Source organism: Musa acuminata, chromosome BXJ2-6 (assembly GCF_036884655.1).
Source record: "Musa acuminata AAA Group cultivar baxijiao chromosome BXJ2-6, Cavendish_Baxijiao_AAA, whole genome shotgun sequence".
Classification (NCBI taxonomy): Eukaryota; Viridiplantae; Streptophyta; class Magnoliopsida; order Zingiberales; family Musaceae; genus Musa; species Musa acuminata.
The window spans coordinates 35,207,841-35,268,788 of NC_088343.1; the positions used below are offsets into that span (position 1 = coordinate 35,207,841).

General features: G+C 37.3%; 5 protein-coding genes, 1 long non-coding RNA gene and 1 other non-coding gene across 14 annotated transcripts; 5 read left to right on the forward strand and 2 right to left on the reverse strand.

The window, feature by feature from the left end:
- The first annotated feature begins 1,097 nt into the window (after nucleotides 1–1,097).
- On the forward strand, nucleotides 1,098–9,481 carry LOC135615359 (kinesin-like protein KIN-12G). Of its 2 annotated transcripts, none has more exons than XM_065113711.1 (21): nucleotides 1,098–1,490; nucleotides 1,804–1,959; nucleotides 2,045–2,128; nucleotides 2,238–2,357; nucleotides 2,450–2,563; nucleotides 2,792–2,884; nucleotides 3,135–3,224; nucleotides 3,355–3,425; nucleotides 3,531–3,605; nucleotides 3,734–3,821; nucleotides 4,558–4,616; nucleotides 4,716–4,779; nucleotides 4,881–4,946; nucleotides 5,261–5,419; nucleotides 5,558–5,662; nucleotides 6,013–6,248; nucleotides 6,439–6,508; nucleotides 6,592–6,648; nucleotides 6,861–6,923; nucleotides 7,035–7,114; nucleotides 7,593–9,481. In XM_065113711.1, the coding sequence occupies exons 1-21, from the start codon at nucleotides 1,308–1,310 to the stop codon at nucleotides 9,397–9,399; spliced, it is 3,840 nt and encodes a 1,279-aa protein (XP_064969783.1). In that variant the 5' UTR covers nucleotides 1,098–1,307; the 3' UTR covers nucleotides 9,400–9,481. The 2 variants fall into 2 exon arrangements, with proteins under 2 accessions (XP_064969783.1, XP_064969782.1); XM_065113710.1 differs by having other exon boundaries at nucleotides 1,104–1,490; nucleotides 6,864–6,923.
- A 4,812-nt stretch (nucleotides 9,482–14,293) lies between these two features.
- On the forward strand, nucleotides 14,294–21,586 carry LOC103988853 (ABC transporter G family member 22). 3 transcript variants are annotated; one of them, XM_065113712.1, is made up of 12 exons: nucleotides 14,294–14,543; nucleotides 14,678–14,787; nucleotides 14,906–15,302; nucleotides 15,591–15,661; nucleotides 15,863–16,098; nucleotides 16,436–16,591; nucleotides 16,758–16,941; nucleotides 17,113–17,421; nucleotides 17,744–18,031; nucleotides 19,036–19,320; nucleotides 19,403–19,510; nucleotides 21,108–21,586. In XM_065113712.1, the coding sequence occupies exons 3-12, from the start codon at nucleotides 14,948–14,950 to the stop codon at nucleotides 21,321–21,323; spliced, it is 2,208 nt and encodes a 735-aa protein (XP_064969784.1). In that variant the 5' UTR covers nucleotides 14,294–14,543; nucleotides 14,678–14,787; nucleotides 14,906–14,947; the 3' UTR covers nucleotides 21,324–21,586. The 3 variants fall into 3 exon arrangements, with proteins under 3 accessions (XP_064969784.1, XP_009405790.2, XP_009405791.2); XM_009407516.3 differs by having other exon boundaries at nucleotides 14,431–14,543; nucleotides 14,678–14,748; XM_009407515.3 differs by lacking the exon at nucleotides 14,678–14,787 and having other exon boundaries at nucleotides 14,404–14,543; nucleotides 21,108–21,526.
- A 1,284-nt stretch (nucleotides 21,587–22,870) lies between these two features.
- On the forward strand, nucleotides 22,871–23,027 carry LOC135616017 (U4 spliceosomal RNA). Its single transcript, XR_010488249.1, has one exon. It is a non-coding gene; the product is annotated as a U4 spliceosomal RNA (small nuclear RNA).
- A 519-nt stretch (nucleotides 23,028–23,546) lies between these two features.
- On the reverse strand, nucleotides 23,547–28,613 carry LOC135585094 (protein WVD2-like 4). 4 transcript variants are annotated; one of them, XM_065113713.1, is made up of 9 exons: nucleotides 28,333–28,613; nucleotides 27,699–27,973; nucleotides 27,481–27,610; nucleotides 27,287–27,345; nucleotides 27,157–27,215; nucleotides 26,536–26,614; nucleotides 26,378–26,449; nucleotides 26,166–26,276; nucleotides 23,547–24,178 (listed from the first exon to the last, which is right to left on the reverse strand). In XM_065113713.1, exons 2-9 carry the CDS (start codon nucleotides 27,933–27,935, stop codon nucleotides 23,726–23,728), a joined length of 1,200 nt encoding a protein of 399 aa, XP_064969785.1. In that variant the 5' UTR covers nucleotides 27,936–27,973; nucleotides 28,333–28,613; the 3' UTR covers nucleotides 23,547–23,725. The 4 variants fall into 4 exon arrangements, with proteins under 4 accessions (XP_064969785.1, XP_064969787.1, XP_064969786.1 ...); XM_065113715.1 differs by having other exon boundaries at nucleotides 23,547–24,175; nucleotides 28,333–28,610; XM_065113714.1 differs by lacking the exon at nucleotides 28,333–28,613 and adding an exon at nucleotides 28,183–28,315.
- Nucleotides 28,614–31,176: 2,563 nt separating this feature from the next.
- Nucleotides 31,177–41,583, forward strand: LOC103988851 (serine hydroxymethyltransferase, mitochondrial). The gene is made up of 16 exons (XM_009407511.3): nucleotides 31,177–31,336; nucleotides 31,475–31,525; nucleotides 31,614–31,700; nucleotides 31,945–32,066; nucleotides 32,219–32,295; nucleotides 33,178–33,302; nucleotides 34,531–34,623; nucleotides 37,168–37,260; nucleotides 37,397–37,594; nucleotides 37,722–37,826; nucleotides 39,228–39,293; nucleotides 39,490–39,567; nucleotides 39,845–39,956; nucleotides 40,040–40,150; nucleotides 40,271–40,444; nucleotides 41,305–41,583. The coding sequence occupies exons 1-15, from the start codon at nucleotides 31,244–31,246 to the stop codon at nucleotides 40,420–40,422; spliced, it is 1,563 nt and encodes a 520-aa protein (XP_009405786.2). The 5' UTR covers nucleotides 31,177–31,243; the 3' UTR covers nucleotides 40,423–40,444; nucleotides 41,305–41,583.
- Nucleotides 41,584–42,255: 672 nt separating this feature from the next.
- Nucleotides 42,256–51,495, reverse strand: LOC103988850 (probable E3 ubiquitin-protein ligase ARI2). 2 transcript variants are annotated; one of them, XM_018828105.2, is made up of 7 exons: nucleotides 51,175–51,495; nucleotides 50,775–50,828; nucleotides 50,420–50,693; nucleotides 49,195–49,675; nucleotides 43,343–43,891; nucleotides 43,083–43,276; nucleotides 42,256–42,844 (listed from the first exon to the last, which is right to left on the reverse strand). In XM_018828105.2, exons 1-7 carry the CDS (start codon nucleotides 51,319–51,321, stop codon nucleotides 42,702–42,704), a joined length of 1,842 nt encoding a protein of 613 aa, XP_018683650.1. In that variant the 5' UTR covers nucleotides 51,322–51,495; the 3' UTR covers nucleotides 42,256–42,701. The 2 variants fall into 2 exon arrangements, with proteins under 2 accessions (XP_018683650.1, XP_064969790.1); XM_065113718.1 differs by having other exon boundaries at nucleotides 50,775–50,807; nucleotides 51,175–51,494.
- Nucleotides 51,496–53,598: 2,103 nt separating this feature from the next.
- LOC135613607 (uncharacterized) lies at nucleotides 53,599–55,815 on the forward strand. Its single transcript, XR_010487345.1, has 3 exons — nucleotides 53,599–53,746; nucleotides 55,259–55,311; nucleotides 55,405–55,815. It is a non-coding gene; the product is annotated as an uncharacterized LOC135613607 (long non-coding RNA).
- The last annotated feature ends 5,133 nt before the right edge of the window (nucleotides 55,816–60,948 follow it).

A 60,948-nucleotide genomic window follows, 5' to 3' on the forward strand; every position in this document is an offset into this window, starting at 1 on the left:
TTAAGAATTTACATATAGGTATCTTTTTCCATAAATGGGTAAAGTTCACTAATTGGCTTTATGTTAAATTAGAATCGAATTAGTGCAGTTTGATCTTCTATTTTCTTTCTTTTTATTTTATGTAAAATTAGAATCGGATTGATGTTTTCTTCTTATTTCTTCTCATTTCTTTTGAAGAAAAGAAGGAGAAGAAAGAAGAAGTTGTAGTAAAAGGGATAGTCCCGAATTAGTTCATAGAATTTTGAAAAAAACCCAGGAGAGCAAAATTACAATTTACGAAAAATGGTGTATATAGATAATATTACGACTTAGCCTGGTGGGTTAACTAGTCTATCAACTTTATTTGATCTAAACCACTGACCAAAATATTTAAGCCGAAGTTGATGGTAGTTCATCAGATCCTTATAAGTTAATCTCAATATTATCTATTTTGAATGTAAGGCTAATCAGAGGTGTTACAGATAATTTTTCAATAGACATATCATCCGGTAAAAAAATTAATTAGCAGGAGATTTTATATGTAAATTATATAGTTTCTTTTTATAAACTGCTTTATGATAATAAAAAAATCTATATATCCAAATATTTCGATAGATTAAATGAGTTACTGGGTTTGACTTAATATGTCATCATTTGATAATGAATAAGAACAAATAAAATTCTAATAATATGATTTATCAAACCTGTATTTTCTTTTCCAAGATTGTAATAAACCGGCAACGAAGAAGTAATTGGTCGTGGTGGTCTGCTGACTCAGCCGATCCGCTGACCGGTCTTTGACCATGCCATTTGTTTCTGCGCTGTTACGTGCGTCGGGATTCGCTGCAATAATACGTGTAACGTAACTGCGGACACCATCATCTCCGTGTCCTAATCGGAGCCGTTTGGACTATTGTAAAGGATCCCGATGCCCTCTAACTTTGGGAACACTTCCAGTGGGGCTTTCGAGCGCAAACGGTCGCGAAATTTGAATTCTCGCCATCTTCTCCGTCCATTTCGCCCATCTCCACCGTCCGATTCAAATAAACAACAACAACAAAAAACGAAAGCATTTAAGTCGCACTCTCCCTCTTCCTCTTCCTTCCCATCGGCTCGATCCCATTCCCCTTTCTCTCTCCGTGCCGCTCAACTCCTCAATCCCGTCTCCAAATCGAAACCTTAGGAGCTCCCAAATCCTTGCTCTTCTTCGGAAACCGCTTCTCTTTGACTTTCCCGTCTCGATTGCGTCTTGGAGCCTTGGATTTGGCCGCTGCCGTGACAAACTAGGGAGTTTCTTCTTGATTCGGTTTTTGCTGCGGGTTAGAATAATGCCCGCGGTCGTGGAACCTGGGAGCGTTGGCAGCAGGGTCAGGTTTCAAGAACGCGTGACTGACTCCGAGGCGGGGTCTGTGGATGGGAATGGTGAACGCGAGGCCGTCACCGGCGGCCTGCCGGTTCAGAGATTTGAGCTGCGGGAAGATCCATCTTTCTGGAAGGATCATAACGTGCAGGTACTTGAGGGTTTTTGAGTCGAAAAGATTGCGATCTTGGAAGCAGATTCGTGATAGTTTCTGAACGTTAAGGTTTTCTGAAGGAAACAGTTCAGAGAAGTTTAATTTTTGGATATTCTGCACCACTTTTCTGATATTATATTTTATTACAATTTTTCTTTTATGCTTTCTGTTCCCATTGGACTTCTTTTTGTGAAAATAGGTTAGAAAAAGTTCAAATTCTGGGATAATCCATTTTCACAGGTTTTAGGTTATTAGTGTTGAGATTGTCTATTTCTTGCTAGTGGTTGTGCTCATTTTTTGACTGAAGTAGGTCGTCATTCGAATTCGACCCCTTAGCAGCGCGGAAATATCTCTGCAAGGACACAACAGATGTGTCAGGCAGGACAGCTGCCAAACCATTACTTGGACTGGACACCCAGAGTCCCGTTTCACATTTGATCTCATTGCTGATGAGCATGTCAGCCAGGTGATAATTTTTTCTCCATTTCAGATAACACTTCTCCTTCATGACATGTTATCCTTGGTGAAGTGATGCATCTAGTGCATAACAGGAGAACCTATTTAAAGTTGCCGGAGTGCCAATGGTAGAGAATTGTGTGGCAGGCTATAACAGCTGTATGTTTGCCTATGGCCAAGTAAGTTCTTGACATTTCTTTTTACTTTCCAAATAGATATTATTTGTATACAGTTGCTGCTGTTGTATTGTTGGACTTAGAGCTTTAATACGAGATAATTTTATTTCAGACTGGTAGTGGCAAAACACACACGATGTTAGGAGACATAGAAGGTGGAACACGCAGACATAGTGTTAACTGTGGGATGACACCTCGAGTGTTTGAGTATCTCTTCTCAAGGATACAAAAGGTAAGATTCACTTTCACCTATTTTTCAAGCTATTTAATTTTTAAGCAAAAAGAGCGCTTGTAACAGACTGACTTCTCATGGTTGTTTGATAGGAAAAAGAGGCCCGACGAGATGAAAAGCTAAGATTTACGTGTAAATGCTCGTTTTTGGAAATATACAATGAACAAATACTTGATCTTTTGGATCCATCCTCTGTAAATTTGCAGGTGAAGGGTGATCATAGAAATTATGTTTCTCTCGTTTTCTATTGCATTCCTAAATTAACTTCTTTAGATTTTACTTAATCCTTTAGGTGAACAGAATAATCATGAGCGGGCAAGTCCTGATTATTATTTGTTTATCTATCAAAAACATCCTCAATATCTTAGATTCTATCATTTCCATATTCTAGTGTTTTGGAATGCAAGAGTTCACCTCTTGTTGCTTCATTACAGATAAGAGAAGACTCAAGGAAAGGTGTGCATGTGGAGAGTCTTTCAGAATTTGAAGTTTCAAGTGCTCGAGATGTTATGCAACAACTTATTCAGGTTTGTTCGAACATGCATGAAGCTGTAGTGGCTAGCTAATATGTTTGGATTGCTTGCAACTTAATTGATTTGTTTCCTCGATATATAATGTGAGAAGCCCTCTTTACTGGATATGGTAGAAACATAGCAAAAGACATCTCAAACCTGTCTGAAATGATCTACTATGGTTTTAAAATCTCTCCAATATTGTTGTCTTTTAAATTGTACTTTTCTGTGGAAGTAGTATGATTAATTGCTTGAATGTTTATAGGGGGCAGCAAATAGAAAGGTGGCTGCCACAAACATGAATCGTGCAAGCAGTCGTTCTCATAGTGTTTTTACCTGTGTCATAGAAAGCAAGGTGTGTTAGATTTGCCGAATCAATAGTGTTTTTTCCTTATTATGAATTAACAAAGTATTTTGAACTACATTGACCATGAAACATTTTTTAATAGTAAGTGAACTAATATTGTAGTTTCAAAATCTTGCAGTGGGAATCCCAGGGTGTTACTCATCACAGGTTTGCTAGGCTTAACCTTGTAGACTTGGCAGGATCAGAGAGGTACATAAACTTTTAAGTACTCCACCAAAACATGTTCATGAATATTTGGCCACTTGTTTTTGCTATCAATCTAGCTCTTAAACCCTCTTGGACACATGGACTCAGGCAGAAGAGCTCAGGTGCCGAGGGTGACAGACTGAAGGAAGCGACTAACATTAACAAGTCACTCTCGACCTTAGGGTCTGTATATTTTTCTTATTGTGTCTGGTTTAATAAATTGTATATCTAATTTGCGACTACACATCACTAGTATTTTGCCATTTGCACACTGCATGCTTATGCTTCTCAATGTGATTTGGGCCCTGCAGGCTTGTTATTATGAACCTTGTCAGCACATCAAGCAAGAAATCACTACATGTACCTTACCGGGATTCTAAATTGACCTTTCTTCTTCAGGTAAATTGTTTGTGAAGGAAACTGATATGTTATAATTTGCACATTGGTGTGTCTCAACTTAGAATAGGTTTTCTATGCATATATAAATGTTTGAAGTTTTCTCTATAAAATAAATACTATATGTGTAAAAATTCCATCTGCAATATGAAGGAAACTGCAAAGTTATCTGTTTCATCAATGAAACTTCTTCATTATTGTTTATTGTTAATGATTCCTGATCTTTCTTTTAAGGGAACAATAAGATCTTGTAGGCTGCACCATACTTTCTCATGATTCCCCACCGATTGGCTGTTTAGGGCATTCCATTAACTGATGGAAAAGAATCAAATTATCATTTTGGTTTATGGCATCACATGAATTTTCAGTGTCCATTTTATGTTTGATATAAAGCTATGTATTTTGTTATGTTCACAAGAGACACTGTCTGTGCACGAAGCAAATTATGATTATTGTCGTATCCATGTATTGAGCATATATTCATAAAGCAAACAAATTATCAGTTTTGAAATGTACCACAAATATAAACATGAACAATTTAGATCATAAATTAATTAGTTTTGTAGAATTTATAATCAACAATTTATCATAAAAATTTAGATCATAAATTTATCAGCAGAAAAGATCTATGGTCCCACTGTTAGTGACTCAGCATAAGACAAATGTCCTTTCTTTTTATACTAGACATATGGTGTTTTATGTTGGCCTCGATGTCTAAATTATGTTTTGTTTCTTTCAGGACTCATTGGGAGGCAACTCCAAAACCATCATAATTGCAAATATAAGCCCATCTAATTGGTTAGTGGCCCTATATGCCACAAGTTGTTACTCTTTCTGTGTAGATAATTTTGATTGACGTGTTCTCCATTTGTGTTTGTTAACTTGGATTTTCTGTAGCTGTGGTTTAGAGACACTAAGTACACTAAAGTTTGCACAACGGGCCAAGTTCATTCGGAATAATGTAAGTGATGCAATACCTTTTATTTCTATTTTTAAAAATTGCATTACATGCTATCTTATTTGTAACAGAATAAATCACTTATCATTTCCTATTATCTCCAGGCAATTGTAAATGAGGATGCTTCTGGAGATGTTCTTAGCATGCGTCTACGGATTCAGCAACTAAAGGTAACATAGAATATTCTTTTACAATGTTCATTTATGGAGTCTATACGGGTGATTGCAATTTTGTTCCAACTGATGCCGGAATGTCTGCTAACATAGAAAAGAATTATGGTACATTGTCTAGTGTGCACTCACAATCCACTATGCATTTTCTTAGTTTTCTGAATTTGTGAATCTAGTTTTAGTAAGATGATGTTGTTTAATAAGGCTTGTTTGTCTTGTAAAAAGTGGGATCATAATATAATTTTGATACTGGATGTTATTTCTTGGATTCCTTTATGGGAATATAGTTTGCCTTACTTCTTAAACACATGCAGAAAGAGGTGAATCGCTTGCGAGGGTTGGTAAGTGCTGGGCCTGACAACACTGAGACTGATGGTTTGAGTGCTTGTCCTACTGGATCTCCATGTTCTTTCAAATGGGATGGAGGGCACGGATCATTTAGTCCACTGACATTTGATAAAAGGTTATCGCAGGTTGGCATCTCCTACGTCGAGCATCTCATCGAATTATGTTGTTTTTCTTTGTAATAGTTGTTGGCATGTGTTGGCAACAACGCATCTAGAATCATACATCCATCACAGTAATCTATCTGACATTTGTTTTTACTCCAGAGGAAGGAATATGAAGCTGCTCTAGTGGCAGCTTTTAGAAGGGATAAGGATAAAGAAGAAGCTCTGAAGGCAATGACTGCCGAAAAGCAGGCTACACAGCAGCTGGTGACTATAGTCTCTTATTATGATAGCTTTCTGGGTAGTTCGATATTTCCACGCGAATTTACGTTACATACAATTGACAATGATGCCCTAAAACTTTGATTTGCCAGATCTGTATGATTTGACTGTGATGCCCTAAAACTTGTTTAAATAAAATAAATAGAACCAACTTTCAGTGAGTTCAACGTTACAGCATGTTCATCATAATGCTTTTACATAGTGACTTCTCAATAATTTTGTTAGATGACAATTTTATGTACTTTCATCTTTCTAGGCTTGCCTGTTTAAATGAATTTTAATGTTTCTGACTCTTTATTCATCTAAAACTTGCATGGTACATTTTTGCTTACTAGGTTACTCAACGAACAGAAGAAGTAAGAAGTCTTAAGATGAGACTTCGGTTCCGTGAAGAACGAATTAAGAGGTTAGAAGCAGTTGCTTCTGCAAAGCTATCAGCTGAAACACATCTTGTGCAAGAGAAGGAAGAACTTCTGAAGGAAATAGAAGCTCTCTGCAACCAGGTTGACCGTAATCCAGAAGTTACGAGATTTGCCATGGAGAACTTGCAGCTGAAAGAAGAACTCAGAAGGTCTGCTATTGCGCTGCTATTTTTTCTTGACTTTGTGATGAAATTCTTTATACTTCATTTCATATTTACTCATAAGTTCTTCCATAATGATGCTTCACTCTAGCTTTTTATATACTCTACAGCCAGCAACTCATCAAAATAAACTCTTATGCATATCAATAATAATTATTTTTATATATTTGACACCCAGACTGCAGTTGTTTGTTGAAGAAGGTGAAAGAGAAATGATGAATGAACAGATAACTGTTTTGCAGGATAAGGTATCCATGTTTTCTCTCAAGTTAAGCTCATCATTGTTCCTTTTATTTTTTGTGCTTATTTAACATACATGTATGGCTTACAGTTATTGGAGGCTCTGGATTGGAAACTCATGCATGAAAAAGATTCAGATGTTGTTCAGGTTCGAAAGCTAAATTTTTAAAATTCTTGATCAGCATATAGTGGCTTATCCTTGCATAAGATGTCCCTAGACATATTGGTAGAAAACTCGGTCTTGTTTCACTGCTTTCTGATTTGGGAATTGCTGGACTTATGTTCGGCAAGTTCAGCGTGCAAGTTGGAAAATCTTGGTTATTTCTACTTTTATTTTAAAATTTCCATCTTTCTTCACAGCAGAACCTGTCATCATCTTGGGACTCTTTTGGAAATGAAGAAAATGAGTTCCTCCATTTGCAGGTGAGGACAGCAGCAATATTTTTATTTTTAATTCTTTTGTTCCAAAAATTTACCTATTAATTATTTTGATATGGTAAACATATCTTTTCATGACATGGCCATCTTGTGCAGGCTATTCAAAATCAGAGGGAGATAGAAGCACTTCGTAAAAACCTATCGTCATGTCTTGAAGCCAAAGAAAAGCTGGAAAGGTACTTCCAGTTAAATTCTCTACCCAAAATCTGGCACATCACATGGTTTGTTCCATTGGTGCTGCATGACATCCCCTGACTTGTCTGACATGATTGATGGTTTTACTCTTAAACAACCCATGTGACAGGCATATGTTTTAACTTTTCATCAGCTTTTTGGAGTTCATATATGAATAACTCTGATATATTCTTGGAAGCTATCATGTTTAGTACTGAAAACATTTTTGTTGATTGTATTTGCAGGCTGAGAAGTCCATGCTAAACTTTGTTTGAAATCTTGAGAATGTGAATGCTTATTATTCTTATTACTATATTATTATTATTGTTTTTATTATTATCCCTTAATTGTTACAATATAAAATTCAGCAATCTCATGAACATTATTGAAACATTTCACTGTTGCTTTTTCATTAAAATGGTTATAATTTTGTCAATACCATGAATTTCTTTTCTGGTGGCTAATCTGATTATTCTGCAGGCGTGTGGATGAGTTAGGCTCACAGTTAGAAGAACAAAGGAAGTCTACTCATGCTCCATACGTAGGGGTCGAACTTCCACAAGCTAATTGTGACATCACTTCAGGAACAGGCAAGCTTTCTGATGATCAGATAGAACTTAAAACGATGGTGGATGCAATTGCAGTTGCTAGTCAGAGAGAAGTTGAAGCACATGAAACAGCCATTGCATTGGCCAAGGAGAATGAGGAATTGCGTATGAAGTTTAGTGTTCTTATTGAGGACAACAATAAGCTGATTGAACTCTATGAGAATGCAATTGCGGAAAGTGGTAATAATGATGCAGGGAGCCTCACCAAATTTGAGAAGTCTCTGGTGCAAGTTGACATGTCGGCTGAATTTAATGAAAATAGACATGAAGAATTCAACCAAGAATTCCACCATTCAGGAAAGAAGGATATCGAAAGTCTTGAGCACCAACTTTATGAGATGCATGAAGAAAATGAGAAACTGATGGGCTTATACGAAAAAGCCATGAAAGAGAGGGATGATTTCAAAAGAATGTTGGCTTCTATGGAATCCAGCATATCCTTAACCAAAGAAGAGATTGTATGTCCGGAAAAGCTAGTTGAAATGGACGAAGAAACAGGCTGCCAGAAGCAAGAGACGGAGGAGCTGACGGAACATCTAGCGGAAGTGCCAGAGAAAGTGCGGCATTTGGTCAGAAATAATTTGGAGCTCGTACGAGATAAGCTTGCTGCTGTACGGACAGATCTCAGATACTTTGGGATACTCGAGAAGAACATAACCGATGTGAAAGAGCTTACAGAAAATGTTGAAGAAGTAGAGCCTGGCTTTCAGTTAAAAGAACAAGAGATCGAGGAACTCAAGCGTGTTCTGTCCCAGACACAGGAAAGAAAGACAGTCTTGGACAAGAAGTTTCTGGCTCTGAAACTTGCACTTGGGAGTTTTTCTTCTGAGGCACACTATTGGGAACAGAGAGAAACCCGGGCTAGAACAAGGCTGAACGTGTGCTTTGAACATTTGGAGCAAAAGAAAGAAGAACTAAGATGTCTTCAAACTCGCAAGGATGAAACTAGCACTGCACTGTCGAAGGCTCAACATTCCGAATCTCAGTTGAGACGCAACATAGATTGTTTAAAGTCTAAGCTCCATGATTCAGAAACTCAAAGGAAGAAGACCGAAAGAGTGCTGTTTGCGATTGATAATATGGATACGGTCGACGTCGTCCCGGTGCAAAAGAACTTGAGTTTTGGTAAAGCATCTGAACTGCTAAAGTGTGAGGAGGAGAGAAGCAAGCTGTCGGTGGAGATGAAAAAGTTACAGGAACAGTTGGCTGTTGTACAAAAAGAAATCGCAAGCTTCATGAAGAAAATTGATGCAATCGATACTAAGATGAAGAGCTACGAAAATGGGATAAATACTGGACTGCTCTCACTGCAGGAAGCAGAAGTTGGGTTGCAACAGGTGATGGACGAGAAGAACATGCTTTCAGAGATGAGAGAGGCCGGAAAGGCTGAGCTGGCAAACCTGTTACTTGAGTTCCAGGAGTGTATATTTGTGCTGGACTTAAAAGAAGGTGAGATTCAGCTGTGCCAGGAAACAATGCAACAGGAATCGACAAAACTGGAGGAGATAAAATCCAAGAGAGATTTGGCCACACAGAATTTGAATCAGTTCCTGGAGAACAACAGAAGTGCAATGGTGATCTCTGACGAAGGAGTTTGCTCAGGGATTGTGTCGGAAAAGCTAGAACATGAGTTAAGCTGTGTCCAGATGTATCTTGATGAAGTAATTACCACCTGTTAGAACTGATGGATTGTTTGATTAATTCAGATTCATCACAGTGATGGGTCGCTCATTCAACTGCTCAAAATTTGGTTTTGTGATTTGCACGGACCCCCTATCGATCTCGCTCGTGTTTTCCTGTCTTGCATTTCTGCTCGTTGTGAAGCTATTCTTGTTCTTAGAACCTCAAGAGCTCCACATGAAGACATCTCTGCTCGTGAGATCTTTTGGCATATTGGTGTTTTGCCATCTCACATGACAGCGGTTTATACAGTCAAAGTTAAGTTTGAATTCAGTATTAAAATGTACTTATTTGATATACCGAAGTATACTGTTCCGTACGATAGCTCGTAGTATGTCGTCGACGTGCACGCTTCCTCCTTATTCTCTTTGTCCTCTTCCTCCTTTGTCTTCTCTCATTTTTCCATGTGTTCTCTCTCATCTTTTTCCACCTGTCTCCTCATCTTTCTTCCTTCTTACTCCATCAACCCTTCCTCCTCTTCTTCTTCTTCTTCTTCTTCTTCTTCTTCTTCTTCTTCTTCTTTAGACATTATTAGTACATATCAAGTTGTAGAGATTGTAGTGATATTTGCTCTACTCTTAAAGTGAAAGTTGCTAAAGATTATTATTATTTTGTTGGAAACAATTGATTGGGTAAAAACGACTAATAATAATTTGGGGTTCAAATCATAGCTTGACATGCGGAAAAGCACGTACATAAATTGTTCAAACGAAGAATGAAAAATTGTGCCAATTTATTATAAGAAAAAAAAGGTTGATTTAATGGAAACCATGAAACATCATTTCAAGCCATAATTTGGAGAATTGGAATCGAGAATTCGATGACATTTGGCCCCTTGACATGTCACACTCCGTCGCCTAAATCATTGATGAGTGCTCGTCCTCGGGGACAAGTTTTCCATCGTGCGCATTGCTCCCATGTTTGTGAGGTTGCTTTCTCCATTAGGTGAAGGTCGTTGTCTCGAAAGAATAATGCTCTCGGTGGCATAGAAATGGTGTGCTCATGTGATGATGATGATATCTTGGTTGTGAATACATTAATGTGCTTTAAATGTCTACTTTCTCGTGGATCACATTCTATTAAATCAACCAAAAGCTTAGCTTCGCTAAGAGTTACTTATGGCTTCTAATAAATGAGTAATCCTTTGTATGCATAATAAATTATGGCAAAAAAAAATCGTATATATATATATGTATTTAATCTTGGTTAGTTAGTATTTTATAGATGATATTACAATGATAAGAATATTAAGAATATTTTATTATTTTGATTCAAACTAAAAGCTAAATCATGTTAGGTGTCATTTAATCCAAGTTTTCGGATGGATGTCATGTGTGGGTTCAAATTCTTAAGATATGTGAGTGGAATAAAAAATAAATTATTAGAGATATATATATATATATATATATATATATTTTAAAGGATAGGTGAAGATTAGGAAATTCGAGTCCAAAATCTTACGATAAAATATATAAATTAATTAATATTTTTAAAAAATATATCATTATGTAAATGAGTCTATTACATCATCATATTCAAATATGCGGTCGAGTTTTTTATTTTTTTAGTTTGTGGATAGATATTAATAGAATGATCATAATATAGGAAGGATTTTAAAATATATAGGTTTTAGTTTTACTAACAAAATTTAGGAGAATTATCGGTGTGCTCGGTTGGGACCCACTCAAATCGACGGTTGGAAACAAAACTATATGAATGGTAGTGATCGTTCCATATGTAAATTTAATATACGATTAACTTATTATAGTGATAATTTTGCATCGGTTGTTGTCGTTGTCATCCTTTTCGGTGGTCGTCCCACTACACTTGTAGTGACTATTGCCTCAACTATTACACATTGTAGTGTACGAGAAGCAATATCTTGTTGATCTTTGCATGACATGATTCTTATCATCTAAAAGACAATCCAATTATCTATCTACGAAATAAACGAAAAGGGGTAGGTTAGGTTAGCATAAAATTTGCCTTTATCTATCTACTCAAATCCTCCTAAATCGGATTCGGTTTCATATTTATTTTGAGTTATAAAATTTTACCTGATTAATCTGACTAAATCAGGTTGAGTAGAAAAATATGATGTGTTACTATTTTAGTATCATATTTATATATTAAAAATATTTGTTCTATAGTAATATATCAGTCACTAAGATTGAGGGTTTGAAATGACATCCTATAATTTTTTTTTCCAACAAGTTAGCTAGTCAAGCTACTTAAGACTTTGATTATTTGATTGACTCAAATATATATATATATATATATATATATATATATATAATTCATATAATTTGATTATATATATAATTCATATATATTTTATGCTTATCAAGTATGTATATTCATATTTAACTCATACATCGATCATTTGAAACATACTTTTTAAAATACATTATGCATTTGATAATTTATACTATCACTATTTTGTAGTGAATTAAATTTATACTTACGATGCTAATAAAAGATCACGTTCCTTAATGATCAAATATGTTAAAGAGTAAGAAACTTATAATATCATGAGTATAAGGTTACGATTAATTAAGAACCCTACCTCTTGAATTATTGATTTATAATATTTTTTAAAAAAAGTTTGATAAAATTTTTCATAAAATAAACTATATTTAGCCAAAAAAAATATCTAGATTCCATTATCAATTTTTTAACAATTCATTCTATAATCAAATAAACTAGTTGCTATAAATCAAACAATTGTACTATCATGTAAAAAAGTTTTATTTTGCTATTCTAGTGAGCAATCGATCTTAAATTATCGTAAAATTTTATAGAAAACTAAAAGATATATAGAACTAAATACACACTAAACTTTAACTCAAAACAGAATTATTTGAAGGCTAAATTATCCTCCTAATTCACTACCAAGATCTATTTTATTAAAATTGGGTTAGGATTCTCTGAATTTATAAACCTTGGTAGTCACTCAATTCTAAATTTTATAAAACCCTAAGAGAATTTTTAAAATATGTAAAAGAGACGGTGTCTAAGCAATTTTATTAAATTTTATTAAATTTTATTAAATTTAAATAAAACCCTAAGAGAATTTTATTAAATTTTAGTTTGAATATAACTCCTTCTTAGAAAATAAGAAATTTTGAGTACCTCGATAATAAGTCTAAGCACTAATCTCGAATAAAGTAATATTAGAAGTTTTAGAATAATAAGAGATTCATACAAAATATATCCGAAAATCAAAGATAAATTCAAATTATATATTATGTTGGATTTAATCCCATTGCATCTCATTTCGAATTTTTTTTCATTTACTAATATAATTCTAATGTTATAGTAACTTCAATCAATTTTAATTTAACTTAATAAAGATGATACTTTTGGTCTAAACTTATCTTTCAATCTCACTAATGTATCTCAACATTTAGTAATTTTTTTTATTTGTATCTTCATTTAATTTTTTATTACTTTATCTATGCTTAAGTAGCTTGTTATCCTCATATACATAATATTTAAAACTCATACTTCTTTACATTTATTCAAGTATCGAGATTCATTTAAGGCCATTTAAATTTAATCATCAGTTTTAGTTACTATATATATATTTATTATTGTAACTTAACCTCATGTTCAAGTCCATTAGTACACTTTGGCTTGTAGTACTATACTTAACATAAACATTAATGCATATATATTTTAAATCAATATTCCATAGAATATTGAGGATGATATTCTTGAAAAACATGTTTTTCAATTTTAAAAATAAAAAATGAACATATTATTTATTATATTTATGAAACATAAATATCATTAATTATATCACTAAGTGAGGATAACATATATATATATATATATATATATATATATATATATATATATAATTTATAATTCTGTTAATATACTAGTCCTAATTCATTCATAAAACGAATTCGGATGCATACCACCAGACTGGTTGATAGGGTGACTCAGAAAAACGAATCCTCTGTTGGTGTTTATTGAGTGTTTTGCTGTGTACTGATGATATTGATCCGAGCTTCTTGTTTTTTTGCATGCATAATGGATTCCTTTGTTCATGTTTGTGTTTGTCTTGACTGCTCTGGCAGATTCGCCTCCCACCATATTCGTTCGTGTGCTCGGGAAGAACAAGAACCGGAACAAGGAAAACAAGGTTGAGGTCTGATGGTGGCGGGATTTATGGAGGAAGAGAAATAAAAGGTTGACGACGACATGCAATCTTCAGCTCCAAAATCTTATTTTTTTTCCTTTTATTCTGCATTTTTTACTTTTTGTTTTTTTCTTCTTTGGCCATATTCATTTATTAATATAATATAATATTGATAAGGGACCATTTAGTCACAAGGACGAGGAATTATCCGTTTTGGGCGATGAGCGTACCCACATGGTTTTGTTCTTTCGAAATATGTAAATTCTAAAAAATATTTTTAAAGATAAAAAAGATCTGACGAACTTATGAGCCTTTGGTTCACATACTCTTCAATCAATGTGAGACTATATGATTTTATCAAATATAAGACAGACATACTTTAACAATGGAAAGATTCTTTTACTCTCTTTCAGCATCTATTTTTTGTTGAGCTAAAACATTTCCAAAAGCTACGAGCAGAAAAAATGGACTAATATGATTTCCATGATGAAGGAAACGAAAGTGGAACAAAATGGATAGCTCATTTTGATGGTAATGATGCTAGCAAAATTCTTGAATGAAAATTCACTTCTTTCTACAAGCAGTGTGGCAGTATCAGTGGCGGCATTTCATTTCATTAAGTTGATATCCGACGTCCCCCGCATCGTGCAGCATTGTGAAGGTTTGGATGAGAGGTGTAGTCCGTCGAAAGGGATGAGACAGAGAGTTGGGTGGAAATAAGCTGGCCGTCCACTGCTCTTCCTCACCCCATACACTCCCTTGTCATTTTGCTAGCTCTCGATATCTGCTTCTAACTCCTCCTGCCCGTATCCTACCCCACCTTCTCTCCTTTCACTGAGAAGGGTGTCTTTTAGCTCGACTGATTTCACTTCTCATGTGTTCTTTCTTTGTCTTCCTCCTTGTTTCTTCCTCGCATCGTTTTGTAGCTTTCCATGAAGCATGTGAACTGTTCTTTGCTGCATGCATTCTCACACCTTTGAGATGATGCTTGTTTGGGTAAGATTTTTCGGTCGCCATGCTCTCGGTATTCAGCTTATACATGAAATGGAATTACTGTAATACATACTTCATAAAGAGTCTTCTCTCGAGAGAAAAAAGGAAGAAGAAACCTTCTTTCGTCTCTTTTCTAGGTTTCAAGTCAATTCCAAGGAAAACATAGATTTACAAGGAGATGAAGTACTCGAGTCTTCAAGCAACTCTGGTCAGAAATGGAAATCAACATCTTCGTCACTTGGTTTTGGTTCTGATAACCAATCCATATCGTGACAATTTTCTTTCTTTTTTGTTTACTGTGTCTATTCTGTAAATGCTTGTGATAGCTCTATCCACCTCCTTATTGCCTATATGTTTCCATGCAGTCATTTCGATTTCTCAACACGGCATAATTCAGGAGTCCGAAGATGGATTCAGCAGCACCTGGAATTGCCATGGCCAAGTCGGACAAGCTGGAGATGGGAGCAACAAGAGGACCTACTATGAGCTCTACTGAAGTTGTGCCAACCAGTGCTGTTAATGGCAGTCCGAGCTTGTCAAGAAAGTTGAGCTTTGGAAAGAAGTTGATGGGGTCTTTCAAAGGAGGGCACCACCTCAGAAAGACATGGAGTGGACACATGAAGATGGATTCTGAAGATGTTGGCAGTGAGGCAAGTCTGAGCCGCGCCTCCAGTGCAAGCTTGAGCTTCTCCTACTCCTTTACCGGCTTCACCGCGCTCCCTGAAGTTTCTGATACCAGAGCTTTCGGCAACAATGAGAATGGTAACGCTGTATAATCAGAACAACATGATCATTCAAAGATAATATACAGTGGTGTGTGCATAGTTTCTGAATCTTGTAGAAACCAAGACATATATATATTTAAAGCATGTAAAACTATGATCATAGTTGAAACAAATTCCCGTTAAATGATATAATCGAACGCAAAAACATTGCAGTCATAAGTAGATGCCAATCCGGGGACAGATCATTTGTTATGAAAATATTGTAACAAGTACAAAGTGGCCTGATGCGTCTAACTCTGCATGTTGTTCGTTTACTACCCTGCAGAAATTGATCTGGAGATTCAAGAAACAAGGAAAAGTCTGATGTCAGAGCCAACTTTGCCGATATATTTGAAGGTATCATTGAGCTGGAGTTGCCCTCTAATACTTGCTGAATCTTTGTAAAGGAACATAAACAGAAGAAGGCTATTCTTCAAATATGTTTCTCAGAGGCACTGAGTCATAAATCTGAATTCTAAACTAATATACAGAGGGCTGATCTATAGCAACCACATCATAGAGCATCCTGATTGACATCTCCTTTTGTCAAATTTGCAGTTTACAGAGGTTAGATACAGTGTAGTACTCAAAGGAATGACAACTACTACAGAGAAGGAAATTCTCCATGGAATTACAGGTTCAGTGAGACCTGGAGAACTTTTAGCCCTGATGGGGCCTTCTGGCAGTGGCAAAACCACACTTCTTAGCCTTCTCGGTGGAAGAATTACGGCTAATATCATTCAAGGATCTGTCACATATAATGATGAACCATATACCAAATCTCTAAAGGGCAGGTAAATGATCAAGTTCAAATTGTATTCTGTTTAGCAATTCCAATCTCATAGATATATAACAACACATACATAGGAAAGGACCTGGGTCAGCAGTATCAGAGGCTAAATGTATAGGAATCTGTTTCCAGAGTCCAGCAAACAAGAAGTTAAGCTTTGGCACAAGCTGACTTGATAGTGAAGATAGAACTGTGCATGGCAGCAGCAAATTCATGTGTTCATTTCTTAGTGTAGAACAAGATGTCATCACTCTTGTAATAGATTATCAACTACTCTCATAGACAGAATCATGTGCACTTACAGTTTGGTAAATTGCTATAAGACTGATGTCAATTTTCAGGATGGGATTCGTGGCACAGGATGATGTTCTATTTGCACATCTCACTGTGAGAGAAACATTAACATATGCAGCTCTCCTTCGACTCCCAAGGACAATGACTAGAGAACAGAAGGAAGACAGGGCCATGGATGCCATCTACGAGCTGGGGCTTGAAAGGTAGCTTTTTGGTTATTTGAGTTCTTAATTCTAACTCAAAGTTGCCTAATATGAGCAAAGATCTCTATAGTGGACTGGCTCTTCAACTTCCAATCTTATAAGGAAACTTGCCTGAATTTTCGAAGATCTAATCGATCTTGTTCTCAAATTTGATAACATTCTGCAGGTGCCAAAATACTATCATTGGAGGACCTTTTGTAAGAGGAGTTTCAGGTGGTGAGAGGAAAAGGGTGTGCATTGGAAATGAGATCATAATCAACCCATCTTTACTGTTTCTTGATGAGCCCACATCTGGCCTTGATTCAACAACAGCCCTAAGAATAATACAAGTTTTGCATGGTATAGCTAAGGTATCAATCATCATGATGTTGATTTTATCCTGGTAACCTTTACTGTATTACTCAAATCATGTAGCTCAGATAAAATTTTAGTTAAGAGAGAGAGAGTGTGTGTGTGTGTTTGTATATATATATACATATGATAAATTGTGGTGACTACAAGTCTCTCTTGAACCTATGCAGTTGGGGAAAACTGTGGTGACTACAATTCATCAACCATCTAGCAGACTCTTCCATAGATTTGATAAACTGATACTTCTTGGAAAGGGCAGTTTGCTGTACTTTGGGAAAGCATCGAAAGCTATAAAATACTTCTCATCTATTGGATGTTCTCCTCTCATTGCTATGAATCCAGCAGAATTCCTGCTTGATCTTGCAAGTGGCAACATAAATGATGTCACGGTACCATCAGTATTGGAGTCTAAAGTTCAGTCAAAAGAATCGGAAAGCAATACAAGAAATGGCAAACCATCTCCAGAAGATGTGCATGAGGTAAAAACTTCTTCTTTTACCCTAAAATGTATTCAGTTCCAAGAACCATTACCACTCTGTATTAGTAATTGGAGAAAACAAGCTTTTTGCTGACATCCAAATTCATACTCTTTTTCATAATTATGCTGAAGATTCTAACGATTAGTGATCCAACCATACAAAATTCTGGTACATTGTCCAGCAATGGAAGTAAAAAAACCTCAGGAAGAAAAAGTAAAGAAAGATTAGCTGATGGAGGCAGTATGATTTTGCCTTTTCTAATTAGTCTTTTGGCGAATTAACCCCTACAAATTACTGACTGCTGCAACAAATAATGAAATAGTACCTGGTGGAGGCCTACGAGGATCGAGTTGCTGACAAGCAAATGAGAAAGATTTTGATGCCCCTTCCTATTAGTGAAGATCTGAAAGCCACGTTGTCATCACAAAAAAGAGATTGGGGAGCAAGCTGGTGGCAACAATACTCCATTCTGTTCTGGAGAGGACTAAACGAAAGAAGACATGATTATCTGAGTTGGATGAGAATTACACAAGTTCTTGCAATTGCAGTGATCCTTGGTCTGCTCTGGTGGAAATCAAGTAGTACCACAACAAGAAGTCTTGAAGATCAGGTAAGAAAGGTTTCTTCAAGTGTTTGTATCCTATAGATAGAACCTTCATGTATGTTATGTCACACATATAGGAATGCAGATATCACTGAACACTAATTACTACATGTTCTTCTGTGATTTGGGTAATGGAGCTACAGCTTTTGCCACCAATTTTCCAATCGATATTTGGTTTTTTATCTGCCTTTTTGAGCTTTCATAGATCAATTGCTATCTTAATGAGACCCAATTTTCTTTGATCTGTATACATACAATAATCACTGTTTCTTTGATTTGACTAACAGAACCAAGACTTCTACCACCAGTCTTCCAATCACTGTTTCTTTGATTGTTATCTTATTGACTCCCAACTTTCTTATATCTTTGAAACTACAACTGATATTCCTAATTTATGTCGAGTTATATAAATAGGACTGCACATAGCAGTGTATAGAAGCATATGTGATTTGGCTAACAGAATCACAAAATTTACCATTAATCTTCCAGTTGAAATCTCAATACAAACTGTGATTTAACAGTTTGTAGATGTTTCTGATTTGTTGAGCTTTCACAGATTTGATTGCTATCTTAATGACTCCTCAAGTTTCTTGGAACTGTAAAAGTAGTGCAAATCTTCTAATCCTAAAATTTCTTGCACAGGAAATCTCTATTTTAATAATTTTGTCTCTTGTATTCACTTAATTATGCTCCAAGTAGATACATGGATCATTATTCATGTATGTCTGAAAAAAATGTTGAGAAAAATTCATTGTAACATTATAATCAAAAAAACTTTAAGCGAACAGTAAAATCATTTGCATCAAAATAGAGCAAGCAGCACATTAGTACCACAGTTCCTTGGTCAAAGCCTCCGATGCTGAGATTAAATGAGTATTTAATTACTACAAGTAAACTAGTATCAACCAATTGAGAGTTACATACAACATGGAAACTCTAAACTTTATGTAAGTTTGCTATATATTTTTAAGTGAAAATAACAGTTTACCATCTGAAATGGAATACTGCAGGCTGGATTGCTGTTCTTTATTTCAGTTTTCTGGGGCTTCTTCCCTGTTTTCACAGCAATCTTCACATTTCCACAAGAAAGAGCTATGTTGACCAAGGAAAGAGCAGTAGACATGTACAAGCTAAGTGCATATTTCATGGCCAGGACAACAAGTGATTTGCCACTAGACCTCATCCTGCCAATAATATTTCTGTTGATTGTCTACTTCATGGCAGGATTAAGACGAAGCATCGAGCATTTCTTTCTCACTATGCTTGTTGTGTTTCTCAGTATCATTGCTGCTCAGGTATGTGCAAGGATAAGAATTTGCATACCACTTGACACAGCATATCTGCATTCTTTTGCTTAAATAAACAGCATATGTGCAGGGTCTAGGGTTGGTAATTGGCGCTTCACTGATGGACATCAAGAAGGCAACCACTCTAGGTTCAGTGACAGTGATGACATTTATGTTGGCTGGTGGATTCTTTGTGCGGGTAAGCACCATAGTTCAATTTTTATCGAGTGAAAGTTTTCCTTCTTTAGTACATATTAGAAAACATCCTATCTGTCATCATCACAGTGAGATCAACTGGTATTAAGTATGTAATTTAACAAATTCTTAAAGGATGAAAAGTAAGATCAATAGGTGATATAATCAGGTATACCTAATTATAATTAGTGATGAAGAGTTTTCTTCTTTGATACACATTAGGAAACATCCTTTCTCTTATCATTGCATAGTAATATCAATTGGTATAAAGATATGTAAATTGACAAATACTAAAAGCAAGTTTCTTTCGAGCATTTGAAATATTAATCAGAACAGTGAGATTGTAGGTATTAGGCTATGCAGCTGCAGAAATGCTAAAAGCAAGGTTCTTTCAGACATTGGAAAAATCAATCAGAATAAGCAAGACTTGTACAGAAATTGAAATACAATATCTCACCAACAATTAATTTGCTTGTTGCATACTATAATCTCAAGCTAACAGGCTAGAAAATAATTGCATTTCACTGGAAATTTTATAGAGCTAAGAACCCCGAGCATAATATATAAAACTATAAGCTGATTCCAATTAAAATTTACTGAATACAATGTAAAATAACAGAGTATCGGATACATAAATTTTATCAGTGTGGTTGCTCACTTGCGACCTAAGAGATTAGTCTCTAAATATGGAGGAAAGACTATATATGTCGACCCTTCCAAACCCCTGCATTGGCAGGAGCCTCATGTAGTGGATTTGTTCTCCTAGTGTGAATGTATGATACAGTAGATGTTCATGTTTCTATAACACGACTAATCCATTGAAACTAGTAGAAATAGACTTTTTTCTTTTTCTAGCCTCCTTCAAGCAAACAAATTTGTCATTTTTGTTCACCACACCAAGAGGAGCAAATTCTTGAATTGTAGCAATAGATTGTTTGCTAATCTACTTGATACTTAGTGACCTAGTTACAAAAAGCTGGGATTAAAAGATTTTGATTCCAAAAGAACAATCCAGAGAATTAACAGTAAAATACAATCTTAGAAAATTAATTGATGTAAGATTTATATGGCGAGACACTTCATGCCTAGATCCATGGTGATAAAAACCAAAATTGTTCATTATGTGAGAACAATAAAATACAAAGATTAAAACTTTCTCTTATGCTAAATCTAAGCCAAGCTCAAAATCCGTGTACTCTCTCAAAAAATAATGTGAGGAAAATAAAATACAAAGACCAAAACTTTCTCTTGAGTTAAATCAAACTCAAATCCAGAACCCCTACTTGTGCACCCTCTCAGAAAATCCTAGGTGCATAAAATATGTTTTTCAATCGCACCTCCTCCACTAAGATCTTAAGATATATATGATATTTATAAAACAATCAAATCTTAATGTCCAATATTTTTTCCGTACTTTAAGTTCCTTTTTCTGTCAAGTAACATGGTTCACTGAGGATTTAGGTTTAGGAATCAAAATACTTATCAATCATAACAAAAACAAGTAAATCAAGTTTGTTTTTGCATATGTTGTCCTTGTCATTGATGCACTGCCAGGTATACTGGACAGAATGGCTAATATGTTGCTCCTGTCAATGTTGCAGAGAGTTCCTGTCTTCATTTCATGGCTGCGCTATGTATCTTTCAACTACCACACTTACAGGCTCCTACTCAAGGTGCAGTATGACCATGTACCATCCTCTCTAAATGTCACCCACCTCGACAATGGTGTTAAGGAGATCACAGCTCTGACAGTCATGGTGCTTACCTACCGAATCATGGCATATGTTTTCCTAAGAAGAATGAAGCTGCCAAATTGATCTCAAGCGAAATCTCGACCACTAATCAAGGCAAACTAGAGAAGGTTAGATACTACCTGCCAAGCTGCATGAGAAAGATGTATGTGGAGCCTGTTACTATGTCCATCTCTGATAGTTTGTAGTCATCATGCTGCAAGAAAGGATATGAAAATCTTGCAAAGACGGAAATATTAAGCTACGTGCAGTGGATAATTAGAAGTCAATCTAGCAACAATCTATCGTGTTGTAGCTTAAAGAATCAGAAAACATATCAATTTATATTACTCCTTTTGCAGAAATAATAATAATAAACTATTATTATTATTATTATTTAATCCTTTTGAGTTAACTACCTATGACGCGAGTCACGCACGGGTCCGAGTCGCCAAGGGAGGAGAGTCGGACTCGGTCGCCTCACCCTGACGTTTCGGCAGGCGAGTCCGGCTCAGTGACTCGGTCAACTCGTTCGCCTGAACCCTGCGTTTCCCACTTCCCACACCTCCAGTGCGACACCCACGAAGGGGCCCACCGATACCGTGAGATGGGGCGTGAAAGTATTGCCACCCCCGCCCCGCTTCCTTTTCGCGATGGGACCCACACTTTCAAGTAGTCGGTGGGGGGGGGGGGGGGGGAAGCGAGGATTCGCGGGTGCGAAACAACTCGTTACGCTGGTGTATTATGTCTCGCGAAGAAGAATGTTCGAATAAACCAACGGAGGATTTGCCCAAAAACCAAGTCCACGTCTAGAGCCAGCGTCGATCTATTACGCATATTTATCTTATTCCGGCGGAGTACTGATCCCCTGTCTTCTTCCCTTTCGCTAATTGTGGCGTTTCTATTTCTACTTCTCTGTGATTGATGAAAGAAGAGAAGGGAAACGTTACTTCTGGTTGCCGGAGCCGCGAGGTCGCTACCGCCTCGCCGACCGGACTCTGGCGCCGGAGAGAAATGATGGCCTCCGTTCTCCTCTGATGCTTCTCTTCGCCCGCACCCTCCCGGAGAGCCTGCACAGCTTTGGTTGTCAGAGAAGTGGAGAGGAGAAGCTAAAATATATGACGTCTTACCGTCGTCATTATAGCGTTTGGTTGCTGCCGTCAGACCGCCAATGGCGATCCGAGGGAGAACGGCCCAACCTCCCCGTTCGACGAAGGCAGCGGCGGATGTTTCATCCCACGTAGTCCGCCGGGTCCAACTGGAGCCAGAGAATAGGAGAGCGCGGTTCGCGGAGTCCGCTAGGGAGACGTCGGCGTAGTGCGAGGCGATCTGCTGCTTCGGCGACGACTGCAGATTGGCCCTTGCACAACTTGGTCGGTGGTCGAATTGAAGCATAAATCGATGGAACTTCCTGTTTCGACGACGACTGCAGAGTCTCGACGGCCACTGGACAGTATTCATAGATGCACAACTGGCGTTTGTGGAATTGCAACAAGAAATAAACATGAACAGTGAGCTCGATGCGTGAACCGGCAGCAAGAAGAACAGAGAGAGTTTAGTCCCACATCGTTGACGGAGGAGGGTGAGCGAGTGAGCCCCTCCATAAGAGTAGGGGATGGTGAAGTGATTAAGGCATCTTTGCGCTTGGGGCAATGTCGCAGCTAGTGAGGTTATAACCGAGGCGCGACAATTGCTGGTTGAAAACTATTTCCAAACCCCCTCTTTGGCCGGGGTTTATCCCTGCGCCATCGAGAATTTCTGGAAGGGCTCCCTCTAACCCAGGGTAAAGCCCTACAATTCAAAGTCGAACTTTTCTCTTCTTGCATAGCCTTAAGCTATCTCGTGTAACAATTTTTGATGATCACATAAAATGTTTATTACATTCAAACGTAATCATGTGTTTATTACATTCAAACGTAATCATGATGTAAAATGGATAATTTAAGTTTGCTATAATAGCCATTTGCTATAACAATTTAAGTTCTCTTTGATCCCTGGAAGAAGACCTGAGAGAAGATGAATAAAAAAGGGGACTTGGATGAGCAATACATGGAAACATGTCCTTGGTGTTCCAGTCTTGCCAAGTTCAAGTCAGCAAGTCCTTTGTGAAACAAAGAGAATAATAGCATGTCGATCGGTGCCTTGTAGTTATGTCAATGGTACGTAACCCAGTCAGATGACCTGCAGTATAGTGGGAACTCCTGCATGGACAAAGAGACTAGCTCCTTTTTCATCAGATAATGGCCTTATCATTCAGATCATGAGTCCAAATCCGTGACATGCAGGCCTTTTTACAATGCAAAATTAATCTGACGGCAAAGACAATGAATAATATACATCACCAAAATAAAAGTCCAATAGACCAATGTCTCCTTGGGAAACAATGGAATGAGCACCATGAAACAGCATCATACTCACCAAGCAGCAAACACACTGCAGCTCGTAAATTGGCACAAAGGGGATACATAGGATAGGAGGCCCAACCCTTTTTATCCTTGCGCTGGTTCTTCCAGAGAAGCAATTACAGGGTCGGAAGGGTTAAGAACAGGGTTATCTTCCCCGACTCTGTTATCAAGGACTGGTTCCACTTCTGTGCTAGCTTCAGGGGCAACTTCAATCAGTTTGTTATCACTCCCTTCCACTTTAGCTTTCTCAAGTTTGGCCTTCATGTTTGACACTTTCCGTTTTGTGGCAGCTGATTTCATGTCAGGTGTTGAAGTTTTCGATTCCTGCGACGGAAGCTTTGAGAGTGATTTCTTTGTAGGGTTCTTTGAAGTTGAGCTCCCTTTAATGGATGTCACAGCTTCATTTGGCTCGCTAGAGGAGGGAGCAGGGCGTGGGCTCTCACATGAGATGCTACCTTCTGAAGGATTATCTGTTACGGCGGTAGGTACCTTGCGTCGACCAAGCTTTGGCGACTTAGCACGTGTTGGTGGTATCTGCTACAAGATCATCAGATCGGTTGTACAGTTTCTTTTCTAGTGAAGGTAAACTTTATTAAAACATGGTTATCATCATAATGATGTGGAAAAACATAATACCAAGGGAAAAGAAATTGTATAAATATCATAAAAGAAAAGGAATTTCCATCATATTCTGCATTTGCTACTGATGTACTGAAGTTGCACAAAAGGATCAGTTACATCAAATGACTAATAAATATATTGAAATAGTACCCACTGGATTACGTTCAAAATTCCAACCACCCAATCAAATCGAATGTCATGAAAATTTATAAATACTTTAGGCTAAATCTTCGAATTGGAGATACAAAACAAAGAAAATACGACAGTACCTTCGTGTCCATGGCAAATTAGCCTAGTGACTCAGAGTATGAAGCAGTGAGACATTAAAGAGTGCAACAATTTTCAAAGGAAGTGTCAATCCTGAAATGTGCCACAGATTATTTTTTGTTTAATAAGTATTTAATTACATATAAACATGACAGTTAATTTAGATTGAGTTGTAGTGAAAAGATTCTTGAGTAACCCAATTTTTTTGAAAAAGACGTCTGACCTCTAGAACTGCATGTGCCTGTTTTTAGACCACCTCAATCAGATGAGTCAGACAATTTGTGACCATCACATTAGCCACTCTAGTGCAAGAAGTTAAGGAGAAAAAGAAATACTTCCTGTAGTCCAAATTTATGTTCCTCATCACAAATTCTGTAGTGAGTAATACAACATGGTTGGGATGTTTGGCATAGTAATTTCTACTTGACAATCAATGTTCATATCCTGACATAGTAGGATTAGAAATTTGTCAGCAGTGATTTGGTGAGTGCCTAACAAATTCAGCTGACCATGCCAAAAAAAATTTGTCTGCGTATGTAGTAAGAATTACTAACTTTGTATGCATTAACTAGTGTAATAACTAATAAACATTAAACATATATTTTAGCCCAAGCTTAACAGTTCGCCAGTAAAACCAAAAGTAACATAAATCCTAACAAATAAATATTGAATTGCAACTTGCAAGAAATATGTGAAATACTGAAATTGTTCTTTATGTAATTCCATCTCCTTGAGCTACATTTCAAAGCTTCTCAGAATAAGATTAGCACAGCTTCTAAGCTTACCAGTGATACTGTCAAGGAACTTCATATCTCAATTTACTTAACTAAACCATCAAATAGAATCAAAAGCCAAAGTGTGAGATAAAGCATCTCAGCTATGTGTTATGCCTAGCTATGTGCATAATGCTCAGTATCTCATCTACAATTTACTGCTATAATGCTCTCTGTACTTTCTCAATATGCCAACAATGTGGTATGATGCTACAATGCCTACATATTATCTGACTTTCAAGTGAGCTTTGGTCATTGATAACTTTAACTAAGTTAAAACTGCAAATTTGTTTCTTAGGGAAATAAAGATATTCATCTCAGTTCAACATTCAAATGGTATAAGATCCTCATGAGTATTTCAACAAATGTATCAACAGTTACAAGATGCTTGTACAAAAATACTTTTTTCAAATGAATGACGTGCCTTCTTGAGTTTTGGGTGCATTGCCTTTTTTGAGGTTTTGAGTACATTTCCATGAATAAGCTGTAGGGAAGCAAATACTTACAGAAGAAAACTGATATACTGGAACCCAAAATTTACCCCAACCTTAAATAACAAGGGTGCAATGCCTTTTTCTGTTTTTAGAAGAAAAAGAGAAGCTAGTAGGGGGAGGGAGACACTGCTTGAAATTTCAATTACTTACGCAAAAATAAGAATGCCACTTAAATTCTGAAGCTAGTATATATCTCCATGAACTCCTAAATGACTGAGTCATCGAGGGTTGAGTAGTTAAATTAGCCTAGTTCTTGTTGTAGATTTTTGCACAAGTATCCATAAAAGATTATGACATTCCTACTTTGACAAGATCATGAAACTATGGTTGCACTCTTCAGACATAAATAGTAGATAGAACAACTTCTACCTTCTTCAGTTCAACTTTTGGAGGACCAGGTTCTTGATAAAAGCTTGGCATTGGTGTTGCCTTAAAGGTCAAGCTCTTCCTCAGCTTTCGGATCTCAGCCTCTTGACTTTCCTGTATTATATAACTTGATACAGAACTTAGCTCAACGGAGAAAGATCTGAAGAAATAATTTCTTGGAAGAAAGAAAATTTTGAATTTCATAAAGATGTTACCTTAGATTTTACTTGCAAATTAGTTTTTTCTACTTCCTTTGCATGATTCTTCTCCTCAAGCTTCATAAAAAACTGAGAAAATATTGTATATATTTTCCAAGTTAGGAAAAGATGAAGGGAGATTTTAGGAGAAGACAGAAGACAAACTATTAACTAACCTCCTTACGTTTCTCAGCACGCTCATCCAAGCTGAAATTAAAACCAGAGATACTGCTTCTTGCACCTGGAGTGGAACCACTGACAAAGACGAACATAAACTCAATGATAAGTATCTGGCAGATAAAGAATATGCCACGAACATACAACACATAATGAGAAAGTCAAAGCTGCACAACATAGTGGAATGGGATTCATAATCATTTTTAACCCGAAACACAAGGCTCGGGGTCATGTAACTATTTACCACTTGACATATTATGATATGACAATGTACTATTTCTTGCAGCCCAAATGAAAATTGCTCAACCGGGAAACCAGTCTGATTGTGCAAGAAACAACCCATCATAAGATGGCCCAATGGTAGAATATGCAACAAAATGGAAACAATATGTCATCATTGTCTGGTATTTATCTGATTACAACACTTTAAATGAGCAGATGCATGTCACTTTAAAATGCTTTATTGATATATTCTCATTATGTTGAATATTTAAAAAAAATGCATAACCATCATTGCCCGTGTACTATGAAGAATTTGTGAAGGAATTAAACATACACATAAATGAGAGATGGCTAAGGAAAACAGAAACAACAGAACTTGAAAAATATACAAAGCTTACATTCCACTTTCTTCAGAAGTATCTTTAGCAGCTGCATCCACTGAGCCAGGCTTTGTGGACTGGTATCAAACAAATACTTAAATGTTTAGCAAACAATACCATACAATTAGTTAAGCCACAAGAGACTTACTAATGATTTACGAGTGCTAGTTGCAGCAGCCAAGGAAGATTGCTTAGCGGGAAGAGTGCCTGTAAAGAGAATGGCCTCATCAAAGGATAAATAAATTTATTTAGAAAATTGATCAAACCATTTTATAATTGATGTTGCATCTTTAGGCAGCCACGTAACTGTGGTGCTCTTCATCAGATTGGTGCCAACATTACCTTTGGAAGGAAATGAGAGATTCGGTGAAAGAACAGGTTTTTTCTTCCGAAATTCATTTGAATGACCATTCTGACCACCTTGATCTTTCTGTGCTTTCTTCCATCGGTTGCCTCCATAAGATCCCGATGTCTAGACACATAAGGATCGTGTTAAATCATAGTCCACTATGCCCTAGAGTATAGAGAAACAGCATGCAGAAGGCAAATCAAACCCATACCTTTGGGAGATTGGAAGCTTTGATTTCCGTAGCAGCTAAAGAACTTTCATTATCCTCTCCGGGAAAGTCAACAACTTCCCTTTCTGGTTTATCCAGAGAACCATCTTCGGTTTGCACGGCATCAGTGCCACCGCCGCCAACTTCATTCTCCATATTTGGCCCACATCCATTGGCCACTGAATCTTTCTCCAGAGTTTCTTTTTCCAACTCCAGTTCAACTCCATTATGAGATTCCATCTTATAGTAGAAATCCACGACCACCTAGATGCTGAAGTCTACAATAATCACTTAAAAAAGGTCATTTTTCCCCTCAAATTTGGCTCTACCAGATTAACTCTACAAATCTGAAAAAGCACGCCTAAAATTGACGTCATTTAACCTACTTCAATTGCTGGTGATTGTAAACAATAGATCATCCAGTGTTTCAAGCTAATCCAACTGAATTAGACCAAAGATGACAGTGAAGACAAAGGCAAACACGTACATTCTCAAAGATCTATGAAGGCTTCTCATTACAACTAGAGATCCACATTTGCAGCATCGAGTTCAAGACTCATCATCCAAATCCCACATCGGAAACTCCCAAAACGGGAACAAACAAAAACACAAATAGATCAAGAACAGAAAAGTATACCTAAAGAGCTAGAAGTCTGAGTTCAAAACAACGGAGTGAGACCCCACAGGCGATCAGCGAAACGAGGGAGGGCGGCCATGATCCAAAGCCTCCCGAAGAGATCGAAACGCTAGGCTCCAGACCGAGCGCCCAAGGCCCTACCTACCGAAGAGGACGACAGATTCCTGCGTCCAAATCGTGGTACCTGCGCCTCCTAACCCCTAGTCTGCATCGCCGCTCGTCTCCGATCCGCCCTCGTCTCCGCCGCCTGTGTAACGAGACAACCAGAGGACAAGGACGACCCGAACTAAACCGAGGTGAGGATCCATTTTACCAGAATGCCACTACTTCATGACTAATATACCCTTTGTCTTTGGCCCGGCCTTGCGTAAAGAAAAGGACGTCGACGGAGACTCCGCGGTGAGGGTGAAGTCGTCTATCCACATTCTCTGGAGTAGGATAACGTACGGTGGACCGGCGGCGAATTGTTCTTTTCTGCTGACGTGGCACTTCCGAGTTGCAGAAGGTTTTATGCGAGTCAGTTCTTCGCTACCTTTTCGTCGTGTACCTATCTGCGCACCAGTCCGATGACTGAACGAGAGACGGGCCCGGCGACGACCAGCGAGGTACCGCGATAACGTAGGTATGTGTTGGCGTTCCGTGTCCGTTTCAGGGAGTGAGCTGGCGAGAACGTGGGGGGTAGGAGGATCGGACGGCGGAAAGCGAGCAGCTGTCGATCCGAGCCGTTCGATGGGCCCCCACCCGTCGGAACATGGGGACAGCTGTGCGGGCGGTGTTTTCACCCTGGCGACGGGTGCTGTGAAACCCAAAACAGCAAGGGTTCGCTGTCCGCCAGCATCAGCCGTCCGATCTACATCTGATGATCATCATAAGATAAGGTGGGCCACGTGGACGATTGGGGCGAGAGATTGCGCGAAAACGCTCCGCGAACCCCCCCCCCCCCCCCCCCCGCCGCCCCACACACAAAGAAACCCGCACGAAGCACTGCTCATTCGAGAACCACTCAGTAAATACTGAGACAGGTAGGAAATCGAGTAAAGGCAAATCGGTACATGAAAATTATTATTAATAACGTTACACTTATCACATAGATTCCAGTGAGGGAGGATTATTAAGCAGCTCTCTTGCAGTAGATTTTGGTTAACCTGAGATTTAAATTTTGGGATGAAGATTTGAATTATCTGTACACAATTTCTTTTTTTTCTGAAAAACACAGTGAAACTAATGTTTGCAACCTCTCGAGCACAGTGAAACTAATGTCAGACAATCATTCAGATATAGGTGTGAGTGAATTTACAAGTAGAAAATTTTCAAGTGTGTTTCTTCCCAACCATAGAGTAAGATCTTGAGAGATGTATTTATACATCAACCAATCCTTAATTTTGAATGTTACTTTGACTGCATCCCAGTGATTCTTGAACCGAGCACCTGATGATTCTTGTGGGTGAAGGATGAGATGCAAGCTTTATCATCACACTAGAACAATTCTTAATGCAGTCTTTTCAGAAACAGTAGAGCTTATTGGGTAGTCATGAATGGGTTTGAGACTTTAATGCCTCGCATTATAGTATTTTAAATGTTAGAGGATGAGAGATATATATATATATATATATTTTTGGGAGGGTCATTTGAGATGGGTAGGAGATGGATAGAGTGTCTGTGAATGCCAAGGAACATATTTGAACTTTGTCTCTTTCCTAGTGTTGCAGTCCAACACAAAACTCACTAGTTCACTCATGTTGAAAATATTTTTAAAAGCTAAAAATTTTATGCAATATATAATTAGTAGTCATTTTATCTACCATTGGGATAATATCCTTTCAGGATGACTTTTGAGATTTTTTTAGACTATATAAATATATTCATAAACAACTATAATTGATTCATTCAAATATCAATATAATTCTTCCTCTTTAATTTTTTTTATATAATTGATTCATTCAAAGAGATTAGTCAAATCACTTCACTATCATTCTCACAACAAAGATAATATCGAATTTTTTTAATATATTATATTTAACATTTATTATTTTTAATCTATTACGTATACTGTACTTTCGCAACATTTATTCATATTATAATTTTAAGAATTGTTTATCTTAGCGTGTCCATTTTTATTTGATTTGATACTCAATCATATATCTAATGCTATTTTGTTGAATTTTACGTGTAAGTTTAATATATGTTGGGCACTTTCTTGATTTGACGTACCAAAACTAATGTTAGATAATTTCACGTATCAATTAAATCCGACTTTAGAGGAAACATAAAAGGCTTTTAACTTTTGATATTTATAATAAATACTCTAATCAATTCCTTTTATTAGAACAAAGCTTCATACCATACAATGTCTTTATGTTTATGTTCATAACAAAAAATGAAACAATGTGAGGACTCAAAGCAATAATTCAAAATAAATAATTATAAATTAATAATAAACATATTTATCGAACTCTTATAAATGATTTTAAATAAGAATAGATTTAGAATGTTACACAATCTCATATACTCAAAAGTCCAAAGATTACATAATCTCATTTAAAATGATTTTCTTAAGATCAATTTGAATTTAGAATTACATAATGTATGGTGATTTTCCTAAAAGTTTATTGGAAAATTGATAATAAAAAAAATTAAGAAAAAATAAAAAAAGGAAAGAAATTGTGATTGTAGTTAGCCAAGTGGCTTTTATGTTCATTGCTTTGGAGCAGATCCACTGCAAGTTCAGTCAGAGTCAGATCCACCGTTGGATCAATCAATCTCTGTCATCACCTACTTCCCATTTTGGTGTCGTCATCATCGACTACTTTAGTTGGTCGTATAAAAACTTCTGTTCCACCAACTAAAACCCCCAACCCTCTCTCTCTCTCCACCCGAGATCTCCGATTCGGGTGCACCCCCCGAGGCCGAGATGGCAATGGCGACGGCGCTACGCAGGCTCAACTCCTCCATCTCCGCCGCTGTCAGGCGTCACCCTTTCGCGCGCGGCTCCCTCTGCTCCATGGTGAGCGCACTTCCCCGCCGATCCGAGATTCCCCAACTAAAGCTCGTCCTTTTGGCTTTTTATTACCGATGAAGATCGGATCTTTGGATCACTATTGTTGATTCTCCTACTCTTCCTTGATCTCCGTGTGTTATGCAGTCTTCGTTGCCGAGCGAAGCCGCCTACGGGAAGGAGAGATCTTGCGTCACGGTGCGTTCTTTGTGCGCTGGTTCGGTGGGGGTTGGTGGATACGAGAATCTTTTGAGCGTTTCTTGATGCTGGTTTTTGTGGATTTCAGTGGACGAAGCAGCTCAATGCTCCGCTGGAGGTCGTCGATCCGGAGATCGCGGAAATCATCGAGCTCGAGAAGGCGAGGCAGTGGAAGGTACCCTCTTGGCCGTTGGTTCCTCCCTCTGTTTTCTCTTTCTCTCAGCTTCTGACGCAATCGGAAAGGTCGTGCATTTAGATGCAAAATTTGTCTTGCCAATCGGTGGCGTGTTGGCTCACATGACACTGCTGTATAAGAATGATTCTTAGTAATTTGTGAATTTATGTATCTTGTTTTCTGTGATTTCTATGCCCGATTTAACTGTGAATCTTATGGCAAATGATTTGGAATGTGATGGAAGGGACTTGAACTTATACCATCGGAGAATTTCACATCCGTGTCGGTCATGCAAGCGGTAGGCTCTGTCATGATTAACAAATACAGCGAGGGTTATCCTGGTGCAAGATACTATGGTGGCAACGAGTAAGACCTGCTTGCTCTTCTTCTCAAGAATGCTATCTCACTGTTAGCAGTTTTTGTGTCTTTGTTAATACATAAAAATTATTGGAAAACAAAATGCCACATCTATTTGAGTGTGTGCATTCATGTCTGATGATTTCATGCTTCGTTTCCAGATACATTGACATGGCTGAATCGTTGTGTCAAAAGCGTGCCTTGGAAGCTTTTGGTCTGGATCCTTCGAAATGGGGAGGTATCATGTGCATTATCCTTGATTCTTACATTATTTAATAAATTCTACATTAAGGATCATCATCATCATTAATTATAGGTCCATATCTATCATTTTTCATGGCAGCTATCATCATTATTTCATCATATGATTCATGACTTGCATGAATATATTATGTTCCTTTCCAAATTGTCATTTCTTCTTCACTATAAGATGAATCTTTTTTTGCTTGTTCCCTTTGTGCAATTCTGCTAGCATTTCAATGTCAATTAAGCATTAGCTATGAAAAAGCAGAACTATTCTTGTAATGCAAAATTAAATTTTATTTCCTAATTTACCTTTATCCAACAGTTCAAAGCTTATAGCCATGTGATGGTTCCATGCTTCGCTTAGATTAAGGCTTCCTTAGTTTTTGGATCTTTACTATCTTTTAGTAAGTCAAGTAGACTAGCCTTGTGCCAAAGCACAGAACTACCAATAAATATTTATGTGTAGCAATTGGCATCATGGTGTTTAGTTATAACTCCTATAACTTGTCATTGTACATTGTGCACAGTAATTCTGATAAATAAGTGTTTAATATCCTGTGATCGTTTTGGTCTCCACACGCATGATTCACATGCACTGACATTGTGCTTAGTCCCAGAGCGTTTGGTTTGTTTACCCCGGCCTGCAAGAGTAACAAGAAGAACAAAGAAGTCTGGGTGTTCATCATGCCCATTGGATGATTGGTCTTGATTATAGCTGAGGACAAAGTCATCCTCAAGCATGGCCATGTCAGGACTTTCACATTATAATACTTAAGATGCATGACTATCATATTTATCTGAGAGCATTTTCTGGTAACATTTAATTAATTAGCCTCTTCCTTCAATGGCTTAATGCTGCCTATGCATTTTGCAGTGAATGTACAGTCATTGTCTGGGTCACCTTCTAACTTTCAAGTATATACTGCACTTTTAAAGCCACATGAGAGAATCATGGCTCTTGATCTGCCCCATGGTGGACATCTTTCTCATGGCTACCAGGTCAGCTAATATATTTTTCCCCCAGTTCGAAGTCTGCCTCTCCTTTGAATCTACCTGCTATTTTGGAATTTGATTATTCCATTGCATAAGTTCATATGGATTTGCATTTAATTTGTTATCGGGTCAGTTGCCAACCTCTGTTTATGGGCAGTCTATCTGCATATATATGTATTTTTCTTATCATTTTTACTATTGATTCTGTTCCAGGATAGAAGACAGTATTACATGGAATACCATGTGCTCATCGAATCCATGTAGGATATGTATTAGCAACATATCCCATTTTCTATGATGCCAAACTTTACTATATACACTGGAAGATCGATGTACTTCTCCAACAATGAACTTGATACCCCATGTAGCATTAATACTTGCACTTTTTTTTAATCTGACATTTGATTGTAGAATACTGTACTAGCTATCATCTACCAATATTAAAGCATAGTACTGCCTGTTGTTGACTTATGGTTATTTTCTGCAGATGTACTTTTCATTTATTTTTTCTTCATATATTTCCATGAGGGTAATTGGTTAGTTATACCCTTTTCCCCTTTACTTACTGGGTGGTAGATATGGATTTGTATAAAGCTAAGAATGACATGATTTCAGACTTCCTTTATGCGTTACTTTTTCTTGTAATTAAATTGTATTAACAAGAATAGTTCAACAAATTTCCTTTGTTATCTATGTTTTTATGTGGAAGTCTGGTGTCAAGAATGACCTGGATTTGGTGCAGCCTGTGTATGCTGAAACTATTTCATGGATGTTGCAACCTGGTAAATCTCCTGATAACTTAAGCTGCATTTAAAATGCAGGCAAGACTTGGCTCATGGTCTTAAGATATTCTACATATACTAGATTGGTAACACACTGTTGAAAATTTTGAGGGGTTACTGATTTGATTTGGAAGTTCAGTTAAGTTGAAAACTAGACAAAATAGTTTCTTTATATATCATAGAAGTTTCACTAACATTCATTAGGTTCATGCCATGGATTGTTAAAGCTTCTAGCAGTGTGGAATACCTAGGTACAACTTACCACAGCTATTGCAGGGCTTCCTTTTTGAAAAAAAATTGAAGCTCTGACTCTGAGTATAGGTCATAATTCTTAGGTGCTAAATTCCATCTGACCATCCCATCACTTTGTCGAACAGTATGAACTAATTTTTCTGTATGATAATATTTTTCAGGATCTGCTTCTACTTATCCTGTCTGTTTTATTTATGCAGACTGATACAAAGAAGATCTCTGCAGTTTCTATATTCTTTGAAACAATGCCATATAGGCTGGATGAGAGCACTGGATATATTGATTATGATCAGGTGGTTGATCTATTACTTATGTTCTTGTCCCATGTTGCTTCTTTCTTTTGGATTTTTTTTTTCCTTATGAACTCTGTAACTTTTTCACCCCATGTATTGTTGATTACTACAAATAGAGGTTGAAAAAAATGTTCAATCATTTTCAACAAGCACAATGTACTGTTAGACCCATATGGGATGTGAGCTATGTTGCAGATAGTTTATCAAGTCATTATTTACCCTGCCGTTACTACCGAACAAATTCTTTAAATGTAAGAACCTCACAGTTTTGCCTCTGATCATAGCATCTGATATCACTATCATGAAGACTAGATGTCACTATGGCAGTATGGATCTAACATCAAATCAATGCATGATTATATGTCATATATGGGTCCTAATAAGCACATCAAGTTATTTGGGGAGCCTTTTTTTTCTCTAGTTGGATAGTGTAGGAATAACTCATGAACAGTACCTTCGGGGCACTCTTTCTTCGGTAAGACTTGTGGTTTTTAATTTATATCAAGGTCTGTCATACCGAAGTGCACCGTCCGTATCGGACGGTATGTACCGGTCCGACAGGTTATCGGTACGTGGACCGTCCGATAACACTACAGTGCTACAGTATAAAATATAAAATTATTCGGTTCACCAGGGTGTACCGCTCGGTATGCCCTGATGTACTGCCCGTTATACCGGTACCGTACCATACCGAGCCCGGGTCGAAACGCTGGTACGGTATGGTACGACGAACTTTGATTTATATCATGTTAAATATGTTAATAACACATAGGATTATGGATCTGGAGAATAGTTGATCCATTAGGAAAGAGCTATTCATATGATGAAACTAAGATATCATATACTATACTTGTTACTATAATGTCTGTAATTTTTGGAGCTGAAGTGATCATTGTCTAAAAAAATGAGGCCTCAGGTTCTGCTGGACTGTCATATACAAGAAAATATAGTATATAATAATTATATTATTTTTCGTGTTTTCTTGTTTTCTTCCTTTTTCTATTTTCCCTCTACTTTCTTCCTTTCTACTGTTCATCTATCATTTAATATACTTTTTATTTTCTTTTTGCTCCTCTTCTTTCTTCTTTTTCTTCTCTTTTCTTCTTATTTTTCCTTTTCTTATCTCTCTTTCAGTGACTGGGCTTGCAGGGTCTTACCAAAGGTGGGGCCTAAGGAGGGTATCCATGATGGACAGTCCAAGTGGGTGGTGTCAACAGTGTGTGAAAATTCCTCGTCTTACTCTCCCTTACTGGCAATGGTATTGGAAAGGGCATCCATAAAAACACAATTTAGAGATGAACAGTTGGATTATTGAGTGTGTCAAGAAAAATTTTGTAAAGTTGGGCTTGGTGAACTGGTTGCAATCATCTGACACATTTGTTTCTCTCAGTTTAAGAAAAAATCAATTGGTTCAGCAGATTTAAGCCATTGCAACAAAATCTCATTTAAAAGTAGAATCAGACTGATCAAGTGTTTACTTCTTTTCGTGGTCACATCTGCTTTTTTTCTCCACTTCTGATAACTATGGCACTGTCATGCTAACAACGATGTACAGAATTTGAGTAGGGGATATTATGATATCTCCAAACAATCATACATCGAATGCTGGCTATGATTTTAGATGGTATATAAAATTATAAATCACTACAATTTTCATGTTATAGACCTAGAAGCTCACAAACTATGACCAAGTTCAAAATTTTAGTCCTTTTTGAGGCTAAAGCTCAGATGGAAAGGACTCAGTGGGATGATATAGGGAATCATGTCCTGCTAGGAAGAAGTAGGTTTAGGCTATACATGTCAACACTAATGAGGACCTCTGGGATTTTACTGGGGTAGATTTTGAGACCACCAATGAGTTTCACATGACATGTGAAGGATGTTGTGGATAGCATATAACTTTTCTAACAAAAAGCAATTTCTGAGTACTCCAACCTTATGACTAAGTTTACAAGAATTGGTCTTAGGTCATGATACTAATCTGGAATCATTGTAATACAAGTATTTCATATTTGGACTGAGTAAATTTAAGGAAACATGTTATCAAAATAAACTTTTTAGTCTTTTGTTGATGTTGTATTTTTGTACTGGAAAGGTGACAGTTCCATGTTGATTAGAATGAATCAGCAAGCGTCCTGCACTAGTTGGCATAGGTTTTATGCTCAAACAATAATCTGTTCCATGGATCTGACATGTTGGTGGGGCATATGATGACAAGGACACACTTGCATGTCATTCTTAACTTCCATAATACAACAACAACTACTACAACAAGACCATAATGTCCCAACTATTTGGGGCCAGTTACAAGAGTCTTTATCACCACTAAGTTATCATCCTTAAATTTCATTTTTTTTTATTAAGATTGCGTAAATTTTCTTTGCCTTTTCTTTTATTTTGTTATTGATATCATAGTTTAAAATGCTAGTCGGAGAAGTCAAACTTGATTCATATTCTAAGGGCCAAAGTCTTCTCTTGCAGATCAACAGTGAATGAAAGAAGCATCTATTTGTACTCAATATATTTTCATATATGTCTGTGCAGTTGGAGAAAAGTGCAACACTCTTCAGGCCAAAATTAATTGTGGCTGGTGCTAGTGCATATGCCCGCCTTTATGACTATGAACGCATTCGAAAGGTATACTCTCGTACAGTCCTTTCGGTCACAATGGAAATGAGAAGGAAAAGAGGGGAAAAACTCTTACTATCTTTTTATTATCAGCTTCTAATATGTGCATTCATAGCTATTGTTTCCTTTTCTGTGGAATTAACAGGTATGTGACAAGCAGAAAGCCATTCTTCTGGCAGATATGGCACACATCAGTGGACTGGTTGCTGCTGGTGTTATTCCATCTCCTTTTAAGTATGCAGATATAGTGACAACTACAACACACAAGTCACTTCGTGGACCACGTGGAGCCATGATCTTTTTCAGGAAAGGCCTAAAAGAGATAAACAAAAAGGGGCAAGAGGTGAACTGAAAAAAAATGATGTTACTTGATGTTCTTGCTTTTCATTTTCATTGTTATGTGCAGCAAATTATCAAATTCTCTTTAAATAGATATGGACTAACTGTGATCATATAAACAATTGTGTTAGGTTATGTATGATTTTGTAGATAAAATTAATGCAGCTGTTTTTCCTGGGCTACAAGGTGGTCCACACAATCATACCATTTCTGGTTTAGCTGTTGCACTCAAACAGGTATGCATCCACCAAGATCCTTGTTTTTTTTTTCCTTTTTAAAAAAGGGATGATTAATGGTAATCCTAATGGCAAGTTAGTTTACAGATTCGATTAACTAATTAATCTTCAACCTATTCCTTCCCGCTTACCCCTTGTTGGCAATCAAGGATCATGTTGGCATCACAATTTAGTCCTTAAGCCCATTTTTCTTTAACAAAGTTCTAGGGTCAGTGACATCCATTAGTTGTAGGGCTCTGCATACAACTAAAGCATTGGTCTGCATATATCCTAGCATCTAAACCACTTCCCAGTTAGATCCTTAAAGACTTCCAAAAGCAGACTGCCACCTCAGTTTGGGAACAATGTGGGCAAGGATAAGTATCTGATCTTTTGGCTATATAATCATCATTCTCTGACTTAAATCTATAGTTTCTGCTTAATTATTCCCATTGAGAATCATTTATATCTTGTAAACTTAAAGACAGGTAAATCTTGTGCTCTTGAATCGGCTGATTCTTTAGCAAAACTTTGTTCTGAGATGCATATGAGCTCTTGCGCTATGCATATATTGAGTTTATCTTCCCAAAGTTTAGATGTTGGCATCGTTGGATCATGGTGTCTCAAATTTTTTGAGAACAACTTTTTTAAACAAATCTCTAAGCATGTTATCCCTTCCCAGATAAATACAGTTGCTTGAGTGAATTTAAATCTCAAACTAGGAAGGTATTAGAAAAGATTGCCAACATTTTGAAGATCAAAAGGGAGAGATTAATTGGAGAATATGCATTTATGCCCAAAAAAAAAGAAAAATAAATGCACCGTTGTGCACTGTTAGATGTGTTGGTGTCTTTAATTTCGTGCCATTGGTTTAATCTGAGAAAAGAGCCCATATTTGGTTTGGATAAGATCAATGTCGCCTTGTTTCTAAAATAAAGTTGTAAAAGGAGCTTGTAAATTTACATTTCAGAGTGATGTGAAGTTCCAATATCTTTCTGTATAAAACTTAACTGTAAAGCCATAACCTCAGGAACCAAATGTTTCCACTATCTGAGATCAACCATAAGATGTCATAGCCTAAGACTTAACTGTAAAGCCATAACTTCTGGCTTGATTTGAACTTTTTGGCTTATTTACCTAAGTTATAGCCTAAGACCTCTCGCACAGGATTCCCTTGTTCTAGATGGAAAGTTGGGAGTTCTTAACTACTCAATTTAGAGCTCATGAAATTGAACAAATATTCACAGTAAGTCTATGCAAACAATAAGGTTCACATTATCATACATTAACATCTGCTTGCTTGCTATCAGATTTTAGTCTTTTCGGCTAAGACAAAGTTGTCTGGGATTTCCTGAGTTGCTGAAGTTTTTTAAGCCACATGTTGTATTAACTAGACCAGTATTTTCCTCTGAGCAACTGTAGGCCACCACTCCAGAATTCAAAGCTTATCAGGAGCAAGTACTGAAGAATTGTGCTAAATTTGCCGAGGTATTGTTGCATGATTTTGGTTCTTTTGTTTTCAGACTTTCAGTAACGTAGTACTTTCTTTAGGTTTGACTGATAGCTTGGCTATTGTTTCATGTAAATTGGTGCAAAAGTTTTCTATAATCTTTCCACAATTTCATATTTAGATGTGACTGATTTTATCCATTTAGGATACTGATCTAGCAATACGATGTTTCAGTGCTTGGTTGAAAAAGGCTATGAGCTTGTATCTGGAGGAACAGATAACCATTTAGTCCTGGTGAACCTTAAGAACAAGGTAAAATGGGTCTAACTTTAGATCATTACTTTTATTAATCATAAGTGATTAGAAAGTGCAGCAACTCAATCATAGTTCTCCCTGGGTAAGCTCTGTGGTGTATCATGACTTTGTAATTGGATTTCTTTAAATTTGTAATTGTCTCTAGCATTCTGTTCATAGTCGAGGGAGGCAAGACATTTATGTAAATTTTTATTTTCATTTGTCTAAATCCATGTATACTGTAATTTTTCTATGCAGGAGAATATTTAACTTTATGGCTTGAATCAATTTACAGGGAATTGATGGATCTAGAGTAGAAAAGGTGCTGGAGTTGGCACATATTGCAGCTAACAAAAACACAGTTCCTGGTGATGTATCTGCCATGGTTCCTGGAGGCATCAGGATGGGTACAAGCCTGTACTTTTGGGTTTCTCTCAATCATGATGTTTGGTAGAACAATGTTTTTACAAGCTCCTTTTCACTGATTCAGGAACCCCAGCCCTCACATCAAGAGGATTTGTCGAAGAGGATTTTGCAAAAGTTGCTGACTTTTTTGACATTGCAGTTAAATTGGCATTGAAGATCAAGGCCGAAACTAAAGGTGTATATTCATTTATTCTTATTCTCATTTCTGTTTGACTTTGGTTTTAAGATATTTCATAGCTTGCGTTTGGTTATATAATTTTTAAAATTCTTTCTTTGCCCTTTAAATGCAAAACAGGTGGATCAAAGCTAAAGGACTTTGTAGCAACTATTCAAACTGATGCTAACATTCAATATGAAATTTCAAAGCTCTGTCATGAAGTGGAGGATTACGCAAAGCAGTTTCCAACAATTGGATTTGAGAAAGAGACGATGAAGTACAGCGACTGAGGTCTAAGTTTTATATGAGAAGGTAAAGTTATAAGATGCATACTCAATTTATTAATTGTAGTTTGACTTTTTTTCATCTACGGCACATCATACCATGTGTCCTGGCCTGGTACCACGAAGATGAAGCCTTCAAGCCTTTGCCTCACTTATTGCAATATGAGCCTCTCAAACTTCATAAGTTGCTTAATGGCCTCAAAGTGAAATCAAAATCAATGGCTTCATTTGTATGAGCTTTTAACATGTGAAGTGCAAATTGCAATATCATAAAAATAAAAGGAACATTAGCGTTGACTATTATTTTTCAGATGTCCATATAACCAATGCCTTAAGTAGAAATATTAACATTTAGTCTCAATAAGAAGGCAGAAATTCTGTTGCTGGTATTATTTTCTTTCATTAGAATCTCCAGTAGTTGGATTTGCTATTACAGGTTTGGTTGTGTAGATCTTTTGCACAAACCAAAATAGATGTTGCCTTGCTGGCATCATAGGTTTAAACGGCAGGAGTTTCTTCCAGTGTTTCTTTTTTTATAGGAGATATATAGTTTTGTTCATGCAAGGAAGATAGCATGTTTATTCATCGCAAGTCTATTTCATTTTTGTTCTGATTTATAAACTGGAAAACATGTAGTGACAATAGTAGGATATTTTTGTCCCTCTCTTATTCTGGCGTTTACATGCAGAGATGGTGCAGATTATGATGATAACATGTAGTCACATCGGTTGTATGTATTTTGTGTCTATTGTTATATCTTTTACATGCAGATATGATGCATATCACGATGATTCGTTCGCGGTAGTAACTCTAGGACTACATATGCTATTATTATAGGTTATTTTCGTGTCTACAATTCATTGCTAAGATTTCATAGCTTTTCTGCAGAAAGCGTGATATTTTGCGGTTGGGATCGAAACTTGCCTGTCCTGCTATCACCTCAGTTGCAACAAAGTGGATGGAGGTGGAGGCTGAAAAGAGCTTGGGGATGTAGGAAGTGGGCGGAGTTGGAAATAAAGGCTGTTTTCCCTTGAACTTGGAATCATCATCTTTATAAGAAAGTTAATATGTTTTCTGTATTCTTTCTAATCCACAGTGCCAACTCGAAACAGTAAATTCTCGCATGAGTATTTGCATTCATCCAAGGTTTTAATCTTTTGTATTGAATTAGTCCATCTTCTGTCTATCATCATTTCCTTTGAGTTGAGGTTGTGAAGTCTGATTCTGCTGGAATATTTGAATCCCATATGCCTCCCAAAGCAAGATAAGATGATATTATATCCTATTGAAGGAACGCGGCATTCTCACTTCTAATACAATCATAGAGTAATTAAGAGCAGGCAACTGACTAAATTATGGCATTCTCATTGCTACTGTGATTTCTAAACGAAGATAATTAAGAACTTAGGCAAACAAGTAAATCATGGCTATCAGATGGCAATCCTCAAATGCTCTTTTAAATAAGATAAATGATGAGAGTTGGTTTTGCTCTTTTACAATATATGTATGTATGTATATATATATATATATATATATATATATATATATATATATATATATATATATATGTATGTGTGTATGTATGTATATACATATACATGTGTATATATATATACATATATATATATATATACATACATATATATATATATACATACATATATATATATACATACATAAATATATATATATACATACATATATATATATATATACATACATATATATATATATATACATACATATATATATATATATATACTTCAAAAGCTGTTGTTTTGATAGGCACTGCCGAAACTAGACAGTAAAGCAATAGACAACAAATGCAACCACAGCCCATATCAAGTCAGCAATTTGATATCATAAATACTATATGGTCAGTTCCAATTCCCAATAGCACCAATCCACCACTAGGGGAGGTTTCTTCACAACCTGTGCACAAGTCCAAAATTGGTAGGCATCATTCCTTACAGAGGGGGATAAAAGAGGAAGAAGAAAACAGGAAAAAAGAAATGCAAAAGCAGAGTTCAGATGTGCCCCCCACTGGTTTACATGGCATGAATGGCTTTCACAAACCTATGCACAGCGAACAGGAAGTTCATCCCAAATAGCATGTGAAACACAGACACAGCGGTATTTTTTCTATTTGCCCATACTCTCAGCTTCAATATGCTAGACATGGCCAAGAGTACGTGAAATGGCAGCGAGATTATTTTCTGTCGTCATGATCGCTCTCAAGCTAAAACTGTACAGTTGAAAAATGATGCTTACTCGGGGATCCGGCATCAGCTCTTGTCAATCACCTCGGCTGGCATGTTCAGATCAAAAAGAGGAGCACCTCCTTGAGCCTCTGTGCGGGCACGCTTACGAGAAGAACATCCACTTTCGTCCGAACTTGAGGAAGCATGTTTGCTAGGTACTGCTACCCCTGCATTTCATTTTGAAAACATTACATGAAAACTTTATTTAGGGACCAACTATAATTCCATCTGCAATAACTATTGAGAATAAAATTACGTCAATTTTGCTACTGTACAAAGAGAGAGAGAGAGAGAGAGAGAGAGAGAGAGAGAGATGTGAAAGGAGACAGTGGCATCAAAACTTCTAATTTGGATAATCGATTGAGCAAAATTCATTATAATGAGCTAGACAGGTAAGAGTTGTACCAATTCCATTATGAGCTGAACCCAACTGCGCAGAGTTGTCATCATGACTAGTCTTCGTGCTCGTCAAGCTTTGGTCAGAATCCCAGCACACGGATAATTCTGATGCCCTCTCAAGACCTTTTGATTTATAAGGAGCGATATTATGAGTCGCACGTTGAAGGGGGTACAATAAGTCATTCTCGATGCATTGGTACCTGCGAGGACAATTATGTCATTATGCATAAACAATAAAGCCGAACACTTGTAAAGCATGAGCTTACATCTGTTTGCAAAGTCTATCAACAACGTTAGACAGATTGATGACATGCCGCATAATGTCCATGACCTCATCATCTGAAAAGTGCTGAAAATCTTTCTCCAGAAACATAGAGAGTTTCTCCACATTAGCCTCTAGCTGTTGCTGCTGGTCCTCAAATAAGTTCTGTTTCATGTCTCTTTCCTGTGGTGTCATCTCATCCTTAAAGAGTTCATCCCCAAACATGTAGAACGCAAATGGATACGAATATGACAAAACACGTCTTGATCTGAAGAGTCTATTCAATCCATTTATCACCCAAGTGTAATCTTTGATTTTGGATTCCTTGTTCTCTGAAATGGAAATCTTTCCCTGAATGGTTTCCTTGAGATTGCTTTCCTGCTTGAGAGAATCTGTATGAGCCTTGTACCGATTATGATAGTGCATATAACGGTAAAGGTCACGTCTTGCACGCTCGGTCCTCTTTGCTTGGTCGTCTTTGAAGCGACCACAACTGTGACCACTGATGCTAGACCAAGTATGATCTCTTCCAGTAGCACCACCACATAACCAACTGTTAAAGACCATAAAATCAAATGAAACAAAGAAAGCTTCATGCATTAGAAGACTTGATCAAAGCTTCGATGTCCAAAGGTTCTAAATTTTCTTTCACTAAAACAGTGGAAAGGTAAACAAGCCAAAAAGCTCAAAACAATCGATGTCTGCAGATTTTTTTTTTTTCAAAATTGAACCACAGAAGAAACCATTGTACAGTGAACCAGACGAAAACACAATGTCTCTCCAGGGCATAATAGAACAGTACCCACCTGAGGGAGAAACAATAGTTGACTACTGGGTTCATGCATATAAAATGTTGAGTATCAAAGCTTAAAACTCAGTAGTGGTACAACAAAAATTTGAACTTCATCAAGAAAGATAAATGCATTATGCATTAGATAGATCCACTAAATTATATCAGGTCCAATCTATATATTGAAATATCCAGGTTAAAACACAATAAAGTGGGATAATAAAATCTTAGACATTGTCTACCAAGGTAAAAACAATACCTATTACATTGAATTCACACACCATGAACTACAATGACATAGTATGGAACAAAACAAGTGCAAGCACCAGAGATGTATCATTACCCACTGTATCATTGGCAATGACATACAAAACTTTCAGTGTGATATGACAAAAAATGTTGGGTAATCCCCAGAGAACAATAATGTTCTAATGTAGACAAGAAGAAAAACGAACACAAGTTTAATTCAGAAAACAAAAAAGAACAATTGATTACAATACCCAAAAATAGCAAGCTCTGCTCTTCAAATTTCTGGATGGTAGTACAATTCCAATTTATCGGTCTGCACAACAAATCCTCTATTCTGGGCACTTTTGATGTAAAATGAATGAAACTTCAAATTGTTTCACAGGCCTATGATTTTGTAAAATTTCCTAAACAATAATCTTCGTAATTTCCAACCTAACTTTGTTTTTAACTTTTTATGATTTATAAAGCAACCCTCTACATTAGTCAGGATATGCTTACGCAATGTCCCTAATTATATTCCTTACTATCTGTACCTGACTTGTCCACATTCCATGAAGCAACAGTTTTCATGGATCTACGAGAAGCCTATAGAATTCGATTAAAATGATCGAGCTAATTAGGCTCCAAATCTCAGATGATGCAGATATACATAACATAAAACTATCATATGTAACTTTTCACGAATCAAAAAATTTGAACATATTTGTCTTTGGCTAAGTCAAACAACTCTGTGACTCGATCATGTCTTAAGATCTAGGTGTAAATCATTCTCTTGTTCAAAACATAGTTTCAATGATCTGATTTCTTTTTTCCTTGTGTGGATGACTAACCTAGAGATTCTCATAGCCATTATCTTATTTACTCAGGTTTGTCCTTATGTCAACTGCAAGCAACGGGATTATCAAAAGCAGAAAGCAAATCATAGTATTTTTAACGTCAAGTCGATGAATTTAATTAGTTGCCCTCAATCCCAGTAAATGGATATGAATATTCTGGTATGCACAAATTATAATAGCTCCTACTTTGGGATTGTAACTATTAAAAATTCGAGAAGATTTTTTATAACATCTTAATAATGATTGTCTTCATTTGATGTTCTACCAGGACTATTGGATAGCATCTTTAAGTGAAAATTTTAAAGGCAAAGGACTTTTGATCCGTGTGATATAGGAATTTTAATTCATAAAAATCTCTGCCTGCCACACAGTTTGCAGGATCAACTGATTGCCAATCCACTTTGAATGATCTAGATCAAGATCTGTCAAGTATAATGCTGATTACTAGATGTTAGAATCATTAGCATTGGTCACAAATAGTTGAAATGACCAATTTTGGGCACACCTGGCCGTCTTGCATGTCTCAGCTGACTTCAAAGTCATCTCAGTACTCCAGCCAATTACCCTAGTCAAGCTAATCCTGGCAGATCATGAGCAAGTTCCCACAGATTCCAGCTAACTTTTAGGTTCTAGTTATTTAAAGAAAGACCTGATCCATGAGCTAATTAGGTTGATCCAGCCAATACACACCAATTCCAAACTTAAATAAAATGGCTAATGCCAAATTGATCAAAATCCCATGAACACTGGTCTAGAATGCTTCTACGCAACCTTGCAGGTACTTGAACCATCCTTCCAGTGTTTGCATATGCAGGTACATAATTATATTTCACACGTTTAAACATATTTGATTTTCCTACAACATCACTTTTGGTAGGTACCAGCAGGATCAAGTTAAAAGGCTTCAGAAAAAAATGAAGGTCACGGGATCTCTAATGATGCCTTCAACTCTACGCATAGAAAACTAAAGAAATCTAAGTTAAACTAGATGACTAGCCATATGAAGGCCAGTCCTGAGAAAAAGTCATAACAAGACTATTATATATCAATATTACATGATAAATTCATCATAGCATTTCCAAGCAAAAATAAGTTCTCCAAGGTTTAATAGGTTGTCTCACAGGAATGCTGAAAATAACATATAATTTAGCTCAAAGAGACTCTAAAACCTCAAAAGAAAAGCAACTAAAAATAACAATTTAAAATTAGAAATGTACAAATTTCACCACATTTTTCACTGAAAATTAATAAGATCTACAGTGCAATATATAGTGATTATTGGCATATCTGTTATAGATTTCCACATTTTTGTAGATTAAATATAGGCTTAAAAGAAATAGGTCCTAGAACTTATGGCTAAATGGATAAGTACAAGCAGTACCTGAAAAGAAGAGCTTCATAGGATTCCTATTCCAACAAATTCTGGGAAATTTGAGAATCCAAATGGCAAAAATTATCAAATACTTCATTTTTTCACTGACAAAGAAAAGCAAGTGAAAGCATACCTCTGATACTTATTTCTCCCACCGAGTACCATAACCATCGAACCTAATATCTAAACCAAGTAATACAATTTAACAAGGAAAAGACCTTTGGACACTGAAACTCAATTTTGAGAGACTTCAAAGAAACCCCATGATATGTTAACATGAATGAAAATATCATAATTCTTTTTCTCCAATTCTTATTGTAGGAGGAAGAAAAAGAGAAGGTGAGGAGAGAAAGGCAGCAGCAGCAGTGACAGACATCTGCAGCAGTTGCAGGAGGAAGCGGATAAGGAGACCAGAAGCAGACTAGCAAACGGCAGTCATATGTGGTAGACACTTGCAAACGATGAGAGGAGGAAGGGAAAAGATGCTGCATATCCAAAGCTATCACAGGTTAGATCAAGGTTCGCCATACCGATGTGTACCGCCCGGTACGGGCGGTACGTACCGGTCCGAGAGGCGACCGGTACGCGGACCGCCCTCTACCGGGCGGTACACCAAAAAAAGCTTGTATCGGGCGGTAACGGTCGAAATTTCGACCGTTACCGCCCGGTACCATTCGGTAACGGTCGATTTCGACCGTTACCGCCCGATACCACTCGGTAACGGTCGAAATCGACCGTTACCACACTGTAGCAGTGCTACAGTGCTCCAACGGTCAAATTGACCGTTGTAGCCATTTCTCCTCCTATTTAAACTAATCTTCTCTCCCCTATTTCATTATACACTCTTAAACTCTCTCTCAAACATTTCTTTTCTCTCATAAACTCTATAAAACAACGATTTGTGAATTCAATCGAGGTAAATTTGGGAAGATTAAGAGGAAGAACTTTCTAATCAAGAGGTATGAGTCAAACTGCTCGAGGAACTACCGATACCCAACGGTCACACTCGTCCGCCCAACGTGCAAAGGCAAAGGGGAAGGCAATAGCATCAGTTGCATCGTTGGAAAGAATCGAGTCGGGCGATGAGACACCTTCACAATCACATTCTCTTTCTCGTTCGGTCCAGAGACATGACAGCAACACGGACAGCAGTGCCTCAACAGATGATGGCGGTGATACCGGGCAGTCGTTGGTCTCGTCTGTACAACTTGAGGGTGGTGAATGGACTGAGGAGCAATATTTTACACATGCCACTCAAGATTTAGATCATGGAACTCGACAAGGTACTGGTTAAGTTTATGCGCGGAAGGGAAAGGAGAAGGGGAAGGGGAAGGCAGTGGATGAATATGAACAAATGCGACAGAGCATACATGATATAGACACAGAAAGAGACTCATCGTATTCACAGCCATCGTATTATGAAGAATCATATGGGCAACAATAGTATGGTGATAGTTGGTCATCCTTCTCTGAGCAACAGCATGATACAGAACAACACCAATATATGCCTTAAGAGCTGCCTCGGACAAATATGATTTATGACGATCAATCTACGATCAGTACCACATTGATGCATCAATGGCATACGGTGTATCAATACACTATGTCATGTGATCAATTTCATGATTGGGTCAAACAAACGTATCATATTGATATATATCGGATCGAGGACCCCGATCCACCACCCGTGGAGGCCTGTCGTTCGTTTTGGTGGTAGAATTAACAATCAGGTATATCTAGATATATGATTATTTAATTCATTTGAATTTTAGAGTTTATATTGTAACAAAATAGTCTAACAATTCAACTGATTTTTCTATAGATATTTCAATCTATAACGAGCTGAAATACGAACCTCGAACAAGACTACCTCAAAGCCCGAAAAAGATATGTGATGTTATTTTTACCAAATTTACATTGATTTTGCTAAACTTATATTATTACTATATTTATTTGTAACTTGAAAACTCTATCCTAACTTTTTTTTTAATTTTCAGGTATTTTCGGAGGGATAAATCAGTGAAATCAGGTGTACCGAGCGGTACACCTCGGTATACCGCTCGGTACGCCGTACCGTACCGTACCGAGCCAGCGTCGAAACGCCGGTACGGTACGGTTCGGCGAACCTTGGGTTAGATTATACAGCTGTAAAGGATATTCTACCATGGCGAACTGAGTCAACTCAGTCACAACATCGGTATACCTAGGTAAGAATTGTTTGGTTCATGGATCTATTAGGAACAAGACGCCTAACTAGATTACCTTAAGCCTTTTTCTATTTCAAGTTTAATAAAAGATTTAAGCTTAGATGTAGAATGGTCAGTAATGAGAGATCTATTTGGGGCAACATCACAATATATCATCCGAAATAAAGCAACCATAGGAAAAAGAACCCAAGTATTTTATCAGTCTGGAATAGCATAAGGTACCTAGCACAAAAAACTCAATGGAAAGGGCACTAAAAAAATTATGGCATACAGCAATAAAAACGCAGACTAAGATCAGATGCATGCTATAATGAATGAATCTGAGTCTACTAAAAGGGTTAAAAACACGATAAAACTCGCAGAATGACCAACATAAGCACCAATAAAGAAGAAAATCCTCACCAGAAAGCTTGCCCACATATACATGCAACTAGGTTACAGCCACCATTCTTTTCAACTGGTTTGTGACATTTTGGGCAGGGTTTTGTGTTCACTGTTATCCAATTAACAGTTTCTGATTCATCCTGGCATTTCTTGGTCCATAGCTCCCACATCAAGCATGAACAAGGTGAGTGTGCTTCTGATAAGCAACTGAAACAAAATTGTATCCCACAAGTACATTCGACCTCACAATAAATATCACCCTCAACACGTATTGCATTTCCACAATGTGGAACGCTGGGGCACCACTTCACCTTATTGTTGTCTTCAATATATGATTCAAGTAGGAATCGATCAAAACGATCAGCAATATCTGGATGTTTTGCACTGACCAAATTCCTTATAACTGCCTCATCACAAACAGCACTGCACTTGGGTGCCATGCACCTAATGCGACGACTCTGCCCGTCATTTATCTTGACAATAAAATGCTCTGTCCAACCTAAACCATTAAACATAAAACCATATTAGTGGCTCAGATAAATGCATATAGAATACAATTTAAAACCTTATAGAAAAAGAAAGTCTGGTTTATAAATCAAAGTTAAACAATCCAATGGAAGTCAACGAGGAGAAAAAAAAAAAAAGAGCTAGTTAATAAGATGATAGTAGTCAATGGGCATCAATTAGGTGGTTCAAAATTTTCAACAAGGATACAAATTCACAGCTAGTCCATGAAGAATGATGATCCTCTAGAACCAGGTTTACTATTACTAGCTGATGCAAACAAAGGCACTGTTAATGTACTTCTGAGGCATATTTATAATGATTTGGACATTTGAGGCCAAAATGTTGTATATGTATCTCAAAAGACCCTAACTCTATGTTTACTCCAGATGTAAACAAGTATTTGCGACTACAATGACAGATAATTGTAGGTGGCAGTACCCTTTTCAATGTCTATGCAAAATATTAACTGCAAGTATCCTTTAATGCATACGTGTGAAATGTTAAGTGTGATGATTTCTTTCGTTTATATACCTGAGAAAGCATATGTGAAATTGCTCATTGTTTTAAATTTTACAATTTAGCAACAAGCAGAACCAAGCAAATTTATGAAGAAGATAATGTGAATGTTATATTAAGGATAGATAGAGACAATTCTGGAAATACATTTTACAGTGAAGGTGATTTGATGTCCTTCAAACACTTATGGTTGAAACCATATGGAAGTCAGAAAACTTACAATCATTGCAGAAACTGTGCCCACAGTCCATCTCAGTGACTGCACCTGGAGGAAAGCTCTCGAAACAGACATTACACGTGCCTGAACTCGATGAAGCAGACAAGCCTTTGTTCTCGACAATCGTCACTCCTGCTTCTGAGAACAATCGCTCCCTTCCCTTCTGATCGAGCAGTTCAAAGATTCTCTCGACATCCCAGCGGTAATGAATCAACAGGGTCCTCGCATGCTGCTCTTTCAGCACCAACAACTCCATCACCTTTCGCAGATCCTCCTTCTACAAGAAGAAGGAATCGCTCAGAGCAATTCGACTATGCTCCACATAGATCCACATGATTCTGAGCAAAATAAGTATTACCTGAGCTGCCAAGAGAGACTCTTTTGTGATAACCTGCGACATGGGAAGAACAAACTAGAGAAATCCATCACTCAAAGAGAGATAAAAAGATAAAATTCCTAAGCCAAAAGAAGAAAGCTTTCGAATTTCCGCTAACAACAAACTTCTTTCTCTCGTGGTCATAAACAGATAATCTCAATGCTTCACAAGAAAACCATCCGTGTCCAAGGATTGAAAACTATTTTTTTTCTTTTCCAAAATACGGATTGAAACGAATAAGACAAACGAGAAAACAGAACGATTGAGAAGCCATTCACAAGAGATCCACTCCGAGAGATTCGAGATCGCTGAAACCCTAGGGGGGGCACCAAGAACCAATCCGGAGTCGGGGAAGAGAGAGAGAGAGAGAAGGCGCCGATACCGAGGAGAGGGACCAGTGGCAGTCCTCTTCGCGCCCGTCCTCGAGACCCTGGAGGACGTTCTCCTCGATGGCGTCTTCCTGGTCAGTGATGTAGCAATCGTCTTCCTCCACATCGCTCGACGACGGGCAGTCCTCGTCTTCCGCCATGCGGAGCGCCGGGGGATTGAATCGGGGAGGTAGAGGCGAAGGGAAGGGGAAGCGATCGGATCGAGATGGGCAAGAATCGATCGAATTGGGGGGCCAAGGAGGAGGGTTCGAAGCGAAGAGAAGTCGAGCACAGAAGCGATCGGAGAGGAGGGGGCGGAATGAAATAGGGGTGCTTTTGTGAGGCCCTTTTTTTAAAAGAAGGCTATCATGTAAAATACTGCTTTAAAGGTTTGTCAATAGCATACTCACCCTTGTAAATTTCGGTACACTGTTTAATATTATTTAAATATTAATACCATTCTCATGAAATAACGTATTACTTACTGTATTATAATAATATAATAATATGAGTATTATTATTGTCTTAGATTTATTATCAATAGGTTTTGCATGTCACCATCAAAAGAATATTTTAAATGTAAAATTTATTAAACGAGTCTTTGAACCCTTAATCGCTAAATGAGATTTTGTGCCCTTAATATGTAGATGTGACAGATGATCGGTACTTTAGGCGTAATATTATTAAACAAATATTTGGGGTATAATTTTATCCAGCAAGATTTGGACGCTTCAATCTTTCATGAGTTTTGAGTATAATTATTCTTGACAAGTTTTTCAGTATATTCTCGTTTTGCTAATATTTTAGGTGCGGCTAATAAGCTTATTTACTTATTCTCAAGTAATATGTATTAGCGAACAAATATGCTATGGTCGGTGAGTCAGCACGGCTAGGTCCGCTTGTCGATGTCGAGAACCTACTGTGGGGTGATCTGGATGATGAAGTGGCCAGGCTCTCGGGAAGGAGTACTGTTGGCGTTGGTCGAGATTAGGTCGATTAACAACTCCACACTGCCGGGCGACTGGCACTCCCATGCCGAGTCCCTTGCCATCAACGAGTGGTCACCCTCCTACAAAAATAGTCTTCACCGGGTGGTCCCCAGTTATGGCCCCTCCGACGAGCAAGTTAGTAACGAGAGGGATTGCTTTTCGTTTTCCCTTTTTGTTTTTTGCCTCTCCGGTCAGGGGTTTTATACTATGATGCAAGGGTTGATGGTGCGTCGATTCGGTGTCGCCACTGACCCCCGAGGGATGGGACGACCCTTCTGATCGACCACCGTTTCGAGATGTGCAGAGTAACGTCAGACAACACCGCCTCGAGCTCTTGGGACGAGACGTGTAGCATATCTTCTTGGTACGAGTTCTCGAGACGGGACATGTAGCGTAGGGCTCTGACTTGACGTGCTATGTCGGTTGTGATATGTTCATGCCGCTTATCAATATGCATATATTTTATAATTTTTGGAATTCCAATTTAGAGAATATAAAAATCACTTTGATTTAATGAAATTTAACATTACATGCTACTTTTGGCTATTATAATATTAATACTGAAACTCATGATTATGATTTCTTTATCAGATCTAATTTTCTTATATATATATATATATATATATATATATATATATATATATATATATATATATATATATATATATATCTTTTCTTTCAAAACCAAGTGTTGATATGCGATAGATATCGTCTAGAAAGACATAGAACAAGTATGTCAAAGGAGTCATTGAATTAAAGTTGGACATGTGACACAGTAGTAGTAGGCCAATCAATGGATCAACTCAAATTTTGGTAATTTTGTTGTTTTATTGATATCTAAAACAAGTCTTTTTCTACATTAACAAGTTTGCCCATGGAGAGCTATTGAACTTGAGATGTGATGCGACATATAAACCAATTAAAGGATCACTGCAATTTGGTGATTGATTTGTTGCTTTATGCATCTCCTAAAGCAGCTCCTGTTCTCCACGTTACAGACATGCATAGTTTAGAAAAGGTCACTCGCTCAAGAAAATTATAGATTGTTTTTAGACAATTGATTTGATCGATATATGTTATTGGTTCATGATGCAAAATGCTGATCAGGTACATCATAGTGACCCATAATGATTGACATCAATATTATACAGACATACCATGGGTTTGACGGCCACGTGGATGCATTTGCTCCAAAGCTATCTCAAACCCTCCACGTATTGGGTTGTCTACCTCTATTTCTGTGCGTCGTTGGAGCACGTCAAACTCCGTTCCAAACTGTTGCTGGAAGGCGTAGACAAATCCTGTCAACAATTTGCTTACAATATAACACGTGGAAGTCTCGACTCAGATACACCGTTGATTTTATGATTTGTGCATCATATCGAAGGTTTCTTATTTTACCCGCTCTCGGATAAGATATTATATATGATGAACCGCCATACCACAAAGGTGGAGAACCAGCTGGTGAGTACCATTCCCTGCCCGGCTACCTCAAGGACAATGAATGCGTCTTGAGTTGCCACCGCTCCGAGTGGCCGCTGAAGCAGATCCTTCTCAGCATTTTTACCATTCCCAGTGAGACCATCAATGTCTCGATGTAAGAACCTCCCCGAGATTTTGATAAAGATGTGATTTTTGTTCTTAATCAGATTCGATTATATTCTTTGAGGACGATCCTTTCTTCGAAAACCGTCATTCATGTCAAAATCTTGCGTATCGAAGAAGGTATATTGTATGCCATTGATCATAAACTCGAGACAGGTATATGGTTTATCCTGATTATAATCTGATCTCAAGTGAAGTGTATGTTATAGGGGGAGAACGAATTAATAATGTAGATTATGCTTTGTCCCAATTGATGTGATAATAATGTAGAATTATGTATCTAGGGTTTGGACTTATGGCGGGTTATAGAGTACAAGGGTTTTTGCACCTTTATAGATTGTGTTGCTGGATTTTTTATATTTGTGTTTGCTAGAATTAATAATGTAGAATTAATCATAAGACCATCCAGATTATGCTTTGTCCCAATTGATTTGATAATAATGTAGGACAATGTCTCTAGGGTTTGGACTTATGGCGGTTTATAGAGTACAAGGGTTTTTGCACCTTTATAGATTGTGTTGCTGGATTTTTGATATTTGTGTTTGCTAAAAACACATAGATGGTACCCTTGATGGGCTGGTGGAGGAATTTCTTTTTCCAATTTGGTGAGACACTTCAGAATTAGCTTATTTTGGTCAATAGACAGAAATTCTATGATGGATCTGGTATTAGTGACATCAGTCTTTTTGAGTTAGTGGTTCTTTTTTGGATGTATAACAGTTTTTTTGCCCAAAAAAACAGAGATGACAATTCAGGTGAACTTTGGCTTTAGGTCTTCCACAGGATTACTACTATTAGGAATAGGTTGTCATTGAGTGTGATGAAATCTTATATTGAGAGGAAAGTAAGAAAAAGCAAATTAGAACATGATGGAAGCCTTATTTGATGTTAACTGATTTATATTTTGATGGTTCCATGGTCAGATGGCTTGCCAGCAAAAGTAAAAAAAAATGTTTTCTTGTGCTTCCAGTTTACAATTTAGTATGGTTTCTAAGCTGTCTTTCTTGCCATTTTCCCCTCCTGCCTTTCATTTTATTGATTGTCAATCTTTATTTTTAATTTATATGTCCCTTTAACTCTATTCCTTACCTCTACTTCTTTCTGTTTTTTTTTTTTCGAATGAAAACTTCTTCTGTAACTGTTAGTATTCCAATATTCATTTGTTGTAAGTTCCCTATGTGTTTCTTTTCCTATTTTTCACCACCCTACCCTGTCTGCGGTATATGTAATCAAGATTACTTTCGTATCGAAGACTCTAGCAAAGTTATGTTGGCTCACTAAATATTAATGATAATACAGAATCGTCGGTCAGTATTGTCCTTGCAGCAGCTATGTCTCTTCTTTTTCTTCATTTCTAGCTATCTAACTAGATATGAGCTTATTGCTTTTCAAGGGAGGTAGCTATCCTTTACTTTTTCTTGATTACCTGAACCTTCCAGATCTGATATATCAACTTGCTTACTCGAAACTTTTTGCTGTATCTATGTATTCCTGATTGGAACAGCCCTGCATGAATGCCATGAAGGTTGTTGAGAAACTATATAGTATCAGATGATGGTATGAGTTGACTATTTTGTTTTGACACCTCATGCATTCATGTTTCAGGCATTTGATTGGCTTCTTTCTTTGTCTTGCTTTGACTATATACAGCACAACGAAGGGTCCAAAGGTTGTAGATCTCCGGTCGTTACAACATTTGCCAGATTTATTGAAGAAAACTGATCTGCAAAGGATTCAGTCAGAACTCGTGGCTTGTCTTCCTTCATTGCGTCACCTATCTGATTTGCAGAGATTAAAGGATGTACTGAAGACATCCTTGGCTTCTATGGATGTGCTTCCATCTCTTTCTTGCTGGCACCTACTGCAACTATTATCCAATTGTCTCCCCCTGCAGATTTACGCATTCTGATCACACTAGTATACCTGTTGTGGTACAGTCTCACTTCTCCCATTCTGCAGATTGAAAAATTCCTACTCGACCTAACATGATCTTTGTTACTAGTCCTAGTGTAAATGTCATAAATTTTTCAGAAGGCTCTGTTCTTTTGCCTCAATAGATTGATAATGAAGCACAACTTTTATGAAGAGAGTAAAATATTATAAACACTCATCTTACATCAAAACTTTGATATGAAATCATCATGAAACTTTCCAATTTCTGTAGTTATTATCTTAGTAGAATTTTCTAGCATGTCAACGTATGCATTAACTATTTGTTAGTAGTTCTCTTTTCGATTAAGACACGACCGATTACAATCTAAACTACAATCTGAGAATTCATTCTTGTTGCAATTATTCCTTTATTGTACTGATCAAGGTTGCCTATTTTGATGTCAGGGTTGATTCATCATGAATTTAGACTGCATTCTCTTGTTATTTTTTGTACATTTAGGATGTCTTTTCTTTATCCTTACTTCTGGTGTTCATTCTAGAAGTTTATTATTTCAAGCTGAATTTGTACAACACAGTATGTATTAGAAAAATTAGTCACTACATTTTAAAACTGGAGTGTTTTTTTTTTCTTTTTGGAGAGTTTAATGAAGAACTATAAAGATCTTTTTATATGAAATTTTGTGTAAATATGAATAGAGTACTGGATTTTCATTTTACTCGTCAAACATCTCATTTTTATTAGGATTTTGGCCTAGGAAACATATAGATGATAGAGAAAGGGCCCTATAATTACGAACTATTTGTAATACGACATGGAGTGATAAATTTATGTTATTTTATTTATTTTAATTTATCGTTGACTAAGTTTATGCCTATTTATATTTCCTATTAAATTGTATCCTAATTTTTTATGGACTATTGATCTATTGATTTTTCTGCATCTTTGGACCTATCTAAAATTTTATATCATTCAATGTTTTATACTCTTTTCTTTATTTTAAATTGTAATTCAATTGTTGAAACTTAATTTTACATTTTTTCATAATAACGAGGAGGGCAAGTTTTGATATATTATTCAAATTTTAAGTAATGAAAAATAGTTTCTTTATTTGTAAGGATAAATTATCTCTATCTCTTATGCACTATGTTCATATTTTTGTATATATAATTCTATCGAAATATTCTCCTCTATTCAAGAGTGAAAAGTCTCTAGACATCATTATTATTATTATTCTAAAATGCATCGCATCTGAGTTTGCCCTCGCTCGATCTCATAGAGCGGTTCTTCAACTTCTCTGGCTTTCACGGTTTGCCCTCGCTTGAAGTCAGTATCTAATCATCACATTGAGTTTTTATACAAGCAGCCAACAGCCATCGCAAAATCCACCTCTTTACTTTCTTTTCCAAGTTCATAAAATAGAAGAAGGCCATCAACAGCTTACGGACAGCACGACCAAACATACAAGGAAGTCTTCCCATCTCCAAAGAAGAGGAGGGAACCTAATGCCAGATTGATGTTAAGATTTTTCTTTTTATACACTCAGTGGTTAGCCGTTTATCTTTGAATTACCGAGTATGTTTTTCTTCTATTTGTGTATTATCCTTAAGCAGCGTACTATGGTAAAAGTTCAAATCAATTCCTTAGATTCTGTCTTCGATCTATGTATTACCCTCGAGCAATATATTATGACAAAAGTTAAAATCAATTCCTTAGATTTTGTACATGGTGCCAGATATATTTAATGGAAAAAAATGACAACACTCGGATTACAATCAAATTTTGATGCTAAATTATATTTTAAAAAAAGATTGTTAGTATAAAATATATAATATGTTATATTAAATATAAAAATAATTTTTTATACCATGATTAAAATTAAATATAATTAGATCTAATTTTACGATACGTACGTTTTGATATCATCTTAAAAAGAGATATCTATTTGACCTATTAGGCAGAAGAGTTGAGAGAGATATTGTAATCCCTCAACTAAATCCTCTATGAGATGTGTAATCTCTCTTTTTATAGTCCCTAAAGGTCTTGTCTATTTATATACGAGAGCAGAGGGTTTATGATAAATAATTAGAAGAGTTCTTCCGACGTATCCTAAGGAATTCTACTTTAAGGGAACTTTTTTTCTATTAGCTAATATATGTCATCAAAATCTAATTAATTATATTATATATATCTTATCCAATTATAAAGGGTCATAAAATCTAGCATTCTCTCACTTGGCTCATTAATTGATAAGATATAAAAAGATATTCAAAATCAAAATAAATAAAATAAAATTTGTTTAAAAAATAATTTTACCTAATTTGATTCCAAAGAATTTTGAAAAACATTTTATACATGGCCATGAATTTTAAAATAAGCCAATAAGTCTAATAAAAATAATAATATTATATTAAGTCCAACTATCATGCTGTTGAATCTCGTATTTTGATGATGAAACTACTTGATATATGTTTATGATTTAATCTGCGTTTTGAGTGACGCAGGATGCTTCGATCAGGATGAGACAATTAAAGCAGGAAAATCATGTTGTGCCGGAGGAACATGTCAGAATATTGGACGTCGGGCCGATGGATCGGTCGACGTATCGACAGAAGGCTTCGGGCCGTGGACTCGGGCATCGGGCCAAGAAGAGCGGGTATTGTGCCAAGGATATCGGAGTTGCGGAGTCAACTGGCCGATTGGGCAATAGGCTGCAGGAAAGGACGATGCGCCGAAGAATCGGACGAAGCGTCGAGGGACCAATGACATGCCGGACAACTTGGTTAATTGCTTAGGATTATTTGTTTCGATCGAAGTTTTTGTTTTGAGTGTGCAGGATTAACTACGATGGAAGAAAGACATGCAGTAGGAGTTGCGCCGGAGTCATGACAATGATCACGTTGGGAGTTCGAGAGCTCGACGGAAGTTCGGACAGTCGTCGGAGGTTCTGCGGGAACAAATCCGAGAAGTCCAGAAGCTTGCCAAAGGAGCTCGTCGAAACTTGCCAAGTGGATCGTCGCAGTCCAGGAGTTTGCCGGAAGTCCGCAGGAGCATCACCGAGGGTTCATCGGATGATCGACGGAAGTTCGCCGGAAACTCGCCGGAAGAAGCGAGTGACGCACCGAAGCAAGCTGTAGAATATGTCTTAGGAAATAATCATAGTTAGCACTTTGATTAAGTTAGAAATGGGAGGTGATCCCATTAGCTTAATCTTGGGGCAATTGGGCCCCTGAAGAACTCAAATTGGGTCGAATGGTTCAACCCATTCGGACCCAGGTTGCTGTGGGAGGTGCAATCGCCCAGGCAGGGAGGTAGCACCGCCCAGGCTATGTCTCCCAGCGAGACTGGGCGGTACAACCGCCCCAGCCAAGAGGTGCAACCGCCCAGGGCTCAGTCTCCGAGCGAGACTGGGCGGTGCAACCTCCTTTGTCAGGAGGTAGCACCGCCAGAGCTCAAGTTTCGAGCTCTACTAGGCAGTGCAACCTCCCCAGTCAGGCGGTGCAACCGCCTGAGCTCGGTCTTCGAGCTCTGGCAGAGAGGTGCAACCACCCCTGACAGAGGTGGCACCGCCCAGAGGCTCAGTCTTCGAGCTCTGCCAGGCGGTGCAACCTCTCCAGTCAGGAGGTGCAACCGTCTGATCCCGAAATTCCAGGATTTGATCGTTTTGAGCTCCAAATTTGAACTGGGTTGGGGCCTATAAATACCCCACCCATTCAGCACTGAAAAGATGTAGAACTACACCGAATTCTTGATCTTTTCTGTGATTCTAAGAGCTCAAATTTGTGTTAAGTCCAAAAGTTCTCCTCTTTCTGTTCTTCAAGTCTTGAGTTGTAAAGAGAGGAGAGAAAGGTTCTGTAAGGGTTGTCTCCTGAGCCCGTCAAAAGGAGTGAAACTATAAAAGGGCAGTTGGCCTTCGCCTATTGAAGGAAGGCCTCTAGTTGACGTCGGTGACCTCGTCGGTGGAGGAAGCCAAAAGTGGAGTAGGTCAAGACTGACCGAACCACTCTAAATCTCTGGTTTGCTTTTATTTTGAGCACTTTATCATTATTGCAAACCTCCTACATAGCTACTGCTCTCTGCGCTTTTACGAACAAGTTTCTAAGTTCTGATCTTTCCGAATCTGCATTCAGACGTAAATCGGTGTTTTCGTACGATCTTTACATTGCAGTTTACATTTACGTTTTGATTCTATTTATAACTGCAAACTGTCTTCTGTGCTTTTACGAACGAGTTTCTTTGCAGTTTACGTTTACGTTTTGATTCCATTTATAACTGCAAATTGCCTTCTGCGCTTTTACGAACGAGTGTCTAAGTTCAGATCTTTCCGAATCTCCATTTAGACGTAAACTACGTTTTGACGTAAAACTGTGTTTAGACACAAACTGCGCTTAGACGCAATCTGCGCTTAGACGCAAACTGCGGTTAGACGCAATCTGAGCTTAGACGCAAACTGTGCTTAGATGCAAACTGCGCTTAAACGCAATCTGCATTTAGACGCAAACTGCATTTAGACACAAACTGCGTAAACTGCGCTTAGACGCAAACTGTGTTTAGACGTAAACTGCACTTAATCATAAGTAATCTTAGAATCGGCTTTTGCATCAAAATAGTTTTTATCGAACGAACGCAGCTTTCATTTTTAATCGCTGAAAGATTTCCGCTGCACTAATTCACCCCCCCCCCCCCTCTTAGTGCTCTCGATCCTAACAATTGGTATCAGAGCGGGGTATTTCTCATTTCGGATTTACACCCGAGAGAAATGGCTCTTCAAGAGGGCTTTTCGGTCTTTCGTCCACCGTTCTTTAACGGATTGGACTACACTTATTGGAAAACTCGAATGAGAGTTTTCTTGATTTCTCTAAATCTGGATTTATGGAATATCGTTGAAAACGGTTTTCAACTTCCCTCTAAACCGATGAACGAATGGTCGGATTTAGAGAAGAAGTATTTTTCTTTAAAGCAAAGGCTATGAATGCCTTATTTTGCGCTTTGGACAAAAATGAGTTCAATCGGGTTTCTTTGTGCGAAACGACTTTTGATATTTGGCGCACTCTTAAAATCACGCACGAGGGAACTAGTAGAGTCAAAGACTCGAAAGTTAATATTTTACTGCATGATTTCGAGCTTTTTCATATGAAACCAAGCGAAACCGTTGTTGACATGTACACCTGTTTTACGGATGTCGTCAATGGTTTAAAATCACTTGGTAAAAGCTTTTCGGATTTTGAACTCGTTAACAAAGTTTTGCGCTCACTTTCTAAAACTTGGGATTCAAAAGTAACTGCTATTCAAGAATCGAAAAA

Coding starts and splice junctions, on each gene's coding strand:
- LOC103988853 (XM_065113712.1), top strand. CDS start 14,948: ATGGATTCAGCAGCACCTGGAATTGCCATGGCCAAGTCGGACAAGCTG. Junction 15,662..15,862: donor CTTTGCCGATATATTTGAAG/GTATCATTGAGC, acceptor TCAAATTTGCAG/TTTACAGAGGTTAGATACAG. Junction 17,422..17,743: donor CTCCAGAAGATGTGCATGAG/GTAAAAACTTCT, acceptor ATAATGAAATAG/TACCTGGTGGAGGCCTACGA.
- LOC135585094 (XM_065113713.1), bottom strand. CDS start 27,935: ATGGAATCTCATAATGGAGTTGAACTGGAGTTGGAAAAAGAAACTCTG. Junction 27,611..27,698: donor AAGCTTCCAATCTCCCAAAG/GTATGGGTTTGA, acceptor TTATGTGTCTAG/ACATCGGGATCTTATGGAGG. Junction 27,216..27,286: donor CTAGCACTCGTAAATCATTA/GTAAGTCTCTTG, acceptor GTTTGATACCAG/TCCACAAAGCCTGGCTCAGT.
- LOC103988850 (XM_018828105.2), bottom strand. CDS start 51,321: ATGGCGGAAGACGAGGACTGCCCGTCGTCGAGCGATGTGGAGGAAGAC. Junction 50,694..50,774: donor AGTCTCTCTTGGCAGCTCAG/GTAATACTTATT, acceptor TTCTTCTTGTAG/AAGGAGGATCTGCGAAAGGT. Junction 42,845..43,082: donor TTCAGCTCATAATGGAATTG/GTACAACTCTTA, acceptor AATGAAATGCAG/GGGTAGCAGTACCTAGCAAA.
- LOC103988851 (XM_009407511.3), top strand. CDS start 31,244: ATGGCAATGGCGACGGCGCTACGCAGGCTCAACTCCTCCATCTCCGCC. Junction 34,624..37,167: donor GATATATTGATTATGATCAG/GTGGTTGATCTA, acceptor ATGTCTGTGCAG/TTGGAGAAAAGTGCAACACT. Junction 39,568..39,844: donor TGGTGAACCTTAAGAACAAG/GTAAAATGGGTC, acceptor ATCAATTTACAG/GGAATTGATGGATCTAGAGT.
- LOC135615359 (XM_065113711.1), top strand. CDS start 1,308: ATGCCCGCGGTCGTGGAACCTGGGAGCGTTGGCAGCAGGGTCAGGTTT. Junction 6,249..6,438: donor CTGAAAGAAGAACTCAGAAG/GTCTGCTATTGC, acceptor TTTGACACCCAG/ACTGCAGTTGTTTGTTGAAG. Junction 6,649..6,860: donor AAGATTCAGATGTTGTTCAG/GTTCGAAAGCTA, acceptor CTTTCTTCACAG/CAGAACCTGTCATCATCTTG.